Genomic DNA, 72,089 nt, shown 5'->3' with positions numbered 1-72,089 from the left:
GCTCTCTCAGCCAATCAGCATTAAGCTCTCTTAAAACAAAACCTCGTGACCCAACAGCAGGGTAAGGGACCCTTGGGTAAGGGACCCGCGGCAGGCAGGGAGATCCGAGCTGCGCTCAGATTGCCCCGGATGACCAAAATTCAGGTGGGTTCAGATCTCTGAGATCCGAACCCACTCATCTCTACTTTAAATTGGTACAGCTACTAAAATTAAGTTACCTATCTAGTGCAAAAAAATATATTTTTGTAAGTATTCCCATGTATTTGTCACATTTACCAGCCTGTCACACTACGTACCCTTTTATAGGCCATGACCTGTGTGTCAGGTGCAGCAAAGCCATATCCCCTCGTGGTGGGTTCTGGCAAAGACCACTGGCTTGTTAGACTAGTGTATGTGCCTCTGTTTTTGGTAGCACAAATCCTAGTTGCTAGCAAATATCCATTAATAATCCATGAGATTGTGACAGTACACTCTGGCCCACATAACGGGTTCACCTGGTACACCATCACCCATGGAGCTGCTTCAAAAGCTCATTAGTAGGGTGGATAAGCAAGTGTCAGATCAATCACAAGTTATCCAGTGTCTACAGTCGCTAGTGCAATAGATGGATTTCATGCAGTTCTGGTTGGCTCCTCTAGTATCTGCTGTATCTCCCAGTGCTTCAGTCATCCCAGTAGTTCCTTTTGATACTTCATGCTCCCTCCATACTCCTAATCCCCTGAAGTATGGTGATCCAAAAGCCTGCAGGGGATTCCTTAATCAGTGTTCCATCCAATTTAAACTTCAAGCTTCTAATTTCCCAATGGAAATATCCAGGTTGGCTTATATAATTTCTCTACGATCCAGAGAAGCACTTGCAAATGCATTTCCTTTAAGGAAAGGTAATGACGCATTGTTATATAAATGTGCTGAGTTCTCTGGTTCCTTCAAAAAGTATTCGGTGATCCTGGCCAGGCGACATCAGCTGCTTCTGCTCTACTCTGTCTCAAGCAAAGGTCCCATACTATGAGCCAGTATGCAGCATAATTTAGAACCATAGCCTCCAAATTTCACTGGAACAATGAGGGTTCATTACTATCTTTTGGCAGGCCCTAGCAGAACAAGTAAAGGATGAACTGGTTTCTAGGGACTTTCTCTTTGCATTGTAGTGGAACTATGGTTTAGAAAATGCTTTCAGGAGAAGGAACAAGCATGCTGAACCTCCTTCAAGTTGGCTCTTCCGTCCTCTGTTCCTATCACTCCACCAAAAGAGCAATTGCAAGTCAGAGGACCGTGTTTTTTTTTCCAGAGGAGTGAGAGAGGAGGTTTAAAAACAATCTCTGTCTATACTGCTCATAATCTGGACATGCTTCTTGTCCAAAACGCTCAGGAAATAGGAAGGCCTAAACAATTAAGGGGATGTCTTGCTAGGTACAGCTCAATGCTCTTCCCAACCTAAGTCCCAGGAACCCATTTCAATCAGGGTCCACTTATGACTTCCGGAGGGTATCAAAACTTTGAAGGCCTTCATAGATGGTGCAGAAGAAATTTACTTTACTAAAAAGTGATGAAAGAGCTTAATCTTCCCACTGAATCCCTCCAATGTAGCATATCTAATGGCTGTTGATGGCAACAGAATTCCCTTAGCTAAAGTCATCAGCCAGGCTAAGCCTTGAACTCTGCATGTGGGAGCCGTTCATTAGTTGCTGATTACTTTTCTGGTCATACTTATTCCCATTAATCTGGCCCTCATTGGTTTTCCATGGTTACAAGTACATTCTTATACTTTAGACTGGCTTAAGCCCCAAATCCTTTCTTGGACAGATCACTCCATCAGGTGTATACAACCACTAGTTCCCCTGTGTAGGAACAACCAGGTGTCTCTACTTGATCACAAGTCTTCTTTGCCCTCTCCTTATTAGTTTTTCTTTGATGTTTTCAGTAAACAAGCTGTGGAAAAACTTTCTTCTCACTGTGTGATTGTTCTATTGATTTTATGCCTGAGTCTTCTGCCAGACCATGGTTCTCCTTTGTCAAGGAAAAAGATGGAGAGCTCAGGATTTGCATAGATTATTGAGGCTTAAATGCTATCACTATTAAGGATAAATGGCCCTGATTCAGACCCGCTTGCAGCCGCAGGCAGCTCGCAGGGTCTGTGGGCATATTTTTTTTGTTTCCAGGACGCTCGCAAAGCTGTGGGTGTCCATCCACAGCTTGTGCGAGCGGGCTGGAGACCATCGTGATTATCGCGACTATCGGGCTTGTGACGAGACCCTGTGGTAGGGTCTTGGCTACCGCTAGCCCGAGTGGACTCCCTGCTCTAATAGGGCAGGAAGTCCACTACTGACATCACTATTGATGTCAGTAGGTGCTCCCACAAACACCAGGCATTCCTAAGGGAACACCTGCATTTGTGCAGCCACCCCCCCTTCCTGCCTACAAAATGGGGCGATTTGTCACTCACCATCGACTGCCACCCCATCTTGGAGTGAGCCCCACAGCGACTGAAGTTCAGTTGCTTGGCGGGGCTCACGCATGCGCATGCCCGGACTCGACGCATGGGCAGTGGCCAAACATCGAGCCATTTACAAAATTTAAAGACCCATTGGAAGCATATCTGTGAGGTTTTAACCTATCTTTGCTCTATCTTGCACTGTAAGCTGGAGAAAAGTGCATTTGAGCAACCCAAGATAGTCTTTTTAGAGTATATAATTTTGGATCTGGACTCTGTATGGATCCAGAAATATAATCTACAATTATTGACTGGCCACATCCCTGTGGTTTAAAGGCCGTACCATGTTTTCTGGGATCTTGAAGCCACAATCAGCAGTTCATTACAAATTATTCCACCATGGTAGTTCCCATTGCAACACAGAGAAGGAAATCACAAAATCACAGAATTTGGTCACATGAAGCTGAAGCTGACTTTCTACATTTAAAATGACTCTTTTCAACTACTTCTATTATGAAAAAAATAGGATATCAGTTCTTCCTTCCAACAACAGGTTGATGCCTCTTCACAGGGAGCTGTACCATTCCAGAAAGACATTTCTGGAAAAAATATCATCTTTGTGGCTTATTCTCTTGGAAGTATTAAGCTGTGGAGTAGAGCTATACAATTGGGATTTTTTGCAGTTAACTTGGCATTACAATCCTCTAGATTGTAAGCTCTCGTGAGCAGTTCCCTCTTCCCTCATGTACTGTACTTTTCCTTCCCTCACTTATACCATCATCTCCATACCCCTGCCAACAGAGGCAATAAACCTTTTGGGTTCATCAGACATTACTAATCAGCATTTGTTATATCTCAAACACCTTAGTAAAAAAGAAAGCAAAATAACTTATTTTTCTCAGTACACATAAACAAAAGTTTTGCACAGCAAGTTACAGTGTCCTTAATATAACTATATTTCTGGTTCACCAACCATACTCATGTATACCAAACATTTTGCCTGGTCAAATCCTTCACTACGACGCAGGCATCTAGCAATTGCGCTGCGACACAGCAGTGCACAGTCCCTGTATGGGCCACCATATGGTAGGGAATTTCTGCTGGCACCTTGCGATGCATGATTATGTTATTTGGCATGTCTTGAACGGTCTCTGAGGGGACCAAGGTTGACAGACAGCATTGGTATAAGTACTGAAGTTTTACATATTGTATATTTGGCAATGAGCCTTACCACAGCAGGCTTTGAACATGGCTTTTGTCCAAAGGACATTGGGTCTCATTCTGACCCAGTCGCAAGTGCTGAGTGCTCGCAACCGGGTCAATGTTAAGGACCTGCGCACGCACCATGGCCGCACTGCGCGTGCGCAAGCCCCGGAGCGAGAGAGAATTTCTCTCTCTCCGGAGCTCACTACAAAAGGGGCGGCTGTCGATGTTGATCAACAGCTCACCCCAATTTGTAGGCAGGGTGGGGGGGTGGCTACACAAACAGAGGCGTTCCCAAGCGAACACCTGCCATTTCGTGGGCGGCCGCACTGACATCAGCAGTGATGTCAGTGGGGAGCTTTCTGCTCGATCAGAGCAGGAAGCTCCCTGGGGCTTGCGGTTGCCGAGACCCAACCTTAGGGTCTTGTCGCAAGCCCCAATGGTCGGTCGCTAACTTTTGGTGGTAACCCACAGCTTAGCTAGCGACCAGGAGGCCGCACTAAAAAAAAGAAGTGGCCGCACTTATTCAGAGAGAGCGATCGCTTCTTGTGACCGACTCTGAATGAGGGCCATTATGAGTATTCTTTTTGCACTAAACGGATGTAATATAGCTTGCACCAAGAACATAATTTTGATGGTGATGGAGATTACAGGACGTTTTATTAATTTATGCATCTGAGCATCATGTTGGTGTTATGGACATCACAAGCTGTCACTGTGTGCTATATTAAGACATCATTATGTCTCTCCCATAGTTCAGATAGAAGAGCAGCCGGGTGGTCCAGAGACAGCAGACATGGGAGCGGGGTTTAAGGTAAGTAGTAGTTTTTTTTTGTAAGTGGCTTCACTACTACTAGGGGGCATTACTATTTGGGGCACTACTATTAGGGGCATTTTTATTAGGGGCATTTCTGTTAGGGACACTACTACTTTACTATTGGGGGCACTATTACTAGGGGTATTACTATTAGGGGCACTCTTACTAAGGGTATTACTATTGGAGGCACTACTACTAGGGGGCATTACTATTAGGGGCACTAATACTAGGGGGCAATACTATTAGGGGCACTACTACTAGGGGGCATTTCTATTATGGGCACTAGTACTGGGGCACCACTAATGGGGTCATTGCATAAGGGCACTGCATAAGGGGCACCACTCCTGAGGGAACTACATAAGGGGCACTACCACTACTGGGGGCACTGAATAAGGGGTACTACCCCTACTGGTGGCACTACATAAGAGGCATTACCACTGTGGACACTGCATAAGGGGCACTGCACTACCACTACTGGGGGCATGGCATTTGGGGCACTGCCACTACTGGGGGCTCTGCACATGGGGCACTACCACTACTGGGGGCACTGCATAAGGTACATTGCATAAGGGGCATCACAACAGTGGGCAGTGCATTAGGGGCACTAATGCAGTTGGCATTATGTGTAAGGGGCACTACTACTGTGGTCATTGTGTATATATAAATATATATATATATATATATATATATATAATACACAATGATCCGGCATTCACTGATGATAGGTAATAGATGCCAGCCCCGGTGCCTTCCTAACCAGAGAACAGGGTCCCCTTTGAATAGCGAACATACAAGGCGGCACTCAGGGATCTTGTGAAAATATCAAAAAAGAGCAATCTGGTTTATTGCATCAAATTCATCATCGACGTTTCGGGGCAACACACCCCTTCATCAGGATGTCAAGAGCAATATGAACAAACAAACACATACATTTAAATACCTTACCCCACTGGACGTGTCCGCTCCCTCCGTGTCGCACGCGGTGGTCCACAACCAGAACACATGCTGAGACGTCATCAACTGGCGTCAACACCAAATGGCGCCTGCGTGATACCACCAGCCCCGCGTGATCCAGGGAAGGGCGGAGACCTAATCAGTAGCCATGGTGACCACCCTAAACATAAACATAGATGGCAAAGTGTGAGCAAAACACAATATTAAACTAATAGTGAGAATGAATGCAAAAGTGTTAATGAATCATACTATGTGAAAAATAAAGTGTTAAACCAATTTATAAGTAAAAACATGTGTGGATAACAAAATAACTAATGAAAAAAACGTGTATGGCACCACTCAAAAAAACATGGTGCATGAGAAAGTGTCAAATATATCATACTCATAAAAATATGGTCAACAATGTGAACCACGGGCGGAAGTCATGTGCTATGGATCAGTTAGTGTATATATAACAAAATCAAACAAACATATTTAAAACCTAACATATTAAGTGGTCCGAATCATCATATCTCCTGCTAATGATCTGCATGTTAGATAAATACATTATTTTATATATAAGTGCAAAAATTTAGGCAGCGTATCTGCCAACCAGATTTAATAAGATAAGAGATCCACTGTAGCATAGGACTTAAATCTTAAATCTTAAAAAGCCAATTATATGGTCACTGAAGACATTATCTATTAAGATATTGCCATAATGCGTGACAGCAATGTGTCACAACAAAAGCTATGTAAGAAAAATGACGATAGCTGGCATCCCGCTTAAACGCTCATTATACAGGGACAAAAAAAAAAACCCCTTGAACTGCAATCCATAGCAAATCTGAATATATAAACAAATATGTACCTGCTTCTCCTGCAAAAAGATAGTATCAGAATAGTAATGACACACCCAACTGCATGCATGATGGCAAAATATAAAACATAATATATTATCCCATCTCAGTCAATAACATATCAGATAACTCAGTAAATCATACAGAGAACCAGCTCACAAAAAGCAAGATAAACCCAGAGATTCGTTAAGACCCCATGGTGTCAGAGTGTCTAAACGAAAAATCCAAGAGAATTCACGCTGTAACAACCTTCTGGCTCTATTGCCCCCTCTTAGCGAGGCAGGCACATGGTCAATTACTTTATACCGGACTGTAGCCACACTATGTTTAAATAGGGCAAAATGTCTTGCGACTGGTTGTTCGCTGTTGCCTGATAATAACGCAGCTCTAATCGCTGTTCTATGCTGTGCAATGCGTTCCTTGAATTGACGCTCCGTCTTGCCCACGTAGTAAAGACCACATGGGCAAGACAGAGTGTAGATGACAAAACGGGAACTACATGTGAGAGGCCAGTTAATCTTAAACTTCTTACCTGAGTAGGGATGTAACACAACACTACCCACCTTCATAAAACTGCATGTAGTACAGCCAAGACATTTGAAGCAACCATTTCCTCACCGTAAAAAATGACCGGCATCCTCAGCTTTAAAGGCTGTTATGTCTGTCTTGACCACCAGGTCTTTGATGTTGCGACTACGTGTAAAACTGGTTATAACCCTAGTGAGATGTAAAAGATTGATCTCTGAGTCAGTGGCTACCAAAGGCCACAATTTTTTAACCCGAGGTGACACATATTTACTCTTGATATTATATTCATTAATCCATGGAACAACCTGTTCTAGATTTTTCTTCACCTTAGGGGTTAACAATTCTGCCCTACTATGATTAAGGGCCTGATTCAGAGCCGCTCGTAAGCTGCCGCTCGTTCGTTCCGAGCGATGTTTGCCCCGGATCGTTATATGCATGCGCGAACCAGTCAGTGCGGTCGAAATTCATGTGCTCGCAAAATAGCGAATGCCTGATAATTTGAGTGACAGGAGTAGGCGTATGTGGGTGGTAACAGGGGAAGGTGCTCAAAAACGGGGAGTGGAGATCCGAATGCAGGCGTGCTTAAAGGTCAAAATGGGCATTTCATGGGTGTGCATAATTAAAACAGCAGCGTCTTTGACCACGTCACTGGGTTATTTTATAGCCAGAACTGCTCGCAAAATTGTGGTAGCAAAAACCAATCCCAAGAATAGCGAGCAGTTCATACCCTGGTCGATGTACTCGATTAATCTAATAAATAGCGGACATGACGTAGGATGCGAGCGGCCAGGGGGCGTATTTTTTCAAAAAATGACCGCAAGTTTTGTTCGCTCGTTCAGACCTAGAGGAGTGAACAGACCGCAAAGAGCGAACGGTTCATTTGAATAGCCAACCCTTGTTTTAGAACGAACGACCACAAATAGCGAGTGGCTCTGAATCAGGCCCTAAGTGCTTTAGCTTTGGCTCTCCGTAAAAGTTTGATAGGATCTCCACGAGATACAAACTTATCAGACATAATGTCTAATTGCTTAATGGTCTCAGAGTAATTACTTGTAATCCTTCATACTCTCAAGAACTGAGAATATGGAAGGCAAGACAGAGTGGAACGGGGTGGATACTATTATCTCGGCCAGGGCTTCTCTGTGTGATTCCATTGCAGTGTACATTGACTTGTATTTACAGCCATGTATTCTGGGCACTTTTTCGTATTTGAAAGACACTACTACTTTACTCCGTCGCCTATCTGAGTTTGATTGTTTACCCAAGGATATAGTTCTGGTCACGCTTAACGTGACCAGTCTATATAACTGCATTCCGCATGAAGCTGGCATCAGGGCGGTGGAAAGGTTAATTGTACATAATTCTCATTACATTTGGCCCGATGTTAAGTTTTTATTAATGTTGTTGGAATTCTCATTGGCTCATAATTATTTTTTGTTTGATGGAGCTTTTTACAGACAATGTATGGGGTGTGCCATGGGTTCGGCGGCAGCCCCGTCCTTTGAAAATGCATATATGTGGGACACTGAGAAGAGTCTCTTTTTTGAAGATTCATCCCTGTCTCAACATATCTATTTATATTATTGATACATCGATGATTTGCTCATCTTTTGGCAGGGAGATGTGGGCATTCTACTCGATGTAGTTGACCAACAGAACAGATCTGCAAGTCCAATGAAACTGACCATGCAATATAGTACTCACGAAATTAATTTCTTAGATGTACATATTGCAATAATTGATTCTCGGGTTCAAACATCATTGCATGTCAAACCTACTGATAGAAACACTTTATTGCATTATAAGAGTTTCCACCCCCGTTCCACTCTGTCTGTCCTTCCATATTCTCAGTTCTTGAGAGTATGTAAGATTACAAGTGATTACTCTGAGACCATTAAGCAATTAGACATTATGGGCCTGATTCAGAGCCGCTCGTAAGCGGCCGCTCGTTCGCTCCGAGAGATGTTTGCCCAGCTGCGCATGCGTACGGATTGTTATACGCATGCGCGAACCAGTCAGTGCGGTCGAAATTCATGTGCTCGCAAAATAGCGAATGCCTGATAATTTGAGTGACAGAAAGAGGCGTATGTGGGTCGTAACGGGGGAAGGTGCTTGAAAACGGGGAGTGGAGATCCGAACGCAGGCATGCTTAAAGGTCAAAATGGGCGTTTCATGGGTGTGCATAATTAAAACAGCAGCGTCATTGACCACGTCACTGGGTTATTTTATAGTCAGAACTGCTAGCAAAATTGTGGTAGTAAAAACCTACCCCAAGAATAGCGAGCAGTTCATGCCCTGGTCGATGTACTCGATTAATCTAATAAATAGCGGACATGACGTAGGATGCGAGCGGCCAGGGGGCGTATTTTTTAAAAAAACGACCGCAAGTTTTGTTCGCTCGTTCAGACCTAGAGGCGTGAACAGACCACAAAGAGCGAACGGTTGATTTGAATAGCCACCCCTATTTTCAGGACAAGCGAGCGCTAATTGCATCCGGCTCTGAATCAGGCCCTATGTCTGATAAGTTTGTATCTCATGGATATCCTATCAAACTTTTACGGAGAGCCAAAGCTAAAGCACTTAATCATAGTAGGGAAGAATTGTTAACCCCTAAGGTGAAGAAAAATCTTGAACAGGTTGTTCCATGGGTTAATGAATAAAATATCAAGAGTAAATATTTGTCACCTCGGGTTTAGTAGCCACTGACCCAGAGATCAATCTTTTACATCACACTAGGGTTATGCCCAGTTTTACACGTAGTCACAACATCAAAGACCTGGTGGTCAAGACAGACATAACAGCCTTTAAAGCTGAGGGTGCTGGTCATTTTTTACGGCGAGGTAATGGTTGCTTCAAATGTCTTGGCTGTACTACATGCAGTTTTATACAGGTGGGTGGTGTTGTGTTACATCCCTACTCAGGTAAGAAGTTTAAGATTAACTGGCCTCTCACATGTAGTTCCCGTTTTTTCATCTACACTCTGTCTTGCCCATGTGGTCTTTACTACGTGGGCAAGACGGAGCGCCAATTCAAGGAACGCATAGCACAGCATAGAGCAGTGATTAGAGCTGCGTTATTATCAGGCAACAGCGAACAACCAGTCGCGAGACAGTTTGCCCTATTTAAACATAGTGTGGCTACAGTCCGGTATAAAGTAAATGACCATGTGCCTGCCTCGATAAGAGGGGGCAATAGAGCCAAAAGGTTGTTACAGCTTGAAACCTCTTGGATTTTTCGTTTAGACACTCTGACACCACGGGGTCTTAATGAATCTCTGGGTTTATCTTGCTTTTTATGAGCTGGTTCTCTGTATGAATTACTGAGTTAACAGATATGTTTTTGGCTGAGATGGGATAATATATTATGTTTTATATTTTGCCATCATGCATGCAGTTGGGTGTGTCATTACTATTCTGATACTATCTTTTTGCAGGAGAACCAGGTAAATATTTGTTTATATATTCAGATTTGCTATGGATTGCAGTTAAAGGTTTTTTTCCCCTGTATAATAAGCGTTTAAGCGGGTTGCCAGCTATCGTCATTTTTTTGACATAGCTTTTGTTGTGACACATTACTGTCATGCATTATGGCAATATCTTAATAGATGATGTCTTCAGTGACCATATAATTGGCTTTTTAAGATTTAAGATTTAAGTCCTATGCTACAGTGAATCTCTTATCTTATTAAATCTGGTTGGCAGATACGCTGCCTAAATTTTTGCACTTATATATAAAATAATGTATTTATCCAACATGCAGATCATTAGCAGGAGATATGATGATTCGGACCACTTAATATGTTAGGTTTTAAATATGATTGATTTTTGTTTGATTTTGATTTTTGATTTTTTTATATATGCACTATCTGATCCATAGCACATGACTTCCGCCCGTGGTTCACATTGTTGACCATATTTCTATGATTATGATATATTTGACACTTTCTCATGCACCATGTTTTTTTGAGTGGTGCCATACACATTTTTTTCATTAGTTATTTTGTTATCCACACGTTTTTACTTATAAATTAGTTTATCACTTTATTTTTCACATAGTATGATTCATTAACACTTTTGCATTCATTCTCACTATTAGTTTAATATTGTGTTTTGCTCACACTTTGCCATCTATGTTTATGTTTAGGGCGGTCACAATGGCTACTGATCAGGTCTCCACCCTTCCCTGGATCACGCAGGGCATGTGGTGTCACGCAGGCGCCGTTTGGTGTTGACGCCAGTTGATGACGTCTCAGCATGTGTTCCGGTTTTGGACCACCGCGTGTGACACGGAGGGAGTGGACACGTCTGGTGGGGTAAGTTATTTAAATGTATGTGTATGTTTGTTCATATTGTTCTTGACATCCTGATGAAGGGGCGTGTTGCTCCAAAATGTCGATGATGACTTTGATGCATTAAACCAGATTGCTCTTTTTTGATATTTTCACAAGATCCCTGAGTGCCGCCTTGTATGTTCGCTATATATATATATATATATATATATCACACAAAAAAATCCTAAACTGCGCTATTAAAACAAATAACAGCAGCACCCTTCAGTAAGTCCTCTGTTAGAAGGACTAATTTACAAACAAACAAACAAATTACTGATGGGGCGCTTCTTATTAGAACACAACTTTTTTTAATGACATACAATACACTCCCTCTTAAAATGTATATCTTCTATTTTCTTAAAGGAAACAATTTTGCTGTGTGTTCCTATTTGTTTTTCGATTCAAGTCAGTTAGTCCAGAAAATGAGCTTGCTTCAAATCCTCCTTGAGGTTCTATAAAAAGATACCCTCATACCAAAACACCCAGACAATTGGCCCAAGGCCAGTATTAATAAACAGATTAAGAAACAATTACATTTCTAAAATGATCATATTCTTTCTTTATTAAAAAACCAACAATACAATAAATGAACATTTCTTACATGTTAATAATATTGAACACCACCCGATCATTAAAGAAGGATAATTAATCACCTTCCAATCAGAAAAATTGTTTAGATGTAGTGTCCACCTTTCGTTTAAAACCCAATGCGTTTTGTCTCTTTATGAGACTTCCTCAGGGGTAAATCTAAAATATACAATTTACAATACATGTATACTGGATGTTTTTGTTTTAATTTTTTTTTTATTTATAACAAGCTCAATGAAATTTAACAAAATAGTAAATAAATACAATATTTCTCTTTTATAACTACATACCTCCAATTACACACTTGTATTCAATGTGATACCAAAAATTTTGTTGTATGGTTATCTGAATCAGATGTTGTAGAACCTAATATAATATTTAAAAAATATATATAAATCTTCAATACCAGTTATTTTATTTAAGTCCTATTAAGAACAATGATTTTTGTATAACTACATTACACACCTCATAATTGGAATACATATACCTATATCCGTGGTTTATGGTTGACCCTCTAGTAGTTGGTTCATAAAAACATGAAAATCTATTTGACATTGAAACAAATATTTCAATACCAAGCAATAAACACCTAACTTATCCAATATATTATTTTTGTTCCTCCCCATTTTTAATATACATACATATATATTTGTTTAGAATAAATTTACAATTTTCTAATGGTCTTCCACTAGAAAATTATATAAATTATAAGCAACAAATTTAACAGAAGGTTATACATAAATACAAAATATGCAGACATTCCATAAAAATAACTGGAAAGATTCCTTTGGAAATTCACTTCCCTACTTACTATACATGTGCTTGTGCTTCTCAATCCAACTGCTACAATGAACCTTCTGAATTTTTTCTCCCTTTTAACCTCCCACTGCTATGTCATCTCTTCCTCCTACTTATAATTGGAGGATGATTAAAGATACATAAAATCCCTTTAATATATAGAAAACGCTGTTTTTACTTATAAAGTTTTACTCAAACCTATCAGTAGTTAATATCTACTTGATCGATAAAAGCATAAATACTTTTATTTATTCAGAATCGCCTAATTGGTAAACGCTAATCAAAAATCCCCAACATCCCTTTCATTTTTGTAGTCCCTTATTTTATTGGTTTAAATTGCCCATGTGGTAGGATAACTTCCGCTCAGCGCCACTTTTGCTATGGTTACATTAGTTGACTAATCTTAATAGTAAGTCAGAATTCCCTGTGACATCACTTGTTACATGTGTACCCGACTTAGTTGTTTGCTGTCGTCCTGGTAACAGACGCCGGCTCACGTTCCATACCTAGCAATGTTCTTAGTGATGCACCAGTCTGACGTTCACTCGGCAGGCTGATATCTACTGGGCATCACTGTTGTTGTTATCACAATTTTAGTGGTAGGACAGAGCTCGCAGCAATACAGCCTGTCACGTGCGGACCCGACTCTACTTTATTGGCCGTCTTTACTAGTCACGTGTATACCCTACTTAATTTGTTTACCGTTGTCCTGGTTACAGAAGCCGGCTCTCACTCTATGCTCAGCAATGCTAGCAAAGATATACCCGTTGAACACCCACTTAGCAGATTAACATTTACTCGGCATCACTATTATCCCAATCACTAGCGCTGACTGATTTCAATAATAAATTGGAGCTTCCTTTGTCACATGTAACCCGCTTATTAGCCATCGTCATGGTTACGGGTGCCTGCTTCCAATCGATAACTTACAAAACTCCCAGTGACAAATCCATCTCAATTCAACTACCTCTTATATATATATGTAACCTATCTTAACTCAGCATTTTATTTCTACAATATATATAATCCCTATATTGGTAATTATATTCAAGTTTTGCTTACCAAATATAAACCCTATCACTATAATAACAGGCGCCATCTTAAGTATATATATTCTATATTATAACTCCTCCCTTTTATATATGGTTCCTATTTTCTTAAAATAACAGCTTCTCAGCACTACTGAGTTTTGAACAACTAATCTACCACAAATGTGTCAAATTTCTTTATAGCATCCCCATATATAAAATACAATTCTATTTAAATCTATATATCCTATTACCAAAAAAAAAACTATTTCAATTCCTCAATCTAATAAACTTCACCTAACAACCTAATTAATCTCACCTAACTCACTACATATCTAACCTCCCCATACATGCTATAAATTAACTATTTTAAGGGATGTAAATCTCCTTAACATTAATTTTTACCTTTATATTGTCAAACATAATATTTATTCCCATAATCATACAATAATTAATGAAAATATATTAATATTAACACTCCAATACATTTACTAATTTAAAGATGTATTTCATTAATACCTAATTTATAGTCCATTACTAGATTGTGAACTCCCCTTATTAATAATTTTTTTAATATCTTATTAATTACAAAAATGTGTATATAACCTATCTTATTGTAGTGAATTATTTTAGTGATTTCTTTAGTTTAATTAATGGTGGACTCCCTTTATGGTTAATTTTATATCAAAAATACAATATAATATAGCAATCTAATCTTTGTGGATTCCCCCATGTTAATGTTTCGTGATATTGATTGCCCAAAAGAAGCTTCCAATTTTACATTAGTAAATCCTGTACATTCTTAATACAAACAATTAGTCGTAACAATTCATTTATAAAATTCCTGTACATTCTTAATACCAACAATTGATCGTAACAATTCATTTATACAGGGGACAATATTGTATAATCCAAACTATTGCATTTAACACACTTTTAAAATGATCACCTAATATTATTAGTACTCTATTTAAAGAAAAGAAACTATATCTATTCCCTCATTTAACCCACTTGGAAAAAGGGTATTTAACGTATAAATCCAATATGACTCTCTCTTAGCTAATGTTAACGCCCTATCACCCCCTCTTGGGTCTTCATTGATATGTTCGAGAATTGTAAAAGTTAGTCCATTTGTTTCTGATCCATGGACTTCAGAGAAATGTCTCGGTAAACTATGATTTTTTACATTATTTTTAATATTTCGTAGATGTTCCTGAATACGTAGTTTAATACTTCTTTTTGTTTTTCCAACATATATTAACCCGCATTTACATGTAATTCTATATATAACGAAGTTTGTTAAACAGGTAACCACTTCTCATAATGTACAATTTTTACCATTCTTACCCTGTTTAATAGGATTGTTTTTTTCCATAAACTTACCGCAATACATTTGTTGGACGGATAACAACCTGGTTTTATAACAAGAAATTGATCTACATTCATTTCTTTTTTATTTTTAATAATATCCTTTTGAGATTTTATTCTACTGGGGGCTAATATACTTTTCATATTTGTGGCTCTCCTGTAAATTATATTAGGCTTATTAGGAAGATGAGGGCCTAATATAGGATCTTTAAGTAATAAATACCAATGACGTTCCATTATTTTTTTTATTACAATATTCTCTTTATTAAATTGAGTAATGAATGGTCTACACTTTTCAAACTTTTTTTTTATCAGGATTAGATCCAGTCTCTTTTTCTTTGATAAGTTCACTTCTGTCCTTAATAGATGCCTTCACTCTAGCATTTTCTATTAATTCAATTTTATATCCTCTATCTAAGAACATGTTCTTTAAATCTTCAGATTGCAGCCAATATGTTTCCACATTGCTGCAATTTCTCCTTAATCTTAAAAACTGCGAAAAAGGAACATTATTTTTCCAAACTGGTAACTGACAGCTGGTGGAAGGAATAAAACTGTTTGCGTCCTTTTCCTTAAAAAAAGTTTTAGTGGTAATGCTGTCACCATTAGTTTCTAAACAAATATCTAGATAATCAATTTTTACCGGATCAACTTTAAATGTAAATTTTAAATTATATGTATTCATATGGATTGTTGATATAAAGGTTTCAATACACTTTGGTATCTCCTTCCCATATTAGATACAAGTCGTCAATATATAAACTCCTCCTCCCAGCTTGCCATGAATATATTTGCATATGATGGGGCAAATTTTGTCCCCATCACTGTGCCATTTATCTGGAGGTAGAATATATTGTCAAATTCGAAATAGTTATGCTCCAATATGAAGCGTATACTATCTAACAAAAATATTCTCTCTTTATTATCTTAGGGTCTGTTTTCAAAATTCTTTCAACTACTTCCATCCCCTTATTATGGGGGATAGAGGTATACAGCGCTTGGACGTCAATCGTAACCCAATAAAATGTAGGGGACCATTTAAAATGTTCAATTTCTCTTAACAAACTGGTTGAATCTTTTAGATAGGATTTCTGTTTACTCACAAATGGTTGTAATTTTAGATCTATAAAGTGCGATAAGTTCGCAGTAGGGGAATCAATCCCTGAAATGATGGGGTGACCAGGGGGACATTCTTTATTTTGATGTATTTTGGGGATATGGTAAAGTATTGGAATCCTTGGATGTCTCACATCTAAATATTCAAACTCTTCTCTACAAATAATACCTTTTTTTTAGCTTTAATCAACAATTCATGTAACTCTTCCTTAAATTCAATTGTGGGGTCAGAACTTAATTTTTGATAAGTGCTGCTATCACTAACTATTTTGTAAGCTTCTTCTAAATATGCTTTACGATCCTGTATTACTACCACCCCACCTTTGTCTGCTATTTTTATAATAAGTTTGTCATCTTTTTTTAGTTGTTTCATTGCTTGCTTTTCTAAGGAAGTGAGATTGCTATGGTATTTGTCATCTTTTATTTTAATGTTTCTAAATTCTTCTCTTACTGACTCATAGAAAATTTCTAAATGACTACCCTTTGATTCGACGGGAAAATATTTGGAAGGCAATGCTACTATTGGTTTTACTTTAGAGTCTCCTACTATTTTTTGAACAGGATTCTTCAAAAAATGTCTTTTTAAAGTTAAACCTCTCATATATTTATTCAAATTGATAAACAGGTCGAATTTATTCACATGTGCATCTGGGGCAAATTTAAGTCCATTTTCTAATAACGAATTTTGTGGGGCAGATAATCTCTTTTCAGAAATATTGATGACTCCAGTTTTTGATGGTCTTGGGGATTGAACAGAGTTTTTCTTTTTTTGGGAGAATTGGCCACTTCCTCTCTTTCCTCTTCTCCCATTCTGAAATTCTTTTCGTTCCCTGGGGTGAATCTATTCTGGAATGTAACCTTTCTCTCTCCTGTATGGTAACTCTCCTTCTGTCCCCTAAAAAATGGGATTTATTGGGAGAAGGAGATCTAAATACTTCATATCTATTAGAGTCTGTTGGGAACCTTTGTTTTCCAGGATATAAGGATCTGTTTTGAAAATAATTTATTTTTGTCCGGTATGATGAATTGTTTGGAGACTTGTGATTTTTTGTTTTATAATAAATTTGCTGCCAATGCGATTATATATATATAATTTCCATAAGCCGGCACTCCAATAACAGAAAATAATAGCCGCGGTGCTCCACTTGAGAAAGAAGTAACCAGGCAGAGTAAGTGGCACTCAAACAGACTAGAAATAAATGTAAGACAGCGAAGTTTCTTGTCTACATTTCGGAGTTTAATCCTTTCCGAGCAGTGTGATATACAGGACACGCATCTACACAAGAGCACCGGCATCTGAGATATCACTGTATCTGTGATATCTCCTGTATTACCTTTTTGATGAATGGCCCAAAAATGATGATTAATAGACCGCTAATAGTGATAAAAATATTTTTTTTTGCAACTGTTTTCCTTGAATTATTACCAATTAGGGTTTTATTAATCTTATTTTATGTAGTTTTCATTTTGTATGTCCTTGACTTTCCATTTTTGTTGCAATGCTGGAGGAGACCGAGTTAAGGGATTGCTATACAACATTGTAAAACATCACAAGCAGGTTTTTAAGCATGTAAGTAAGCAAAAAATAATCACTGTCATCTCTCATTTTTTCTGCTTCAATGGGGCATTATCTTAGGAGATACTAAATATAGGGGCTCTTGCAGCACATTCTGTGCCTTCTGTGCTCTGCTACTCTGATATAACATTATCTGCCTGCGTCTATGCAACATGGGGCTGTGTAACCTCCTGGGTGGGGGCTTTTTTGTTATGTTTTTCTTATATACTTTTTTACATACAGTAGTTAAACAGTTTTTTATTACATGTAGTGACTGTTTGTGCATAGAATAACCATTGGTAACATTATAATCAACACTTTGATCCAAAGGAAACAACTTAAACCTGGTAAACACTATATGATTTATCAAACAATATGCCCAATTCCGATGGATTGGAACAACATATTGTCAAAATCGTCTAGAGTGTACCCACTATGTTCGGCTGTTGCGCGCTCCCATCTGGTCATCAGCCACATCATCTGATGGTTTTATGCATCGCTGCTCAGACCCCTATACTAGTTCCAAAGACATGCCATCACTGTGTGAGTGCCACATACCACTTACTACAATGCTGCAGTGATCAGCACTTACTGATGTGTAACGATTAGCATCAAGTTCCTAACGGCACAGAAGTGCCGAAATTGCCGCAACTGTGTGGCATAAAATGCACATTCAGTTTGTAATACAGAACACATCTTTCTGGGTTGAGAATTGTAATTCAGAAATGGTTTTATACACCATAGTACCAAATTCGAAGACATACCATCACTATATGAGCGCCGCACACCACTTTCTGCAGTGCCACAGTGAAGGCACTTACTGCTATGTGCTGATTAGCAACATGTTGTACAAGCTCCTAGTGGCACAGCAGTGCCGACATTGCCACAAGTATTTGGCATAATATGCACAGTCAGTTTGTAATCCAGAGATACCTCTTTCTGGGCTGAGACTTGTAGTTCAGTGATGGTTTTATACACCACTGTTCAGACCCCACTATTAGTTTCTTAGACATGCCTTCACTATTTGAGCACTGCACACCACTTTCTGCAGTTCCGCAGTGAAGGCACTTACTGCTGTGTACCAATCAGTGACATGTTGTACAAGCTCTTAGTGGTACAGTATTGTCGACATTACTGCAAGTGTGCAGCAAAAAATGCACAGTCAGTCTGAAATCCAGAGACACCTCTTTCTGGGCTGAGACTTGTAGTTCAGTGGTGGTTTTATGCACCGCTACTCAGTTTCTAAGACATGCCATCACTGTGTGAGCACCGCACACCACTTTCGACAATGCTGCAGTGATCGACACTTAATGATGAGTAATGATTAGCATCAAGCTCCTAGTGGCACTGCAGTGCAAACATTGTTGCAAGTGCGCTGCATAAAACACAGTCAGTTTGTAATCCAGAGACACCTCTTTTTGGGCTGACTTCTAATTCAGTGATGGTTTTATACAGTGTCCTGTAAACCCAACTATTTATTTCTAAGGCATGTTATCACTGTGTGTGTGCCACACATCACTGCAGAACAATGTCGCATGTTGCGCAGACTGACACTGACTTTCCTAAAATGAGGTGTTATCTTGCTGAAACGTGTATCTAGCATAATATACTGTAATAATAATGTCAGAACACATTTATACATTGTTTTTCAAAAGTGTACAAAGGATTCACACACCAAATGATTTAATCCTTTATTACACATTCATTTACAGCTCTTGATCCTTGACAACTATAGCATACCTAATGACAGGTTCAGTCAGCCAATCAGTGGCAGCACTACAGACATTGGCCCTCATTCAGAGCCGCTCGTTAGCGGCAGTACGCTCGTTCCGAGCGATGTTTGCACATCTGCGCATGCGTACGCTTTTTAGTACGCATGCGCGAACCAGTCAGTGCGGTCGAAAATCCTTTGTACGCTATATAGCGAGTGCCTGCTATTTTGAGTGACAGAATGAGGCGTATGTGGGTGGTAACAGGGGAAGGTGCTTGAAAATGGGGAGTGGAGATCCGAACGCAGGCGTGCTTAAAGGTCAAAACGGGCGTTTTATGGGTGTGTATATTTAAAACAGCAGCGTCATTGACCACGTCACTGGGTTATTTTATAGCCAGAACTGCACGCAAATTTGTGGTAGCAAACACCAACCACAAGAAAGCGAGCAGTTCATACGCTGGTCGATGTACTCGATTAATCTAATAAATAGCGGACATGACGTAGGATGCGTGCGGCCAGGGGGCGTTTTTAACAAATAAACGAGCGTATGTTTTGCTCGTTCGTTCAGACTTAGAGGTGTGAACACACTGCAATGTGCGTACGGATCATTTAAATAGCCACCCCTTGTTTTTAAACGAACGACCGCAAATAGCGTGCGGCTCTGAATGAGGGCCATTGTCTTTTCTTTTTTTATCGAATGTGCAGTGCAGTTTAGGAAAAGCGACACCTGGTGGACAGAAAGTTGTATTACACTCTCCAGATTTTCCAGCGCTTCAGTATGTTACGATAAGACTCAGTATGCCACGGCATAACGGCATAAAGCGACTAGCAGGGTGCACTACATGGTATATGGAACAAAGATGTAGCTGGACACATCTGTAACTACCACTCTTACCGTAATGCTCTGAACACTGCCAAACAAACATATTTCCAATCTCTCATCTCTGCTCAAGCCTCTAACCCCAAGTGACTTTTTAACACATTGAAAACACTTCTTACCTCTCCCTCATCCAACCCTCCTGCTACTATCCATGCACAAGATCTTGCTTCTTAATTCAAGCACAAGATTGATAAGATCTGAAATGAAATCGTAGGGTCTTCCTCAGCCAGTGACCTGCTCAATTCCCTACCTGAACCCTCTGGAACATTCTCTTAATTTGACCCCACATCCTCCTACTCTACTACCTCTCCTCTTTATCCTATACCCTCACAAATAAGTAAAGCTCTAACTCCTGTGCTCATCTCAACCTTAACTAAAATTTGTAATCTCTCTATCTCTATTGGTATCTTTCCATCACTGTTCAAGCATGCAGTAATTACTCCCATTCTGAAAAAACTAAATTCTGACCCTAACATTCTCTCAAATTATCGTTCCATCTCCCAGCTCCCACAACCCTCCAAGATACTTGAGAGACTTGTCTACACCCACCTCACACACTTTATTAACTTACAGAAAGACCCACTTCAGTCTGGCTTTTGTTCCCAACACTCCACATAGACAGCACTGACCAAGGTAGTGAGTGATCTGGTCACTGCCAAGGTTAAAAGCCATTACTAATTTCTAATTCTTCTATATCTCTCTGCGGCTCTTGACACTGTTGACCACTCTCTTCTCATACAAACACTACAATTCCTAGGTCATAAAGACACAGCCCTTTCTTGGTTCTCATCTTACCTATCTAATTGCTCTTCCACTGTTCGTTTTTCTGATTCTGCCTCCTCTTCGCTACCTCTATCAGTTGGAGTACCGCAAGGCTTAGTATTACAGTAGGTCCTCTGCTTTATTCAATCTATACCACTTCTCTTGGCAAACTAATCAGCTCTTTTAGATTTCAGTACCATCTGTACATGGATGATACTCAAATCTACCTATCCTCCCCAGATTTGTCACCATCTGTATTGGTCCGTGTCACTGAATGTCTTTCTGCCATTTCTTCTTGGATGTCATCTCACCACCTCAAACTTAATATTTCTAAAACAAAATTGTATTTCCAATGGCCAATATTAGTTACCAACCTGATCTCTGTATCACTGTTGATAACTCGACAACCGATAACTTGATAATCCTACCCCACAAACTCTTTGCATAGGTGTCATCCTAGGCTCTGAACTATCCTTTACATTCAATCTGTCTCAAAATCATGTTACATACATCTAAAAAACATATCCCAAATTTGACAAAATCTTACACAAGACACTGCAAAAACTCTAATCCATGCACTCATTATTTCCCGCATCGACTATTTAAATAGTCGCCTTACTAATCTTCCCAAAACAGGCTCTCACCACTACAAACCATTATGAAGGCAGCCAAGAGGCTGATCTTCCTGGCCAAACATTCACCATCTGCTGCTCCGCTCTGTCAGTCTCTCCATTGGTTACCAGTTTTCTACCGTATTCAATACAAAATCTATTTTACTTACACATAAGGCTATTAACCAAACCAAACCAACATACATCTCTTCACTTATCTCAAAATATCTCCCAATCCAACCACTCCACTCAGCACAAGATCTTCATCTCTCATTCAGGGTTATAGGACTTTTTGGGGGCTGCACCCACTCTGTGGAATGCCCTCTCATGCACAATAAGACTTTCCTCTAGTCTCCAAACCTTCAAGTATTTCCTGAAAATTCACCTCTTCAGACAAATTTATAAGATTCCAGGACCACTCACATAGCCTTCATATCTAATTACATCCCTTCTCACAGTCCACACATAACCTCACACATATTCTTTCTTTCACATCCTCCTGACCTTTGGCCAACATTCCTGTGTGACTGGATCAGGGCCGCCATCAGGGTCAGGGGGGTACAGCCAGTACTGTTGTACCGGGCCCGGGCTCAGGGGGGGCCCGCATAGTGCAGATGATCCAGTCTGTGAATTGAAATACATCTTAGTCACAGGCAGATGACTGCCTGTGAGGACAAAGCAGTTTGCTGCAGAATCAGTGCTCTGCGGGACCCCATGTCAGTGTCAGTCACTATGTGACTACCAGCAGCTGCAGTGCCCCTTCTCATATGAGGCTTTGCCTTTAGCACTGTCTCACTTAATTTATTTGTGTCTCTCCCTCTCTCCTACTTAACAGTTATCATGCTGATGGATGTGTAAAGCCCACTTTCCCCGCCCCCTACCTGGGTCCCAGCCATTCTTTCTCACCTCCTCTGTATTACCTGTCCTCCTCCCCTTCAGATGGAGTGTGAGGTCTCTCCCTGCCCCTTTCCAGAGTCCCCACCCTCTCCCTGAGTCCCCGCCCCCTCATGCTCTTCCCGGGCTGCATGTGTCTGCAGTCATTGCGTGAGGGACACAGAGCCTCCTGCAATTCTGCTATCAGAGGTAAGTACATTAGGGGGGCTCTGTACTTATGTGGTGCCCCACAGTTATGATGTCCCTGACTAACCTCTGTTAGTTAGGGAAACCACCTTTGCCTAGTGGCTCAGCCCTGTCCCCAGGGATATTGTAAAGTACTGTATGTGCTGCCCTTGTATAAGTATACAATTTTACAGGTGTCCCCTTGTACTTATACAAGGTCGGCATATAATTTACAATATCCCTGGGGACAGGGCTGAGCCATTACTCAAAGGAATTGTCCCTAACAAAGGGGTGACCCCATTACTGTGGGGCACCACATTAAAAAAATACAGGTGTTTTTAAACATGTCCATTGGGCACTTCTATATGTTAGCTCCCTGATAAAATACAGTGGTGAGAATTAGGGGATCAAGGGGACATCTAGAAAACTGTGGGGTGTCTCCTATATTTATACAAGGGCAGCATATCATTTACAATATCCCTGGGGACAGGACTAAGCCACTAGGCAAAGGGGATGCCGATAGCCAAGAGAGAGGTGACCCCATAATTATGGAGCACCATACTTATTCATGCTATGCGGGTGGGGCGTGGTGTATACTTGTGCTAAAGGGTGGGGGGAGGTGGGGGGAGGTATTTAATGTATTAAGAGAAGGTAAGCATTATTATCCAGGGGAGTGAGGTGGGGTATAGCAATGTATCGGGGGGGGGTGAGGTGAATGAAGTAGTTGTCCAGAAAAATAGGAAGTCAGTGAGAGGCAAGCAGTAAGTGGTTGTAATATAGGCCCACAGACACATAGCTTATATATACATATACACACACAGAGGAGGGGAGTCCATTCCAGTACTTTATCTAGGTCTCCACTGGGTCTTAATCCACCTCTGAGACTCAGCCCGGCATGTATAACTTCAAGCCGCACTGCTATACTGAGAGGAGTGGAGTGACAGGGGAGACACAGAAGGGCAGATGGCAAGGGAGACAGAAGGGTGGTTGGCTGGGGAGACACAGAAGGGGGATCCTGTCTATTCTGTCAGTCCTGGGCCCCATAATTTCTGATGGCAGCCCTTGACTGGATCATACAGCCAACCAAGAATCTCTGCAATCTGGCTGGACCAAACTGCAATATATACACTAGCACCTATCCTTGTGTATCAATGCCTATTTCCCTATAGATTGTAAGCTTACGAGCAGGGCCTTCCTATCTGTATGTCTGTCTGTTATTACCCAGTTTTGTTCTATTAATGTTTCCAATTGTGAAGTGCAACGGAATATGTTGCGCTATATAAGAAACTGTTCATAAATAAATATATAAGTTGCAAAATTAAAATTTGCATCTTTTATAGACAGATTGAAGTAAAACATGGACTGATGCCAAAAATAAGAAGTTGTCTCTTGAACAACATCAGTTCAACATTTTCATGCTAAGAGTCTATAATTTAAATTATATAACTTTTTCTCGAATAGCTGGATAGTTCTGTGAAATGATAGATTGAGATTTGCTCACTTCCCTAGCTAGGCAAACCATAAATTTAGCTCTGGAGTGAGACTCTATACCAAAGCTACTGGGACAAATCAATATTTGTATGTGATGTATTTTCAAATAAAATCAGCAAGTTTTACTTTTTACTTCACTGGACTTATGGCAGCTTTTACTGCTTGCAGCTGTTCACTGAAGCACAATCCTATGTGCTGTAGCTCTGTAGGTACATTTGAAACAAATGCTATAAATAGTGTTTAAAATATACCTACACAGGAGCTTTCTATGTGTTCTGTGTTTATTATTAAAACAAAAATTCCAGTAAGTATAAATATTTACCTTCTGAAAATCAGCTCAATGTGATTCCAAAGAAACATGATTATACATATGGTTCAAAATACGTTTCCCCATGTACAGTAGATCATTGTTTGCTTTTGAATAGACTTTCAAGTTCATGGGGTACATTTACTATTTTCCAGTTTTAAAGCTCAATGAATCGCCCACAGATGGGGCAATTCTTTTTTTTGTTTTAGATGGATTTATTACTTTTTTATTAAATTGGGGCTCATTAGGATTTACTGGATTAATGGAGGTGCTGCTATTATTTACTAAGAGAATACATGCACTACTATAACATTTATCACTGGGCAAATATTTGTAGTGTACACTTGTGGCACTACAAGTGATAGGGTGCACTGTCACCCATGTGCATGCTGGCATTCTCACCGCAAAATAAATATGGTTTCTGTACCACTCTGAAATATGGGGCCCTTTTTCTCACCATATTTCTCTTATTAGCTAATGCAAATGCCATTATTTTTTCCACAAACCTATGCACTTTAGTGCAAATTAAAGCACATGTCCAGTGAAGTATGTATTTTGAGTACAGTTCATATGTGTTCCTGAATCAAGTTTGATGTACAATGAACACCCTACACACATTACCAGACAGCCACTGGTTAGGCATCCAAGACCAATTGCCTGGTATCCCAGACCAATTGCCACCACTCTGTGAAGTTTTCATCCAAATCCATCCAGTGGAAGACCCAGAACAGGCTCCTCGGGTCAAAATATTGCCCAGTGTATGCCAATGGGAGGTCCGACCGGGATCTCAATCCCATTATATGTCTTCTTGAATCCAATGTTACCTCTCTGTGAAGTTTTCATCCAAATCCATCCAGTGGAAGACTCAGAACAGGCTCCCCGGGTCAAACTTCTGCCCAGCGCACACCATCAGGAGGTCCGACCGGGACCCTTACCCCCCCTAAAACCTGTCCAGCTGGACCACCTTACGCTGGTATTATCCCAATCGGTGCAGGCGTGTCCGAATGCCTAATGGGACAGACAACTAAACAGACAAATGAATTATATATAAATACTGCACCGCACAGCCCTTCTCTGAAACCGACTGTGCTGCAGCCAACAGCCCACCCTAACCCACTGGCATCCTGTGAAAAATGGCGCACACAATCATGAGGGAGAGACTTTTTTATCGAATCCAAAATACATGAGACACTATGCCGAGAAGATGACGTTTTGTTTGTTTTGGATTTCGAGTCTGGCGGGAAAACCCAAGCCCGGGCTTGGAATTACTCAAAAAAATAAACCCGCACATATCTAATGAGGACACATCTATATTGCATTACCTGTGGAAGCACTGATCTGTTTGTGTACCAATACACACTGCTTAAGCTAATGTATATAATTTTTTAAATGTGAATTCAGCTTTCTAATCACACCATCCTTGTTTAAATAAACATGAAAGTGAGGTTCCTGCAGCAAATCTGTTCAGTGTAATAGACCAAAGTATGTGGTGGGAAGGGGGTTCCCCAAATCTCCATCTTGTGTTCGTGGTCCCTAGCATCCCATAGAAGAGCAAGCCACTTGTCAATGTTTGGGTGGAGACACTGATTGCAATAGAACAAGTCACACCTAAAGTCTTTAAGAACACTACTCAAACCGATAACCCGGGTGAAGGTGTGTTACATACACAGAAATCAGTATGTTTGACCACCGGACGTGAGCCCGGCGGTACAAATCCCAATGCCCACAGCCCGATGGAGGAGATTCTGATAGCGGAGGTAAGTTTACTATTCCTAACCCTCTACCCCACTAACCCACCTTTAGGGGTGGCATATCCCTAACCTCCCCCCTCAGTGCCTAACCCTAACCTCTCCCCGTTAGTGCCTAAATCTAACCCCCCCTCCCTGCACCCTAAACCTAACCCTCACAGGGGGGTGCCTAACCCTATCCTCCCCCCTTAGTGCCTAAACTAACCCCCCTTCCCCTAGCCTAACCCTAACCCACCGGGGGGTTAACCCTAAGTTCCCCCGGATGGTCCCTAAACCTAACCCCCCCATCCCCAGCATTGGATGATTGGTCCGGCATCCTGTCAGAGTTCCGGCATTGGGATTAACATAGACATCAGTAATTCATTGCCTATGTTAGATCCCATGCCGGGATCACACTGTCGGTATAGAGACAGGTGGCCATGTGTCCGCTGGTCTCATAACTACATACCCATACACAGTACTTACAACTTTCCATCTATGGAAATTTTGTTTGCTAAACCTTGCGGAAAAATAAAACAATATATTCAAGCGCTACAAAGAAAGCACATATCAGTTCACAAATTTCTATCAGAGATAAATTCACAATTAAGCAGCAAGTAGAAATGTGTGCAGACCCCGGTGTTTTGTTTTTGGCAAAACTACCCTCAAATGTAATTGTTTTGGTTTTTTCAAAACCACCCTCAAGTGTTTTGGTTCAGTTCGATTTTGGTTTTGGATTTTTTTTCATTTATATTAAAAGCTATCTTGGACCTGTTTTTGTGTCTATAGTATTATTAACATCAATAACATTCATTTCCAGTCAATTTTGACCAATGTTGGCACCTGAAATCATGAGTAAGGGACTTACATGCAATCAAAAACATGCAAGATCCATTTTTTAGATCCGAGATCTGACTTGCGGGAAGACCCGAGCTGGGACTCGGTTCTACTCTCAATGCCAGAAGTGATCCAAGTCATCATTTGATTCTACTCGGTCCCCCAAAGTTTGGGTGTGTTCTGTTTTCAGCAGAACCAAACCGCTCATCTCTATCAGTAATAACTGGTTTGGTAGTGCTGGCAACCATCATCATCAGCGTGTACTGTATTTGTACCATCCTTCATACACCTGCGATAGATACATATATTACAAACATATAAGGCTGATTTCCTTGTACTGTATTTTACCCTGTGGTTTGTCTACTGAAGTACAGTAGGTTAGTTTAATATATTGTTTTAATTTTACTTTATGGCACTCATCTGATGACAAAATAATCAAATTCATAATTTTTTTTGTTTTCGTCACAGCAAATTATCATCAAGGTATCCATGTTCCCTCATTCCTTGTCCCTAGTGTGGAGTAGAGATGCTAAAGTTTTTTTTTTTTTTAAGTTTGAGATTCAGTCAAACTGGGCAAGTGTGATGGCTTCAAACTTGTTCTCTTGTCGTTTGAGCTGGTTCATTTCTGGTTTGACCTAAATTCCTAAAAGTATGCAGTCAGATTATTGACATTCATAATGTCGATACCAGAATGTTGAATGTTATGATGTCGACATGGAGAAAATGTTGATGTATGACGTGTCGACTTAGTGAAACTGTCAACATATTAGCATTAGGCACTGACGACATTTCATCAGAGTCTATCTACATGCTGCATGTCGTCTTTGTGCATGTTGACAATATCGACATCCTCATGTAAACATGGTGAATGTTGACAAAACATACCAAACATTTCCTAAAACTGACATATTTTCTGCAATATGCTGAATTCTTGCAGTAGATGCACCAAACATGTTACGAGAATGGTTTTTAAAATGTTTGAGGGGTCTATGCGGTGTTACTGGACAATTAATGTTTTAGAGATACTGACGAGACATCCATATAGTGGGGAACTGGAAACATCCTTTCACCTTGGTTTCTCAAGATATAAAAACATTACAAACTCATGTAAGGGGAAATATAGGATCCTGACTTTTAATCTATCAACATCTTATAGTAAACTTGGTATTGAGCTGGCAGACTTATAGCTCATGTTTAATCATGACGAATATAAATATGAGGCAATTAATCAACAACAGAGATCAGAGCAGATGCTGGAATTGCTAATGTGGCAATCACAGAACATGAGTTGACAAAACTCCTTTTAAACAGCTGCTGAATGAATTATATGAGGTATTCATTTATCTTGTTGGAAGCTATGGGCCTATCAAGACGTAAATGGAATTTCCTTGGCTTTATTTATACACTTGAATCTACATTTTCTAATTAATAAGGTACTAGTCAATGACAAATGACAAGGTTTGCTTTGTAGAGTACACATTTAAAGCAAAATCTTCCCATGGCTCTGTTTCCCACTACTTTGCAGAGTTACAGTAAGCGTTTGAGATTCCCTTGTCTCCAAGTTTTCCTAACAGATTCACCTTTTATCGGGACTGAGGGGGTCATGCAGACCCGGTCGTTAGCACTGATGCGCTCGGACCGGGTCGATGGCCCCCCACAGAGCATGCGCACGATGGCGCCGGTGCCGTCGTGTGCATGCGTGAGACCCGCTACGACCGACAGTGCCGGTCGTAGCGGGTCTCGATCCAAAGGGGGCGAGCTGTCGATGCTGATTGACAGCTCGCCCCGTTTGGAACGCCTACCGTTTGCTGGCGGCCCCACTTACATCACTAGTGATGTCAGTGGAGAGCTTCCGGCTCAGACATTAACTTCATCCTCATCGCTAGGGACTGTTGGAGGGTCAATTGTTTAGTAAAAGTAGAGGTGTTCCTACTTCCTCTCTGGGATGATGAACAACTCCCAGCAGCAGCAACAGCACTAGGAGGAAGTGGTTCTTGATCTTTCCCTATTTTATTTTTATCGGAGAAAGTTTGGTCCTCCATTTATGTTATATTGATATATACGTGCGGCTAAGGCATACACAAACACAGAAAATAATTTTTTATTTTTGTTGGAGACTAGTGCACTTTGAAGGTTACACCAGCCGGCCCTTTACTTATGGGACACAGGCGCACGCTTGGCGCTGCTCCTTTGTTGATGCACGTGCAGCCACAGTGCACACAATTCACAAACACAGAAAATATTTTTTTATTTTGTTCGGAGTGCACTTTGGAGGTTACAGCACCCTTTAACGGTCAAGCCAGCCAGCCCTTTACCTATGACACAGGCGCACGCTTGGCGCTACTTTGTTGATGCACGTGCGGCTACTGCGCACACAGGGCCTGATTCAGAGCCAGACGCAATTAGCGCTCGCTCGTCCAGAAAATAGGGGTGGCTATTCAAATCAACCGTTCGCTCTTTGCGGTCTGTTCACGCCTCTAGGTCTGAACGAGCAAACAAAACTTGCGGTCATTTTTTGGAAAACTACGCCCCCTGGCCGCTCGCATCCTATGTCATGTCCGCTATTTATTAGATTAATCGAGTACATCGACCAGGGTATGAACTGCTTGCTATTCTTGGGGTTGGTTTTTGCTACCACAATTTTGCGAGCAGTTCTGGCTATAAAATATCCCAGTGACGTGGTCAATGACGCTGCTGTTTTAATTTATGCACACCCATAAAATGCCCGTTTTGACCTTTAAGCACGCCTGCGTTCGGATCTCCACTCCCCGTTTTCAAGCACCTTCCCCCGTTACCACCCACATACGCCTACTCTTGTCACTCAAATTATCAGGCATTCGCTATTTTGCGAGCACATGAATTTCGACCACACTGACTTGTTCGCACATGCGTATAATGATCTGTACGCATGCGCAGTTTTTGCAAACATCGCTCGGAGCGAACGAGAAGCCGCTTACGAGCGGCTCTGAATCAGGCCCACAATTCACAAACACAAAAAAATATAATTTTCATTTTTTTTGGAGTGCACTTTGGGGGTTACAGCACCCTTTAATGGTCAAGCCAGCCAGCCCTTTACCTATGGGACACAAGCGCACGCTTGGTGCTGCTCCTTTGTTGATGCACGTGCAGCCACAGTGCACACAATTCACAAACAGAAAATATTTTTTTATTTTGTTTGGAGTGCCCTTTGGGGGTTACAGCACCCTTTAACGGACAAGCCAGCCAGCCCTTTACTGATGGGACACAGGCGCACGCTTGGCGCTACTCCTTTGTTGATGCACGTGCAGCCACAGTGCACACAATTCACAAACACAGAAAATATTTTTTTATTTGGTTTGGAGTGCACTTTTGTGGTTACAGCACCCTTTAACAGTCAAGCCAGCCGGCCCTTTACTTATGACACAGGCGCATGCTTGGCACTACTTTGTTGATGCACGTGCGGCTACTGCGCACACAATTCACAAACACAGAAAAAATATTTATTTTTTTGCACTTGGGGGGAGCACACCTGATGGACAGAGCACCCCGGGACAACACTACAGCACCCCTTTAGGACTGGGACACTGCGCAGGACTTTGGAGTGGACACAGCCCCTATGGACAACTGACTGCACAACACAGTCCAGCCAGCCCCTATGGACTTTGGACTGGAGGAGTGGACACAGCCCCTATGGACAACAGCAGCACAGCGCAGCACAGCACAGCACAGCACAGCACAACACTACACTGCACTACACTACACTACACTACACAGCCCAGCCAGCCCTAACTCCCACCCTCCCTCTTCACTGTCCACAGCCGAGTGAGAAAATGGCGCCGACGCGGGTACCTTATATAGAGTCCAAAACCCACGAGACCCGGAAGGCGGGATGATGACATTTTGCCTCGAGTTCAGATCCGAGTCAGGCGGGAAAAGTTGAGCCTGACTCGGATCGGGGGGGCTCGGGGGGGTTCGGATTTCAGAAATCCGAACCCGCTCACCCCTACTTCTAATAGTCTTATATCATAGTAGCTGTGCTTTGTTCTAAATGTAATTTACAGTTGTATATACAAGTATTCACATTACCCAAGTATTAGAAAGAATAAAATAATATAATTTAGCCAAATCTCAATACATTCCAAAAACAGAGGGAGGAGGAGAAGCGGCAGGAACTGTAAGATGTGTTTACGTGTATTCTGTGTATAATGTGCCTTGTTTGCACTGTTTGTATTATTTGTAGATGCGAGTAATCTGTACAGTATATTATATGTGTCATTTGTATGTCTGGATGTGTGTTTTGTGTGAATATGTACATTTATAATGCATTTATTTGTGTTCATTCTAAGTGTATATCACTAGCATGGTAGTTTGTTTATCGGGAGGATTGCCACCTAACAACAGCTGGTGGGTGGATGAGCAAGCCTCCCGAATACCGCTGGAACAAGGTAAAGTGAAAAAAATTCACTAACTTAGCTTTTCCCTACACAGGAGGGAGGGGCAACTGCTCTCTGATCTAATGGTCATGTGAACACTTGAGCTCACCCTAATGCAGATTTTCTACAGAGCAGAAATGGGAAGAAGCTGGGTCTGTTTTTCTGACAGAATACTTACAGCTGTCCTCCCTTGTCTTGCCATAGTGTGAGAGGAGAGCCAGTAAACAGTGCTGGCAGTGACTATATCATAAACTAGATATGTGCGCCGACCACCGTGTTTTGGTTTTGGTATTAGATCTGGATCTCCCCTGGTTTTGGATCTGGATTGGTTTTGCCAAAACCTCACCTCAGTGTTTTGTTTTTGTGTTTTGGTTTTGGATCTGGATTTTCTTCATAAAAAAAAAAAAAAAACAGCTAAAATCACATAAAATGTGCCTTTTTTGTTCCTAGAGTATTAATAACCTCAGTAACATTATTTCCACTCATTTCCTCACAGCTCACAATATTGATTTTTTTCATCTAGTTAAAGGGCCAAAAGGTTGCATCCAGCTTGCTGGCTCAAAACTGATTGATATAATTATTAATAGAGTTGAGGACTGTGCAAAGATGATGGTTGGGATATCCTTGAGGATTGAAGGCATGGGCCTTCATAGAGGACAAGGAAGTTGACGGCCTTGCATTATCATGATGACTGCTGGCGGCAGCTACAACATGTGGTTCTTGGCCTTGCTCTCCTGTCATGTGACAGCCTTCCATATTTTCTGCGGTCTTGAAGCAGTGTCACAAGCACCAATAGTGTAGCCAAGGTGCGGTTACAAAATTCACACACGTGCAGTCGTGCTCACACAGAAAAAAATATACAAAAGACACTATTTTTGGGGGGGCGTCCAGAACTTGGGCCCAGAGCACAGATTGGTGATGACTGGAGTCGGGCAGCACTAGGTTGCATTGCTGTATCTTGTGTGGCTAAGCCTAACATGCACACACACAGAAAATAAATAGACAAAAGACACTATTTTTTTTGTGTTTTTTGGGGGGGTCCAGAACTTGGGCCCAGAGCACAGATTGATGATGACTGGAGTCGGGCAGCACTAGGTTGCGTTGCCGACTTGCTAGATCTTGTGCAGCTAAGCCTAACATGCACAGACACACAGACAATTATTAGACATAAAAGACAATTGATTTATATTTTTTTTCAGCTACAGAACTTGAGCAGAGAGCACCGATTGATCACGACTGGAGTCGGGCAGCACTAGGTTGCAACTTGAGTTGCTGGCTGGATCTTGTGTGGTTAAGCCTAACACGCATGCGCACACATAGACAGTAAAAGATAAAGAAAAAGACGATTGATTTTAATTTTTTTTCAGCTCCAGAACTTGGGCCCAGAGCACCCGTTGATCACGACTGGAGTTGGGCAGTACTAGGTTGCAACTTGCGTTGCTGGCTGGATCTTGTGGGGTTAAGCCTAACACGCACACATACACAGAAAAATATTACACAAAAAGACACTTTAATTGGGGTTTTTTTTGACAATTATTTTTTTAGTCCAGAACTTGGGCCCAGATGGACGCAGCAGAGCCCAGATGTATTCTGCACCAGCCCAGATGGATACAGCAGACAGCACAGCCCAGAATGGATCAGCAGCACCAGCTCAGGACACAGCAGGCAACACAGTGGCCCCAGCCCTGGACACAGCAGGCAGCACCAGCCCAGAAAGGATCAGCAGTGCACCAGCCCAGGACACAGCAGACAGCAGACAGCACAACACCAAACAACACCAGCAACTCTCCCAGCCCTACACTACCCACTCTCCCTGTTCAGTCTCCTCAGCTGGAGTGAAATGGAATCTGCCGCGTGGTCCCTATATACTACATTGATCATACAGACGTAAGCTTGCAAACCGCGAGATTTCCGACTCTATGGTTTTGCCTCGGTTTCGAGATCTTAGTCAGGTGGGAAACTCCGAGCCTACTTGGATCCAACTCGGATCTGCTAAATTCGGGTGGGTTCGGTTCTCTGAGAACCGAACCCACTCATCCCTATTTTAAATTGTTATTTAAATCAGGTAAATGTAATGTTTGTTTGTTTTTCTACCTCAGAGTCTGAGGTGAAAGTCACTGCCAAATGTAACCTCTCTCCTCTGTTCAAGAGATAGAAATAAAGTAGCTTCTTCCTGCTAGCAGTGATTCCTTCTCATTAAGGGGCCTATTCATCAAATGACAAATAGCCCGGTAACCATGCGGAAATGCTAATTTCCCCATATTTAAGTCACTGGGCAATTCATCATCAGGGGTCCGTATAGGACACCTGATATTTAGCAAACTCAGAAAATAGATGTCGATTGTTCTCGGATCCCCACTCCTTCCTAGGGGAAGGAGTTCTGGGGATGTGAAGAGGGAATCTGAGCGGATCCCTCCGCCGCCTCTTCACTGCCTCCCTGGCGGCAGTGACAGAGGAGAGGTAAGTAATGCAGCTACTTCTGTAGCTTCACTACTAATCACAGGACTAGCTGCTTTTCAGAACAACTGGCCCCGTACCGGGGTGCTCTGGTGTAAAGTTTACCCTGCTGCGAGTTGGATGCTTAAGTATCCACCATATGGTCCCTGATAATGAAACAGGGCCATTAAACTGTTAATTATGATGAAAAAAATATATTTTTCTGTCAAGTGGAATACATGTTTTTTTTTCTACCTCAGAGTCTGAGGTACAAATCATTGCCAAAAGAAACCTCTCCCTCCAGAAACTTCTCAAGTATGCCTATTCAGGCAGAAATATAGCAGCCCCTGAAATTACCCAAAGGTGGCAAAACCTGAGGTGCAAAGGTGAATGTGGAGGGAAATTCACACAGGTATACATGTTCAGGCAAAAATGGATTATTTCCTAAAAGTGCCCAGAGGTGGCAAAGAACCATTGTCCACACCAGACACATTTCTCCTGCCCATAGCTGGCACAGTACCTCTGCCCGAAACTGGCACCATTAATACACCCATTTAAAACAAAAGGGGTCCCAACCAGTGGCGGCTCCAGAGGTGGGGCTGCAACGCAGTCCAAAATTCAAAAAGGGGAGCCACACCAACTGCCACCTCAAATGCTGCCAAACTTCGCTGGCCAGGACTCACTGACCGTTGGTGTGGCTCCCCTATTTGAATTTTGGACTGTGTTGCAGCTTCGCCTCTGGAGCCACCATTGGTCCCAGCCCAATGTTCCACTATTAAACTCTCCTGAGTATGTATGTCCACCATATCCCTCTTCAGTGGACTGTGAGTCAGAAGAGGTGACTAGGTCCTCAGCCTCTTCAAAGAGGCAAGTATAGTGACATACAGATGTCCAACATTGCACTAGCTGGTAAAATCTCCCACCAAATTATATACCTCACACTCGAACCTTAGTCAGAGGTATGAGGTGTACAAGTTTTCTTAGCTAGCCTGTACAGGAGCTGTAGACTGCCCTCCAGTTGCTGTGGGATTGTGCATCCCAGCGTGCCCAGCCTCACTTTTGCTATCAGGGTGTGTGAAGACTGGCAGGGTGTGTGGTTCAGCAGCGGCTGAGGGGCTGTTTTTTTCCCACCTCTGCTGCAGAGCAACCCTAGTCAAAAATGATAAATGGGGTTTATGGAGTTATACAGGGCTCCCAGGTGTACCTGCACAATTTTCCCTGAGGTTGACTTCTCTTTATGTTCACATGGGTGTGATAGGTCTTAAAGCAACCAATGAACCAAATATTAAGGCAATTCAGCTTTAAAATAACTGGTGCTGCTGGTCTTTTACTTTGTTCAGAAAGATAGATTCTGCCATAGCTGGGATACTAAACAGTGTGAGCCCTGCAGTGCTCTGGATGGGAGACCAGGCGCTGTAGGCTTTTTATACACAATATAGTCTCTAGTAGCTTTTAAGTATATCCCACTCAAGGCAATTACTGTAGTAGATCCACCCTCATTATTGGCGATGGGCTAGCAAGTGGACCAGAGCTGAATTAATGAGTTTAGTCCCAAAGCCACTTGACATGCCCATTCTGGTAGATGCAGACCTCTTTGGCCAAATTTCATAGGTGAGGTCAGGGGTCACAAGGCCCACAGGTCATACTTAGACAGGTGGCTCCTAAAAATACTTTCAAGCAGTCAGAGTATACTCATTTACATTTTTTTCTGAAATATACTCAAGGAGTTGCAGCCCCTTGCTAGATAAAGTTTTGTGTATAGCTTAGCAGCAGGGGAAAATTGATTTGGCAATCATGACCTCCAAAGTCTGCACGATTCATTTCCCATAAAGGTCAAAATATGTAATTCAGACTAGAGCTAAATATGAAGGCTCTGAATACATATATTAAAAAGAGGGTTCAAGATGAAAGGGCTAACATATGTCCCCTTTTATTTTGGGCACTAATTGGTTTTGCCTCAAATTATACCTATCGGAGGTTTTCCATATGGTCTCTTTTAATACAGAGACCACCTACTTCAGTGGACTGTAATGGTTGGACTTTCAATAGCACCTTAAACCTGCACACATGTAATAAAGGGACTTACCCGATGAGGTTACCTTGACAACGGTGGATAAGCTCATAACTTTGTCCAAATTTATGTAAAAAACCTTGCATATTATGCATAATTATTAATTTTTGTATGGTGCATCTGGTTTCTTTTTTTTTCGATGTTGTAATAAGTATCAGATAGATAACACATCCCATTAGAAAGAGCTAGGGTGTGCAGTCAAGGGCCCCTTTCCCCAACACATTTAATGAAAGCAGAATTCCATACTATGATATTGTCACATTTGTCAGTAAGGAGTCAACTGCATAATAGCCTAAGACATATTAATCAGTCACCAAGGTCTAACTCTGTCTACCCTGGCCAAGCTTGGTTTAGTCATACATGAGATAAAATCTGTTCTGACTCCATCTATAGGAAATATCCCTTATTTTTCTCTGGTGCTTCTTCCAGAAAAGTGGTCAGAATTGAGGGCCTGATTCACTACCGATTGCAACTGAGAATGCAATAACAATTAAGCACACAGTTCAACTGCGATAGTATGCTAATTCTATGTTTCTACGGTTTAGGTTACCAAAAGCTAAAAAAGGGCAGACTAGATGGACAAGTGGTTTTATCTGCCGTCAAATTCTATGTTTCAAATTCTATGTTTATCCTAATACATTGCGATCCCTATGCCACCGCAGCACCACATAAGGACGCCCACTTCACCTTACATACATCTGTAATGTTTAGCAACACTGCAAAACCATTGGTACAATCAAGTACCATCGCAGCCTCACGCACACATTCACAAGCTCTGACCTTACTCAGAAATTGCTAACTTCATCGCATGCTATTTGACCTCAGGCTGCGTATTGGGCATCATAGTGGATAATTTTTGCACGCCCATGCAACTGCGTTCAAACGCACTGGCACGCCTGTACTTCCCCGACCACCCCCCAATCACCACCCACAAACGGCACTTCCTGTCAATCACTCTGCAATACCTCTGTGTGGTCAGTGTAATCACAGTCTCGATCGCAGTGGCTGGTGCGAGCAGGCGCACTACAATGCATATGCATGCATAGTACGCAACAATCGGCCAATTACATGCATATTAGCAACAGCGATCCAAGTTGAATCAGGCCCTGAGTTTCAGTGATAGTTCATAATATACACGTACACTTGAGACTTTTCCATGTTCCCTTACACTGCAAACAATCACAGAACCCAATTGAGATTTGCACTTCTAACGGTTGGGGAGCATTCACTCAGAACCAGGCAGTGAGAGGCAAATGGTACACAATGGAGCAGTAGGCTTATATCAGTCTGCTGAAGTTAAGGCCAGCCATGTTAGTCCTTAGAGCTTTAAATCATAGTCACCTGGGAATTTGCAGTTTAAATTTGTCTGGATAACAAATGTGGTTCCTGAACAGGATGGCACAATCTCGTGCTCTGTCACAAAAGCCCTTGGGATTAGGAAATGGGTGATTCAAAAGCAATTCACCTATCAACTGCATTCTGGCTAACTGTTGAACTGCACAATTCTCCATTGATATAATCTGATTTTGGGCAATGTTGCCTTAAATCAATATTTCAAACAATAGTTCAAACCTTCAGGGGTTCCTTGAATAGGTCATTTTGCAATTCTTTTCTAAGGCTCAGGTTACCACCTTTGTGTCCAGAGTGTGGAAACAGGGATCATTCAAGGGGGATGTAATGTCTTTTTCATGGTCTGACCTTATTCTCCCATATGTTCTCCCACCACCTGTTTTTTTACTTAACACTGCACAAAAGAGCAGACCAGGTATCCCATTTAATACTGGTTTATACTCTCTGGCCATCCAGGGCATTGTTTCCTAATCAGTTAGTTGTGCAAAGGGCCCAAGATTCCTCTGGAACTCTCCAAAGACTGCTTCCAGGGTACTTCAGATCGACTGGGCAGGTTGCCACCATGCATATTGAGATTGACATGAATGTACTACTAACAAGACTCAATATTGTCATCTTCTACAATAGTCCTAATCATTGCCTCACTGAGACCATTCAAGGGCCAGATATTCTACCATGATTAGAGAATGTAATGTATGGCAAAGTACTGCTATTACAGCTAGAACAGCTTCTCTCCTTCCTGGACTTCTGGCTGCCAAATATAATGCAGGCCTTGCATCAGCCACCATCTGCTATTATGGTTGAACTCTTGCCTTTGTATCACCAAGGCTAACTGAAGACATTTTTCCCATCCTACTCAACGCTTTTAATCCACAGTATTCTAGTATTTGGAATGTAGAACCTGTTCAAACCCTTTAAGCCGCCCTGGAAACAAGTTTAGAGAGTGTCCTTTTATTGAGAAAGTTTGCATTACTAGATTTAGCCTTAGGGGCCAAAGGTATTGAGCTGACCTTACTTTTATATTACCGATCCAAAACACCCTCCTTTGAAAATAGTATAGTTGAGTTTGCTATAACACTGCACAACAATGAAAATGTTTCTGATGTGAAAATAGTTACTTCTAATTGATTTCAACGTGCAAAGAATGAATATGATATTTAAAGCTCTCAGTTAGCTCTGAGGGCCTGATTCAGAGGCTCTCGCAAAAAGTGAGCACTCGCTCTGAATCAGGGTGGGCACTGTTTTTTTTAGTTACGGCCTCCTGGCCACTCACATAGCTGTGGGTGACCACCCACAGCTATTGCGAGGGGCCAGGATGATGGTCGCGATGGTCAAGATTATCGCGACCATCGGGCTTGCGACGAGACCCTTGTGGTAGGGTCTCATCTGCCGCAAGCCCCAGAGAGCTTCAGGCTCTAATAGAGCTGGAAGCTCTCTCACTGACATCACTGGTAATGTCAGTGGGGCCACTCACAAACGGCAGGCATTCGCTTGGGAACGCCTCCATTTGTGAAGCCACCCCCCAGCCACACCTACAAAATGGGGCAAGCTGTTGATCAACATCGACAGCCACCTCTTTTGTAGTGAGCCATGGAGTGAGTGCTTTTTGCGCTCGCTCCGGGGCTCGCGCACGCCACGCGTGCGCACTGGGCCACCATTGACCCGCTTGCGAGCGCTATGGCTTGCGATCGGGTCTGAATAAGGCCCAGAGTTCTGAGATATAGCACATTAATGATGATTTAGAGGTATTTCTAGTGAAGTGGTCAGAATGGAGAGAATCTTACCAGCAATCTGCGTTCTGCGCAGAGGGGGCAGGGCCTAATAACCCAATTAAATTTTCTCATAATTGAAACTTACTGCTCCACTAAAAGGTGAGGTTAATTATTTTGAGGTTATTTATCACTTGCCGTTAACCTCTGTAAGGACACTCTTTAAGGGATACGCCATCTGGGGTGGCTGCTACATCTAGTGCAGTAGCAAAAGTTATGTTCCTACATACCATAATGCATGCCACTCATTGGTCCTCTGAGCATATATTTGCCAAGCATTATAGGAGACCAACTGATCTTCCAATCTACCACCAGGTATGTGGGAGTCTGCCCACCAGATATTGCTAGGTGGCAATCCTCCCAACAAACAAACAAACAAACAAACAAACAGTAAAATAGGAATCTATGACCTGCAATCGTTCTTTGTTCTAGGGAATAGGATTGTCATCTAGCAACAGCACCCACCCTACCCACACTATACCTTACTAGGTCTGTTGGTTGCTCTGTCCAAAGTTGCTCCAGGAGATTGATACCTTTATTCTTTTCTCCTAAGTGGGCCATAGGATCATAATAAGCCACAGGCATCAACTGCTAGAGACATCAAATAATTCTCTCTGTCTTACCATTTGGTTGTCCAAATAATGATCGAGTCAGCATCTGTTCTTTATCCTTCATGCCATTTGGGCCTATAGTTGTGCCTAGTCTGTGGATGTTCTTCATGTTGCTATGTTTGTACTGTATAATTACTACACTGCATTGATCAAAACTATGTTTTTGTTACCATTTCAGTAAACAATTTAACTGGAAAGATTCATGTCAGTGTCTTCTTTACTTGCGTTTGAACTGATAAACTTTCCTTCATTATCCAAGTCTAATCTTGGCATTACCATCAGTAGGCTTCTGAAAACTTGACCTGAGGGCAGGTTCAAGCGGTCACATGACATTTAGGTCAGAGAGCAGATGCTTGGCCCTGCCCTCCTGTGTAGGGATAAGCTAAGTAAGTGACAGTTTTTCACTTTACCTTGTTCCAGCGGTATTCGGAAGGCCTGCTCATCCACCCACTGGCAGTTGCTTGGTGGCAAGCCTGTTCACTGCCTAAAACAAAATTTGCAGACCATAGATTCCTGCAAACTACTGTGTATATGTGTATAAAGGAGCTGAAGTAGACTTGAATTTATGCCTCTTTTAAGGCACAGTTTTATAGTATGCATACTCCACAACTGAGTGTACACAATTTTGGGTGATGCAGAGTTTATAAGTATTTCAATCACATCCAAAAGAAGAGATGTAACGGGTGATTCTCATATAGGTAATATTCAGTAAGGGCTTGTTGATGGAACTGTTTGCTATATTGGATTGGACATAACTGTAAATACATGTTTCCAGGAGCATCATTTGTACCATGTACAGTATATGTTGGTGCAAATTGTGCACTTAGGATGATGACAAGTAGCAAATTAACCATACAGGGCTGGTGCACCACAAGATGCATAGCAGAAAATCTACTGTATACAATTTATTCCCTGCATTCAAAGCGAGACCACATAAGGACGATATTTGCTCACCTCCCAGTATTTGCGTGCATTTTTACAGATGCTACCATTTGCTTTCATAGTTCAAAATAATTTGTCAAAGTTGGACCCTAGTGTGTGTTAGACTGTAGACTGTAAGCTCCAATGGCAAAGGCACAGATGTGAATAATTTAATATTCTCTGGAATATGCTGTTCAATATGGTGGCACTATCCAAATAAATATATGTAATATATTTACATATGTTTGTATAATATGCATGAATGTACTGTAGTCTTTAAATAGTTTTTATGCTTTGGTATATAATTTATATATGCATTTTGTTATGTTTTTGTGGTTTTTTTAGAGTCAAGTGGGCAAATAAATTAACATTTAGGTTATGGGAGTATTATGATGACAGTGTTGGGAAAAACAGGCAAAGAGTCACAGTTGCGATTGAGATGCACAAAAAAATGTATTGGGCATTCCTGGGCATTGACATGGGGGTAACAGAAAGGTGACTATGTGGACTCATTAGGATTGGTCCATCTTATAAGCGTGTTATGGAAGTGTCGCATGTGTGTCACTGAAGTGGTTATGATGTCAGATGTATAATTGCTAACATTAGAGGCCATACTCTGATATATAAACTGCACCTAGCATGGGGCTGGCGCAAGTTTCGATGGTGCAACTGATGGTTGTGCCAAAAGACACAAGTGGAATTTGAGCAACTAAAGACTGGGCATCGAGTCCTTTCACATTCAGATACATGACTGTACACATTGAGCTTGTAGCAGTATTTGCATTAAGGGGTCTATTTATCAAGCAGTGAAAACCGTGGAGAAGTGGACCAGTGGAGAAGTTCCCCATAGCAACCACTCAGCTCCTACCTATTATTTTATAGACTGTACTTGATAAATGCTACTTCAAAGCTGATTGGTTGCTATGGGCAAATTCTCCACTGGTTCACTTCACACTTTTCACTGCTTGATAAATAGACCCCTAAGTCACAGAAGGAAAACCACCAAAAGACACACTCACAGACGCTGCAGAGTCTGACTCAGAACCAGCTCCTGTGTCATAAGAGTGTGGTTAATTCATGACATCTTCACACTGAGAATCATTGTATTTAGCCATTTTTCCTTAAGTAAGCTTTGCTTATTCATTATGATTACTTAAGGCTTGAGCAAGAATTCAAATACATACCCTTCCTTTTCTCAGTTATTAATTCTGGTGCGAAACAACTAATCAGCCAGATATTGAGAATTGAGTATAGATCAGACAAAAAATGTTTATGGAAAGCAAATCACATAGTATAAAAAATTATTTCTATATAAACATAAATAATATATAGAAATTTTTCATAAAATTTTAATGAAATGTTTCATGATTGTGGCATTTACAGTAGGTCATGGTACTTTGTTAAAATCATGTTTTTATTGTAGCAATTTTTATTGTACAAATACAAATGTGATGGTTTCCATAAACATTTTTTGTCTTATCTACAGTATACTCAAATACGGTTTTACAATGGGAAACATACTGTATATACTGTAAGTGCACTGTGTAACATTCTAGGTATAACTAACTATTTTTGCATGCAGGGTAAATACTGGATGCTGTTGCATGTATCCCACAAATGCTGGACAGCTATATTTTTACACTACAATTTACATTTGAGCTAGGACGGCCCATCTCAAATCTCTTTGCACATTTTATATCTGCCTCACCTGCATTGCAACATGGTTCTACCACGGTGCAAATTTACTTCCTTTTTTGTTTTGCTCCCAACTCAGAATCAGCCCCATAGAACTGAACTACAGTACATTCATGCATATTATTGCATGCTTGGGGAAAAGTGCAGATATTCGCATGAATTAGAGTAGGCAGCATCTATGCAGCAGATCCACCCCCATGATCCACCCACTATCACTATAAGTGCAGATTTCTACCAGCTCTATGCTTGGTGCAATAGTCCTGTCTGAGATTAGCTGGATTTTAGTGTATGCTCATCACTGAATAGCCTGCAATTCCATTTCCACAAATACAAAACACGCACAGCACACTTATCTTATGTGAGAATTCCAGCCAGTTACACCCACCTTGCTACAAGTGAAGATGCTGCTGAGATGTATATGACTCACCCGTAGTTGCTTAAAGTTGCATATGCAGGCTCTGATGCATGCATAGCTATAAAAAATGATGAGCTCCATCTGCAGAGTTGAATCAGGCTCAAAATCTACTTTCTCTTATTTTCAAGTGATTTCCTGGTCTACCATTTCTTGTGAGTTGTAAAACTCCATGGTGGTTACAACTGTATAAAGTATTTATGCAATATGGTTGTGTTTTTAGGTCCACCAAAACTTACAGTAGATAAGATATACTGTACATGAAATCCAATAAATTACAAGGGCTGGCTAGCATATTTAAGTCTTGTGTTGCTTTCAAATTTGCTCACTGTGCACCACCACCAGAGGAGCAATGACCAGTCTGTTGAGAAGATGTGTCTAGCACCAGGCCATCTTCCAATTTCTGTATAGGGGCAGATGTTCTAAGGTCTGGAAAGTGATAAATTGGAAAGTGATAAACTGCCAACCAATAAGCTCCTGTCATTTTTCCAACACAGTCTGTAACATGACAGGAGCTGAGTGGCTGGTAATTTATCACTTTCCAGAGCTTAGTACATCTGCCCATCTCTTCTTTCTCACAACAGAAACATTTCTCTGCAACAACCCACAAACCAGACAACATCCCTATCAAGGGTGGATTAGGAGAGGAGGAGGCCGTGTGCAGCCTCCATGGGTCCCATTGTTTCTCCCCAGTACAGATGCAGGTAGATTCTGGCACTGTGCCAGAGTCTACAGCACAGTTGCAGGCCTCCGGGAAAATGGTGTCTGCCCTATTTTTCAAGTAATTTGCACAGTGCTGACTTGGAATTATGGAGAGGTATGTATACTGAATGAGTGCAGGCAGGGGCGTATCTATAATAGGTGCAGGGTGTGCAGTGCACATGGGCCCCTGGCTCCAGGGTGCCCACAGTGCACACCCTGCACCCATACAGTCTTTATACTTACAGAACCTGTCCATTTTCTTTAGAGTGCGACGCACATGTGCAATGCTGCTGTCCCCAGGAAAACAGCATTTGCACCATTTTCCCGTAGATCCGCACATGCACAGTAGATTCTGGCAATAAGCCAAAATCTACTGCACTGCTAGAGAGAGAAGGGGGCCCACACTGAGTCTGCACATGGGCCCCATTCTTTCTTAATAAGCCCCTGATGCAGGTGTGCAGTGTGGGCCCCCAGGTGCCTGTGTCCACTGCACAACCTGCACCCATTATAGATACTCTGCTGGTCCTAACTCCCTATAAATGCACACTCTCCACCTATTAAATACTATGTTAATATATCTTTCCACAAAAATGATGATGGCTACTTTCAACCAGTGGATGGATGGGGTAGTGTGGCCTACTCTGAATACAGACAGAATTAATCATTTATTTCTGAACATGAAAAGTGCTTCTTTAAGTGAAGCAGACTCAGTGAGTCCACTTGCCATTGCTGTTGCAATCTCTGTTCATTCTTTAGTAATCTCTGTAGCTTCCTTTGTGTTAGCAGCTGCCACAACAGGTTCTGTGACCAACAAGAGCAAGTGCTTCAGCTTTGTCCAGCAGCAAACAAGATGCCAACCAAACTATTCTGAGCTGGCAGATAGCCACAAAGGGGCACGTGCAGCACAAAATCCAAAGCAGCAAGAAGGTTCAGTTACTACAAAAGACAAAGGACAGTTATGGTTGTTAGCAGAACCACACAGTTTCATGTCTCAATGTATAGTACTACACAATATGTCAGCACATTATATATAAAGAGCAATAATATTAATAATATTTCCATATTTATCCCCAGTAGTGGCCACAGCATTTTTCTCTTTACAAATTGACTTGTGTGTCTTGTTTATTGGCACACATGTCAGTTGTTCTGTGGAAATAAAGGCATTTAACTACTTTATCCAATGTAATAAGAATATTCAAACACACAAAAGTAACTTAAGACATAAATGAAACGGAGCATTACTTTAAGAGAAAATCGGAATTTGGAAAGATTTAAATTGATAGAGAGGGGTCTCTCAAAGTGGTAGTAGGCTGGCTGGGCATGATGGGATGTTTTTTATGCTTCCTGCATGTGTATTCTCCAGAGAATCCGCTAACCCACATATTTCTGAACACCATGTTGGGTATGTCATAAGAAAGGAAGTGAGTGTGGCATTCAAACAGGCACTCCTGCAAACCTAAAGATAATATTTGTAGGTCCACAGAGTTTGTGGTTTATAAATAACCATCTGTCATGTTCGCAGGGGTAGAATCCCCTAGTGATGGGTTGTGATCTAGTTTGGAAGGACTCGGGGTGAGAGGCCTGGATACAAGAGCTCCTCATCCACGGACCTTGAACGTTGGCGAGACCTGGTCAATGGTGTGAAATCTAACCTGCAGGGAGGTGTTCCCCAGTGACCTCTCCAATTGGGATATGGGCTTAGCTGCACCCTCCAGGCAGGTTGCGGTCCTTTGACCAGGTATCCAAGATCCGTGGGAATAGAGACTCAAGATATCAGTGGGCTGGGGAAAGTGCCTAACCAAGGCACTGTTACACAGAGAGATGATACTTGAAGAAGTTGGAATTAGCACTTGAGGTACACTGGATTTGATACTCGAGGGAGACACAGGTAATGGCATGGAGACGCCCTTTCGCACAACGAGGTGGCACTCGAGGGAGACACAAGTAATGGCGTGGAGATGCCCTTTTGCACAATGAGGTAGCACTTGAGGGAAACACAGGTAATGGCGTGGAGGTGCACTTTTGCACAATGAGATGGCACTCAAGGTAGGCACAGGAAATGGCGTGTGGATGCACTTTCGTACTGCAGGGTGGTGCACAAGGGAAACACTAGGAGAGGAGTGCTGAGGCACTTTAGCACCATGGGTAGACACACAAAGGATATACAGGGAATGGCATTTGGACACACTTTTACCACATGGAATGGCACTGGTAACATACACAGGCTGAGATATAATTGCACTGTGGCTCACAGGAGACACTGGTAGCTTAATGCACAGGCAGGGATGTTAGTCGCACTGCTGCTCACTGGAAAACACTGGTAGTAATACAAAGGCAGAGATGTTAAAACCTAGTCACTGGAAATAAAGCTCTTAGGCTGAGATGTAATTAGCACTGCAGCTCACAGGGAACACTTGTAGTTTGTAATCACAGAGAGGATTGTGGCTGTGAGACACTCAGGAAAACCTTGTAGCTGGAACTCAGTGAAACAGCATGCACAGGCAGATATGTTAATCACACTGGTGCTGAAAGGAGACAATGGAACTCTGGAAAGCAATGGAACTTGGGCACACAAGCAGGAACTAGGCTTGGAATCCAAGGGAACCTGGAACAGACTCAACTAGTACACTAGGAGTGACAACTGTTGATCAGGCAACTTCCTGAAGTTCTCGGGCCGGATTTATACCCAGGGGTAGCAGATTGTTGGAGCACAGCGTCAGCTGACTGAGATCATGCTACCATTGGTTAGGAGGACTGTCACATGAGAAGAACTGTCATGGTGGTTCCCATGATGGGAACTCGATCCCCAACACACACAGCCGACCATGGAAGTCCACAGAAAGCTCCTAGGGCAGAATAGTCAGCATCTCGCCCACCACTGCACCAGATGTCTGACCACAAGGAAGTCAGGGGAAGCCGGCATGGAGGTAAGAGATAGCTGATCCTAAGCTGAACCCTGACACCATCCTTCTATTGTGAAATTAAATAAAATAAATGTTAAATCTAATGAAAATTTATTAAATAAAAAAATATTCCTTTATTATATAGTATTTTCCTTTGATATTTTACAGTAATGGTCCAATCCATTTTACTATAACAGAAAAAATATGCATGTAGTATTTTATGCTGATAGATTAACTTGCTATGCAGATATGTCAGAAAACAAAATTAATGACATAGTGTGCATTATTTTCTATTTATGATTAATTCACATAGTCTATATCCCTTTAGAGGGTATTTCTCCTAAGTCATGCATATGCTTGTAGATGTCAGCCTCAGCAAGTTTACAATGCAGTGGCAAACAAAGGATTTTCACATGGGGAAAGGGGGGTGTTATATATATATATATATATACACATATATACATACATATATACACACTATATATATATATATATATATATGCATTCCATAGACAAAAAATCTTACGGTTTCACATGTCCCATTAAGGCTTCTTAGACATGATCTGAAATTTCACAAAACCTACTGAATTTCTGCCACTCAAACTTAAAAAAGCAATGAAATTCAGATCATTAAGGCTGAAGCCCTAATGGATGTGTTCCTTGCGCAATACAGTTATGGTATGCCATCACACCCTGTGGTTAACTGCAGATTCAGTACTCTCACAGAGTGATTGTGTGTATTCCAATGAACACACAATTCTGTGAATTAGCAGCTCTACCATTTTGTGAGTGACAGTAATTTCACTCTATGAAAGTGCTGAATCCGCAGTTAACCACAGTGTGTGATGGCATACCATATCTGTATTGAGCAAGGAACACGTCCATTAAGGAATCAGTCTTAATGATCAGAATTGAATTGCTTTTTTAAGTTTGAGTGGCAGAAATTCATTAGGTTTTGTGAAATTTCAGTTCATGTCTAAGAAGACATAATGGGACATGTGAAACCGTAAGGTTTTTTGCCTATGGAATTTCATTGCTTTTTTATAATTTATTAACCACCAGGGATGGGAGCAGCAAACTGGGCCACCTGCAAGGGAGAAGAGCAACAAAATGGTACACTAGCTCTGGTGGTGGAGGGGACAGTACACAGGTGTTTCTGGGGTGCAGAGGGAGAGACAGCTGAGGGGGTAGGCTGCAGGCATGTGGGGCAGTGGCAGCAGTGGGGCAGTGCACAGGGGCAGCAGTGGGGGTGTGGAGCAGTGGCAGCACCAGGGCAGTGCACAGGTTCAGCAGCGGGGGACAGAAAGGCTCGCTGGCACTGATGGTCCCAGCCCTGAACTGGTTCTTAAGGCCCCTAAACACAGAACAATGTTCTCATGATGCAATATCATGAACGATTTCCCTTGAACACTACCCTACACTCCAGGACACAATATGGTGCCTAAACAGCGCATTTTGACTTAAGAATTATCATGCAAGATCTAGAGATAGCTGACTGCATACATGGATCAGTGAGATCCGTGATGCAGGCATCTGTGTAAAATAAATGATTCAGAGATGCACGCATGGATCAGTACGAGCCATGTGGCTTGCATCTAAAAAAAAATCAATAAGACACAGATACATGGATGGATCAGTGAGATCCTTCCAGGTATCTGTTTTAAAAATTTTTTATAAAAATATATATATAAAAAAAGCGTGCCCTCCCCCCGCAAAAGGAACAACCAGTCCTGGGCTCTGGATACCCAGTACTGTTATGCTAAATACAGGGGACAAACAACATAGGGGTCCCCTGTATTAAGCACAACCAGCACAAGGCTTTTCAGAACCAGTCCTTGTTGCCAAATTACAGGGGACAAACAACATAGGGGGTCCCCTGTATTAAGCGCAAACAGCACTGGGCTCTGAGCCAGTCCTGGTTATGGAAATACAGGGGAAAACACATGTAGGGTTCCCCTGTATTAATCAAAACCAGCTTGGGACGTTTTCTAGCGTGTAGGTAATGCCACAGCCAGGGGAGCCCATTCACTGGGTCACCAATCCGAAGCATCACCTCTGACTGCTAGTCAGCCCAGGCGTCCCTGGGGAGTTGGGGATCCCTCCATACTCCCTGGGCCTCTAGGGCACCCTGGGCCTGGACTGATAGCCTGGGGCTATCACACACACACATATACATTACACACAGACTGACCTTGCAGCATTTTAAGAATGCAGGTTGTATATGGGATGGGGACAGGACCTGGCAGGCTGGCACCATATAATTAAGCAGTGCACCCCTCATTGCAAAATGCTGCAATTTGCGGGTCAATCAGAGGGGACAGGGCCAAATGACAGAATTCTAATTGAATCTGCCTCCATTCCAATTGACCTGTGAATCGCGGCAGTTTACAGTGAGTGGGCGGGTCAATGGCATCACAAATGGGATGGGGGGGTGCGGATCAACCCGGGTGTCATCCACTGAGGGGTGACACCAAGGTGCAGCCTCCTCCTCAGTGACAGGAGCTGGGTGCTGCACTTAATTATACAGTGCAGTACTCAGCTCCTGACACAGCGAGGGAGCCAGCCCGCACTGCACACCGAGCAGTACGCACCTCCAGCACCCACCCTGCTTCCCAGTAATAAGCACAGTGACGGGACCACGGGGCTAAAGTACAATACTAAAGTAATGTAAAAGAGGGTGTGAAAACACCCATTTTCACAATATTGTAGTAAAAATTATGTTAATAAATAGGTCCTTTAGTCTTTCATCAGGGATTTGTGATGTTTGTAAACACATAATTTGTTCTTCAGCCTTAGTTTTGTTTTGTTGAACTTATTTGCCTGTTTTTAAAGGTGACATGTAGAAGGTGTTGCATGTGAGATTTCAGAAGTGTTTGGCCCAGGCTTCTGCAGTAGGCATTCTAGTACATGAAACAGCAGTAGCAAGACCACCACTAGCAAAGGATGGTTACCTCTTGTGTGGTGTATGGGATGTTGCCAATTTTAAATTTTTCACCAGTTAATGTAACAATGACGTTATACTGTATTTTTTTTCCTGAGAACCGAACCCACCCAAACTTTGGGGATCCGAGTCAGATCTGAAAACAAGGCAAAACGTCATCATCCCGCTTCCCGCTGTCAGATTCTCGCAGGTTTTGGATTCTATAAATGTCCGCGTTCGCCGCCACTTGTCAGCAACGTTGGTGCGCAGGGGTGCTGTGCTGCTGTCTGCCAAGGGGCTGATGCCTCTTTATGGGGTGCTCTTCACCCCCAGTGTGAAAAAAAAAAAAATTCTGTGTGTGTTAGCCACACTTGTCAGTAATGTAGATGCGCAGGGCTGCTGTGCTGCTGTCTGTCAAGGGGCTGCTGCCTCTTTCTGGAGAGCTCTTCACCCCCATGTGTGAGCCTGACCATTCTAATACTGTACTTGAAGAGGATTGTACTTCCACCATTTGTGTGCCCTCTGCAAATGTGGGGATGATCAGCACAAGTCAACATGCTGACATAGAAATCGAGGATGCTTCTGTGGAATTTCACAAGGAGGATGAGAAGGATATTTATGTAGTTGGGAATAACAAAGGATGATGAGGATGTTGATGATGATGAGGATGGTGATGCCGAGGATGTTTTTGTAAAACTGCAAATCAGGCAACAGTTGTTGCCCATGTTGCGAAAAATCCCATTGTTGCCATGCCTGGGCAAAGGACCAAAAAATCTAGTTCTCATGTGTGGAATTATTTTCACCTAAATCCGGACAACCTTCTCCAAGCCATTTGTAACCATTGCCAAGTAACAGTGAGTAGAGATAAGGACTTTAACCTTCTAGGAACCTCCTCCCTTTAACGTCACTTGCAGCGCATTCATCAAATTGAAAAGGGTATTTCAAATTCAGAAACTTTGGGGACAAAAAACCTAACAACAATCAGTCTAGTGTTACCAAGCTGCTCCCTTCTATCTGGATCTAAGCGCCTGCAATCTCCACCACCAACACCTGCATCATCATCAACATCCTCAACCATGAGCAGAAGTAGTCCTGTATCCAATTTCAAAAGCATGACAGACTCCTCTCCTATCCATGATTCCTCAGAAGGATCCTTGAGTGCTACGTCTGTTGCTGCTGCTGGGGGGGGATCTTCATCCCAGAAAGGGACCAAGAAGTCTACTACTAGTAGTAATTTACAAAAACAATTGACTATTAAACAGTCCTTTGATAGAGGAAGTAAGTATAACAGCTGTCACCCAATTTCACAGTGGATCACTGACACCATGACGATTGTGAAATTATAGAAAATGAGGATGATAGTGTGAAGGAAGTGCAAAAGGAGGATGTGGGGGAAATTTGTGTCCTATCTGATGCTAATGAGGATGTTGATGATGAGGATGTTTGCGTAAATCAGCCACCAGAAGCAACAGTTCTTGCTCATGAGAAAAAGAAAGACAGAAAAGCCACGTCTTGGGTGTGGAATAATTTAAATTTAAATTCTGACAACAGTTGTGAAGGCATTTGTTCCATTTGTAAAGCCAAAGTCAGCAGAGGAAGGGATGTTAGACATCTAGGCAGCTCCTCCCTGTTACATCATTTGCAGCAAGTTCATGCAATTTGTTTAACAAAATTATGATTTGTAAATTAATACAAGCAGTCCAGTATCAGCTACCAGCAGTTTGGACCAGCACATGATATCTCCACCACCAACAACCTCATCATCAACCTTCTCCTTAACAATTAAAGGTAGTCCTTCCAAAAATGTTTTGTGGAGGCACAAACAAACCAAGGAGTTCAGCCACGAAAGTGTCAGACCTAGTGGCTAAAGTGCTTGGTTTGTTAAACTGGTGCATGTCCTTTTTAATATCCCACATAACAGTGGGTGGGAGGGACAATCCATCTTGCATCTCTTTTTTTACATTTTGCACAATTTGGGCCATTGCCGACTGACTTTATTACAGTTTATTAAACTGCCATCCTGTCTGCCACTGTCGTGTGGCATTGTTTCATAGATGTCCTATATTTTTTCTTAAACTGCCGTGCATTTGTGCTCCCGCTCTGTTGCTTACTTTAGCCAGCCAGCTCGATGCAGCATTTGACCTATATTGGTGAAAAATAGTGAAATCAATATTGTGTGCTGTGAGGTGGTTAAAAATGCCTGTAAATGCCTGAAAATGATTGTTATTAAGGATAATAATATTATATGAACATGTTTATATAATTTTTTGGAAAAAATATAGATAAAAAACCAAAACCAAAGAACAAAACACCAAGGAAAAAATTCAAAACCAGATTTAAGTTCCAAAACCAGGTAAGATCCAGATCCAAAACCAAAACCAAAACATGGGGGTCGGTGCACATCTCTAATCACAATGCATGCAGACAGCAATTAGAGATGGCTGTAGCTTAGATTAGATCTGCACCCAGATGCCTTGCAAGCATTCTGGTGAGAACAGAATAGCTGGGGCTCATAAGATAGCACTGAAACTCGATGCAGGTACAGGCTCAAGCCCTAGAGGTGGCCTGGTCCCAATTGCAGCCTCACTCTACTTTCAGTACATTGTTTAAGCAGATGCAGAGCTGAGATCTGCTGCTAAATTTCACAGGTGTTTAGGTACACATTTGGTGTAAAAACTGCATCCAAGTGTACAAAAGGATGGTGTCAACAGTCTGGTTTGTAGTTGGATCCCCGGGGCATTGGACGAGAGTGTCAGGGGCAAATGCAGGATTTCTAGAGGGGGGTTTCCAAATGCCTGATTTTAGAGGGAGTGTGGCCTGTCCATGAAGAGGGCAGAATTAGTATTAACCAGCTTTAATATGCATCATACGAAGTGTATTGTGTGTCATAATTCCAGCATATACAGGACCAGTGATCACAGTAAGCCATTAGATGCGGCAGTAGGTCCATCCTGTCAGAGCTGAATGTTTTTTTATTTTAGATGTGGGCACCATTCCAGAGCATGGGAGCAAGTCTGGGAGTCTGGAGGAGCAGCAGAAGAACCTACAACTGCCCTAGACATATATGTACATATTGGGTTCTATAGCAGCACACCCCTAACAGTGCATGTTTTCCAGATCTCCTAGTTAGTACACAGGTCATTTATTACTGACTGGTACATGTTAAAAGATCTACAGGTGGTGCTAATTATTTCATTTGTGATACTGAGAAGAACATGCAGCACTAGTAAAATTCTATTACATTAATAATTAATTTCTATTGTGGTCATGGTGTGGGCTGGGGAGGGGGGTTTCCAGGCAGACGGAAACCCCCCTGCATTTGCCTATGAGTGTACCCATCTTACGTCGTGGAGTGACATAGAAGTATAATTTGGTTTATCCGTTGTTTCTAAATTAAAAATTGCAGATATAATGGAAGGAGAATTCTGAAGGGGTAAGAATGATAGGTCAAAATTTGTTATATAGTCCTTACCCAAAGATGTAAATCAGATTCTATTTCTAAATATGTTGCTGTTCCAGACCTATTTGAAAGACGTAAAACAAAGTACAAATTTGTAGTTGTTATCCAAAATAGATTACATGAAGCTGGAACTATTCAAAATGAGTATCGATGCAAGTCTAAAAGTCACATTAAAAAGGCTGCCAGTAGCTGGGAATCCTTTACATTGGACTGTGTCCTGCATTGTGACATCACAATACATGCAGACAGCAATTAGAGATGGCAGTAGCTTAGATTAGCTCTGCACCCTGATGCCCTGCAGCAGAATACTGGTGAGCACAGAATAGCTGGGGCTCATGAGATAGCACTGAAACTCCCTAGGGGCAGCCTGGGCCCAATTGCAGCCCCATTCTCTACACCTACTATAGCTACACTCTTGCCTGTAAGTGGCAGCTGGTCTGTCAAAGATTAGAAGAGTGTGTACAGTGATACAATACTTTTAGTACATTGTTTAAGCAAAAACATATCCGATATTTGCTGCTAAATTTACAAAGTGTTTAGGTACTGTGACGTTCAGTTGGGTTAGGGGTCCCTCACCTGGGGTAGATGGACTCCTTCCTTACACACACAGCAGCTGAGAAACAGCACACCAGTCTGGATGCGAGTACAAGCTGGTCGGCGCCAATCTTTATCGAACAATATCCAAAATTACATAAAGAAAACATAAACATAAATTCTAGCACTGTCTGGTGTCTAACTTTACAAGTGATTTCCCTCACTACAAGAACCTGGCAGGGCCTAATACCCTCACCAGCAACAAAAGCACAGCACAGTCCTCACTGCTAGGTTTCCAAGTGTCTCTGAGCAAACTCCCTGCCTGCTCTCCCAGGTTAGACACCAGACACAAACCAGGCTTAACTTAGCCATCACCAGCTGCAAGCCCTAATGAGCCATTCTAGTCTGCTCACAACACAGACTTCTCCTGGTTTTTTTTTAGAACACATAGGACAGGAATCTGGGACAAATGTACCTGCCACAGACCACTTTACCAGTGATTCTATCAATTATCCCCCCCTTTGTTTTGACCTTTGGGGCGGAACAACTGAAGCCCTCAAACAATGAACGCGTGACAGAGTATCTGCACTGACCAGCTGGTGCCCTGGCCAGCTGTGGCTTTATTATACCTCTGCCAATGGTGTAACCAACACACTTTACTTCCTCCATCCCTAGGCAACATTTCTCTTGGCTGGCTGTCAACCCTGCCCTATGGATGGAACCCAACACTGCTTGCATCCTGGGCAAATGAGACTGCCAATCATGACTATGAATGACTACAACACCTAGACAAGCAGCAGCATACCATCTATGTGGTCTTAGAACTCTGTCTAACATCCTTTGGAAGGTCGCTGGTGCCCCACATAACCCAAAGGGCAACATCTTATATTGGAACAACCCTTCTGGCGTCGGAAAAGCTGTCTTTTCTTTGGCACCCTCAGCCAACGGCACTTGCCAATACTCTTTAGATAAGTCTAGCATGGTAAAATACCTGGCTGTTCCTAGCCTTTCAATTAGCTCATCCACCCTTGGCATTGGGTAGGCATTGCATTTTGACACGCTGTTCAACTTTCGAAAATCATTGCCGAAACTTACACTCCCATCAGGCTTTGGAATAAGCACAATGGGACTTGACCACCCTGATGCCCTGCAGCAGAATTCTGGTGAGAACAGAATAGCCGGACCTCATGAGATGGTACTGAAACTCAATGCAGGTACAGACTCAAGGCCTACAGGTGGCCTGGGCCCAATTGCAGCCCCAATCTCTGCACCTACTATATCTACGCCCTTGCCTGTAAGTGGCAGCTGGTCTGCCAAAGATTAGAAGAGTGTGTACAGTGATACAATACTTTCAGTACATTGTTTAAGCAAATGCAGATCCGAGATCTGCTGCACAAGTTTCCAGGTGTTTAGGTACACATTGGATGTGAAAACTGCATTCAAGTATACAAAAGGATTGTGTCAACAGTCTTGTTTTTACTTGGATCCCCGGAGCATTGGACAAGTTTGTACCCATCTTATGTCATGGAGTAACATAGATGTATAATTTGCTTTATCCGTTGTTTCTGAATTAAAAATTGCAGATATAATGGAAGGAGAATTCTGAAGGGGTAAGAATAATAGGTAAAAAATTGTTATATAGTCCTTACCTAAAGATTTTATTCAGATTCTATTTCTAAATATGTTGCTGTTCCAGACCTATTTGGAAGATGTAATCCAAAGTACATATTTGAAGTTGTTATCCAAAATCGATTACATAAAGCTGGAACTATTCAAATGACTATTGAAGCAAGTCTTAAAGTCACCATAAAATGGCTGCCAGCAGGTGAGAATCCTTTACATTCAAGTGTGACCTGAATTGTGACATCACAATGCATGCAGACATCTATTAGAAATGGCTGTAGCTTAGATTAGCTCTGGACCCAGATGCCCTGCAGCAGAATTCTGGTGAGAACAGATTAGCTGGTGCTCATGAGATAGCACTGAAACTTGAAGTAGGTACAGATTCAAGCCCTTGAGGTGGCCAGGGTCCAATTGCAGCCCCATTCTCTGCACCTGCTATAGCTACGCCCTTGCCTGTAAGTGGCAGTTCATCTGCCAAAGATTAGAAGAGTGTGTACAGTGATACCATATATTCAGTACACTGTTTAAGCAGATGCAGATGCGAGATCTGCTGCACAATTTGCCAGGTGTTTAGGTACACACTAGAGATGTGCGCTAACCCCCGTGTTTTGGTTTTGATTTTGGATCTAGATCTCCCCTGTTTTGGATCTGAATTGATTTTGCCAAAACCTCACCTCCGTGTTTTGTTTTCATGTTTTGGTTTTGGATCTGGATTTTTTCTTAAAAAATAAAAAAAACAGCTAAAATCACATGAAATGGGCCTTTTTTGTTCCTACATTATTAATAACCTCAATCACATTTATTTCCACTTGTTTCCAGTGAATTTTGATCACCTCACAGCTCTCAAGGGGACCAGGAAGCGTGCTTTCAAAAATAAACAATTGACTCAAATAATGCTTTGCAAATCTTCTATAAAGGCATTTCCCAACCTGTACAGGGACATAAAAAAAAACATAGTTAGTTAGTGGCCTTCAAACTACCGTTGTTCCCACTGTCCACTTAACCATATGAGATATATTGTGAACAAGTGGAACAGAGCTGCAAATGCAACATTTCAGACTTAAGGTTTAAGTATTACGTTGTGTCTTTTTTGGGAATTCTTTCTTGAGCGCCATACCTGCTTCCTGGGTGTTGATTTTTTTCATCCCAGAAGGGGACCAGGAAACGTGCTTTCCAAAAATAAATAAGACAATTGACTTAAATAATCCTTTGCATACCTTCTGTTCTTTAATGGAATTTCCCAACCTGTACAGGGACATTAAAAAAACAGAATTACAGTAGTTAGTTGCCTTCAAATTGCTATTGTTCACACTGTCCACTTCTCTTAGATATGTGAATGTTAGAAACTTAGAATAGAATGTTGAAGGCCAAAAATTGGGTGAACCACACATGGCTGATTGATCAACCATGGCGACTGGATTAGTGTCATAAGGAAGAGGAGGCTGCAAACTGGGTATCATGTTATAAGTTGGCCATATGGGGTATGTTGCTGTTAAGGGACAAGGCTGGTAATCATCAGTGGACACATTAATTTATTACAGTTGTCGTTAGTTTGTGTTGCCATCTCCTGAAGGGTGTTTACCAACAGACAAAGATTACCTGACTGTCAGCTTAGGCATAGACACTTCCTGAGGAACAGAGCTCTGTTCTCTGAAGGGAAGCCAAATAGGTGGGAGCACCTGTTCCAACATCTGAAGCTCTTATCTCTCAACATCATCTATGATAGAAGAAAAAAAATGTCATTGGGGACATCTAGCTCATCTTTCTGTACCCTGCTTACCCTTTTTGGACAGGAAGTCCAGGGTGGATGGTTTGAAAGAAGAAGGCCTAGCAGCACATGGGGATGGTCATTATCAAGACCTGGTCCCCCCAGTGGGTGTAATCTGGGAGGTATTGGTTGGCATGCAGGCAGCGGAATAACAAAGGCCTCCATGTTGTCTGTGCTTACTATTCTGTATTTCAGTTTGCGATTCAGGTAGGAATAATGTTGGCTACAGAACACAGTGACAGAATCACTGGATGTCTTAGTGCATTCAGGCCAAATACGATCCACGAATTCCCAGACAGATTCTGGACAGATAAATCCTTTGTTTGTAATAATCTTTGGTAATTCCTGGCAGAGGTGGGTGTAATAGCCAGACACTTTGAGGGCTGTAACTTTGAACTGCTTTATAGAAAACATGTGAATGAAACCTTTCCACACTGCAGAACAGGATGGAGAAATCCCTTGAAGTTCAACACCTAGAGCATCTTTTTTCATGTTCTCTGAGGCCTCTCCTGACTGTGAAGAAAGATTCTTGGAATTGTAGTCTTCCATTGTGACTTTTTAATGGTGATTTCAATGTTGTCCACTGGCTGAGATCCATCTCATCTGAGGGTTGGGTTTTCCCCATGCAAATGAGACAATTCACATCCAGAAGGTGACTCTTATGTTTAGCCGTGGTGTCTCTCTCTCTCTCTTTTGGCAGAATTATGTTTTATTTTTTTACAAATATTATAAATATAGGTTTTAGTTTTTTAGAGCATATAACTTTATAAGCTGTTAGGATGACATTTCTGCTATGCTTAAGATAAAAAAATTTTTTTTTTGTAACCCAATAAATTAAAAAAAGTTTTCATTGCAATATTCAAGCAGCCCCTTGACAGACAGCAACACAGCACCCCTGTGCAGCTATGCCGATGACTGGTGTGGCTGACATGCACACAAAAAATTGTTTATTTATTATTTTGGGCAGCAGCCCCCTGACAGACAGGAGCACAGCACCCCTGAGCAGCTATGCCGATGACAGTGACAGCCAGGTGTAAAAATGATAATAAATTAATAAAAAACAATTAATTGGGTGCAGCCCCAGGCTGTTAAAATGATCATAAATTAATTTTAAAAAAATTAATTGGGTGCAGCCCCTGGCTGTTAATTGATCATAAATTAATTTAAAAACAACATTTCATTGGGTGCAGCCCCTGGCTGTTAAATTGATTATAAATTAATTTAAAAACAATTCATTGGGTACAGCCTCTGTCTGTTAAATTGATCATAAATATAATTTAAAAACAATTCATTGGGTGCAGCCCCTGGGTGTAAAATTGATACTAAAATAATTTAAAAATAAGTCATTGGTTCCTAAACCAACCATAACATTAATTTAAAATGTCAGGCAGCAATGTCCCAACCAGCACATAATGGAAAGAAAAAAGGTGCAAGATGGAATAGTTCTTGGACCCTCCCAACCACCCTTGTGTTGTATACGAAACAGGACAGTTTAACAAACCAACAGTGACAAGGACTGCCAATTGTGGCTGAAATGATTGGTTTGTTTGGACCTCCATAAAACAAGCTACCAATGTGCATTGGACATGTAAATTAAAATGATCCCATACACAAACTGGGTTTACATTACAAATTGTCCTCATCCTCATCATCCCCATTAGTGTGTACATCCTCTCCTTCACACAATATTAATTTGTCCCTGCTGGAATCCACCATAGGCACCTATGTCATTTTTTGATGTAATTGTTGGTAGAGGTCTTCTTCCTGGAATTTGTAATTCATTTTAATGAACATCATCTTTTCCACATTTTGAGGAAGTAACCTCCTACGCTAATCACTGACAAGGTTGCCAGCTGCACTGAAAACTCTTTCGTAGTACACACTGGAGGGTGGGCAACTTAAGTATTGCAAAGCCAGTTTGTGTATGGGACTCCAAATTGCCTCTTTTTCCTGCCAGTACTTAAAGAGACTGTATGACATATCTATTAGGATGTTAAATAGTCCTCCACCATTCTGTGAATGGAAACCGTATCACACACAGTCACGGTAGAATACTTGTCACTAGTAGGCAGTTCTCTCAGGCCCGACCAGATGTTATTTTTTGGTTAAAGATCTGCATGACCAGAAGGCATTCTGTAAGGAAAATTTAGTTTTTTCCTGGCAGCTGTTGAAACTGAAGGAGGAGATGATGGCGTTTCACATGCGGCTGCAGCTGACAATTTTTTGACCAACAGCTCTTTGCATAGTTTTAGATTTGGGTCTGTTGGAAAAAAACTCACAAGGTAGGACTTAAACCTAGGATCCAGAATGGTGGCCTAAATATATTTTTCAGATTTCAATACATTGATGACTCTTGGATCCTGGTGAACTGAATCAAGGGCTTGATCCACCAGTCCAACATATTTTGCGCAATCGCTCTGTTTCAGCTCCTCCTTCAGTTTCTCCAGCTGTTTTTGCAAAAGTCTGATGAGGGGAATAACGTGACTCAAGCTGGCAGTGTCTGAAATAACTTCACGTGTGGCAAGTTCAAAGGGTTTGAGAACCTTGCACAACATGGAAATTATTCTCCACTGCACTTGAGTAAGGTGCATTCCCCCTCAACGGCCTATGTCATAGTCCATTGTATAAGCCTGGATGGCCTTTTGCTGTTCCTCCATCTGCTGAAGCATATAGAGGGTGGAATTCCACCGAGTTACTACCTCTTGCATCAGCTGATGGAAGGGCAAATTTAACTGTACCTGCTGGTCATGCAATCTTCGACAAGCGGTCGCAGAATGTCTAAAATATCCGGATATTTTGCGGGCCACCGAGAACATCTCCTGCATGACCCTGTCAGTTTTTAAAAAACATTGCACCACCAAATTAATTGTGTGAGCAAAAACATGGGACGAGTTGGAATTCGCCCACATGTAATGCTCTAACAATATTTGTGGCATTCTCTGAAATCACAAATCCCGAGGAGAGTCGAAGTGGGGTAAGCCATTTAGCAATGATTTCCCTGAGTTTTTCTAAGAGGTTCTCAGTGGTATACCTCTTAGTGAAACCAGTTATACAAAGAGTAGCCTGCCTCTGTATCAGCTGTCTTTTGGTAGATGTTGCTGCTGCTATTGCTGTTGTAGGCAATACACCTACCCAGTGGGCTGTCACAGTCATGTAATCCTTAGTTTGCCCTGTCCCACTTGTCCACAACAGCTTTTTGGAGGACATTAATAAGGTTTTTTTAATGTCCTTGTACAGATTTGAAATTGGTTTTCTAGTGAAGTGGAATCTAGAAGGAATCTGGTAGCGAGGACACAGACCTTAATTAACTGTTGAAAACCCACTGCAGTAATGGCGGATACTGGACGCAAATCTAATACCAGCATAGCTGTTATGGCATCAGTAATCTGCTGTGCAAATGGGTGATTGCTGTCATACTTGTTTGCCCTTTCAAACGATTGTTTGACAGTTAATAGTTTTTTGGAGGATACGCTACAAGTAGTCTACTTCCTGGTCCCCTTCTGGGATGAAGATCCACTTACAGCAACAGCAACAGGCGTAGTCATCAAGGATTAATCTGAGGAATCAGGGATAGGAGAGGAGTCAATCATGCTTCGAATACCAACATTGGATGCAGCAGGACAACTTCCAATGATGAATGAGGATGTTGATGATGCAGGTGTTTGTGTTGGAGATCGAAGGCGCTTGGATCTCACAAAGAGGGAGCAGGTAGGTGACACTAGACTTGTTATGTTTTGAGTTTTGGAACTTGGCGACGTACACTTTGATATTTGATAAGTGACGTAACAAGGAGGAGGTTCCTAGGTGGTTTAGGTCCCTCCCTCTACTCACTCTTGCATGGCAATGGACACATATGGCTTGACAACTGTTGTCCGGATCGGGATGGAAATAATTCCACATGTGAGAAGTAGATTTTTTTGTCTTTTGTCTCGGCATGACAACAATGGGCTTTGGCTTTTTCAAACCATGGGCAACAGCTGTTGCCTTACTTACACAAAGGACATCCTCATCACCAGCATCTTCATCATCAACATCCACATCATCCTTAGCGCCTTCAACTACCAAAATATCCTCTTCCTCCACGTGCAATTCCACAGAAGCATCCTCAATGACTATGTGTGCAAGATGTTGACTTCCCTTCTCCACATTTATAGAGGGCACACAAATGTTGGAACTTGGAGGATCCTCCAGTACACTAGTATTTAGGTCGGTCTCACACATGGCAATCGCGGACACACTTGCACTCTCCTGTGGGATTTGTGATTTCAATTTCTCAGGGCACACAGTTGGTTTTTCTGGAGCTGTCTTAACAGCTTTCACATTTTTAATTGGACCACCACCACTACTACCACAAGCAGAAGGGCCATCAGAATCAGCAGTCTTTATAAAGAAAGGCCAAGGCCTTATCCTTTCCTTGCCACTTCGTGTAGTGAATGGCATATTGCCAATTTTTTGTTTATCTAAAGGCAAATATCCTTTCAATTTTTTTTCTTAACTTCAGTAAAACTTGCTTTACCGTATCGATGGTGTGACTTAAGCCCTGGGGCATGGGCCTTTACAGAGGATGAGGAAGTTGATGGCCTTGCACTGCTGGTGGCAGCTACAACATGTGGTTCTTGGCCTTGCTCTCCTGTCTTGTGACAGCCCTCCATATTTTCTGCAGTCTTGAAGCAGTGTCACAATCACCAATAGTGTAGCCAAGGTGTGGTTACAAAATTCACACACGTGCAGTCGTGCTCCAGAAGAACTTGGCCCCAGAGCAACGAGTGATCAAGACTGGAGTCGGGCATCACTAGGTTGCAACTTCCAATGCTGGCTGGATCTGGATCGGTACTGCGGTTAAGCCTAACACACACACACGCACACACAGGAAAATATAAAAGACACTTTGATTTTTTTTGTTTTTAGCATGACTGGAGTTTTGCTGGATCTTGTGCAATACTGCGGTTAAGCCTAACACGCATGCACACACCTACACAGATAATATAAAAGACACTTTGATTTTTTTTGTTTTTAGCACGACTGGAGATGGGCTGGATCTTGTACGGTACTGCGGTTAAGCCTAACACGCACGCGCACACACACACACAGAAAAATATAAAAGACACTTTGATTTTTTTTTGTTTTTAGCATGATTGGAGTTGGTCTGGATCTTGTGCGGTACTGCGGTTAAGCCTAATATGCACACACACAGACAGAAAAATATAAAAGACATGTCAAAGCCAGATGGTTGGCTAAGACCTAAATTGTAACAATAATATCTGCACAACGCCATTTTGCGTTGTCTGCATGATGCCATTTTGCGTTGTCTACATGATACCTCCGTGTACAGCGCTATATTATGATTATTAGCGTCGTGCGTCTGCCACTGCCCCAGGTTAAAAGTCCTCATTAAACAAATACGTACATTTATTAAAACATATAAAATGAGCAACCCCACAAAGCATGTTTCATAATATGCTCCACAAACACGTAGACGCACAACGCATACTTGCGTCTTTACTTAATATCCCCACACTTACACAGTGCTCACTTACACTGTAAGGTTCCCTAGCATTAATGTTAATATTAGAAGTTTTACTTGTTATCAATTATGTTGTGAAATGCAGGTATTTGATATCTAGGGTTTAGTACATGATAAGCAGACCATGTTTGGTGCCATTCTAAATCACTGTTTATTTGCAGATCTCCGGTTATATCGGCAAGGAGATCACAACATGCGTCTGCAAGTTATGAATTATAGAGAGTTAGGTATTGAAATGTACTCTGTAATGTAATGTTTATTAGCCAGTTTAGACTTGTTCTTCGGCGGAAAAAGATACACAAAGAGCCGTTGGAGGGCTGAACTACCACTGTACAAACTGATGAACTACATCGTAACAGAAGAACCAAGAAGAAGAACCAATGGGATTATTCCAACCATTTCTATTGTATTGCCCACTCTCTATACAGTATATATTCAGGCGCTCTATGTCCAGTAGTTAGTCATATATTCTTTCTTTTGACGGAGGCTTCACCTTTGATGCCGGGAAATCTGGATCCAGAGCGCCTGGGTATGTATCGAATGTACCGTGTGATTGTATAATCTTTTGCACTAATTGTATTTAGATCAAGGCGTATAACTAAATGCTTTTATGTGAATAATAACTTTTTGTGCTTTGAAACCACACTCAAAGTCTGGAAAGCAATTATTTCTTGTGCGACTTGCAATGCTAAATAGTGACATTCTGGTATATACAGTAGATAATTAGGTATTCATAGTTGGGGGCTGACAGAAGTGAGGTCACGCTACCACAATTTATACAGTAACACACGGTTATCGATCTCTCACCAAAGGGTGGATGGCGCCATATGCAGGAAAGGATGCACTGTGTCTGAAAACCTGCTACCACTTCATGTTGAGAGACCGATGTCCATTATTGTGTGAGTTCAAGGAGCGCTGATTAGAATCCAGGGACAAGGAACGAAAAGTTTGTTTTCTTTCATTGATAACGTTTTGTGTTAAAAGGGTAAGTCGCACAATAGCGTATGCATATTTCCTATATTGCTGCCACATGTTCAAACGGTCATTGTATTCATAGCGTGATTGCTTGGTAAACCTCTGAATTACACTACTATATTTGGGGAAAAGGTTTCATTGTTTTCTGCGCAGAAAAGGTGTATGTAATTGAAACGTGTGATTGTAAAGTAGAGGCTACTGTCTGGTTAAGCCTAGGTTGTAGGTTTGTCAGTAGGTGCCCGATGGGGCTGTACAAGCTACTGGGCCAGTGTACAATGCAGGTACATTGTGGTTATCGAGAAACTAAGGGGTTTCTTTTCCGACACCCATTAATCTCAAAGTCCACTTATCAGTTAGGTTCTTTTGGGCAATGCGATCAAACCACATGGTCGTATAAACTGTGATTGTGAAGTGGGTTGTTGTGGGAGTGAAACTGCTGGCAAGGTTAGGAGTTATTGGAACTTCTAGATGCTACCAGCTGGGAGTAAACTCAAAGTAGGAAGCGAGTTGTGAAGCTTGAGATGAATTCACCACAAGTAAAATAATCAGCTAGGCGGTTATTTTACTCCTCGTTCATTGGGAAAGTGGTGCATAACGGGATGAAGCGAGCGGCTGAAGCTTTGATTCGGAGGTACTGAATAATGTTAGAGATAGTATATGTTTAGTGAAATCTCTAAAGAAAAGGATAAAGTTTAATGATTGTTTAAAGTTGTGGCAGCACGAGGGGAACATGTGGCTTAGCGGTGTGCACGCAACACAAACTAACGTCACGCTCACCCCACAAGGGAGCACGTATGCAACTCTAAATAGCATTGTGTGTGCACAGCAAGAGAGCATGCACGTACGGCAAGATAGCATTGCCAAAGGTAGTGTTAGTAACACATGCGCACCACCTCTGCCCTATGCAGATGGGGGTGAAGGTACAGTCGATCTCAAAAATCATAAAACTGTAACAAGTAACTTGTACCCTCTCCTGAGTAACTATAAAGAACATGTCTATAATGCAGATGATGAACCTGTTATAATGTCAGCTCTTTCCCATGTTGCCCAAATGTTAAATATACCATCACCACAAGCACAGGTAACTGACCCACTAGTACCAGTGATGGAGGTAGCCCCACCATTGCAGGAAGTATTAACACCCACTGTAACAGTAGCGGAGATTGTTAATACCATACATAGTAGTAATAGGCTGAACCTTCAAACAGATAGCAAGGCCAAAGGTAGCAGTGTGGCAGGCTTCCATCCCATCCGGACAATAACTGTTCCCAATGTGAATCCGGACACAAATGGAATAGTGACCACAAGGGATGTAGCAATGCATTGTCCATGGACAAGAGCAGAGCTACATTCCATAATGACAGATTTTCCTGACCCTAGGAAAGAACTAGCAAAAGCGCCAGAGATTTCTAAAGGATTTAGGTATTGCTCATGAGCCAACCAACAAAGATTGGTAAGTAGTATTACGGGCATGTCTTCCACACAATACCGATGTGAAAAAGTTTATCACGGCTTGTGTATTGGATGGAGATGGTCCCATAACTGATGAAGGTAATCAGGACAACATAACCAGCATTGTCACCCAATGGGCTGTTTATTTCCCAGTAGTAGTTAACTGGAGTAACATTTTTACAATTAAGCAGAAAGAGAGTGATTCTGCAGCAGATTATTTCACCAGAGCGCTGCAGACTATTACACAAATACACAGGTATAGAAGATATAAAAGACAACACACACCACAGGGAAATGACAATCATGGTGCTTATGGATGGTCTTAAAGACACTCTAAAGGCCAGGGTTCAGACCTCACTTCTTGGATGGAGGGGAATTACAGTAGACACTCTCAGGGAATCTGCAATTGAACATGATAAAAACATCTTTAGGAAGAGAGAAATGCAGAGCGAGATACTAAAGGCTGTTAGTATTCAAGCTCTGGAAGGAATGCAAATATCACCGCAACACTCTTATCACACACAGCTACAATACACCCGTCCTACTAAACCTCCAAACCCATAACCCCATATACAACCACATTCTGTCCACACTCCCCAACCCACACGACAACAATCTTTCAATACATGTCAACTACGAACTTTTTTTATTTGTAACAAGGAGGGACACATAAGTAGGTTTTGTAAAGCTAGAAAGTGGGAAATGCCAAACCAAGGAACACCAACATACCCACAGAAGGGGCACCCACAACAGACAGGACAGTTCCAGCAAACACCTGCTCACATCGTGGCAGTAAATGCTTTACTGGAGGAAGACAGTCAGCTCTAGGGGTCAGGTCACACCTGTAGTCTACAGCCAGTCAGGTTAACTGGGAGTACTAGGGAAGAACCTGTAATGATGGTTGATGTAGCTGGTACTAAACATTCTTTTCTTGTAGACACAGGGGTGACCAGATCAGTGATAAAATCTCCATCTAATTTACAGGTGACCTGCAAGACAGTACCAGCAATGGGTGTAATGGGTAAAGTGCAACATTATCCTTTAACCAAGTCTGCAGAGGTTACTATTGGTCCATTGCATACCAGGCATTCCTTTATCCTGGCAGCAGCAGCTCCTACTAACCTACTGGGAACGGATTTGTTATGTAAAATGGGATGTGTCATTTATTGTACCCCTGATGGTATATTTTTAGATATCCCAGAGTTGCACATGAGGTGAGGGATATACTGGACACTCCCCAAAGATTAATGTTTCACTCTACCGTTTCAGATAAAAATCGATCTCAGGTAGAGCAGATGTTATCTCAGATATCAGGGTCCCTCTGGACCAAAGATGGACAGGACACTGGATTGATGGCAAATGTAGCTCCCGTAATGGTAAATCTAAAAAGTGGTAGGCAAGCTCCAAAAATTCCCCAGTACCTGTTAAAACCAGAAGTAGAGATAGGGATTTATCCCATCATTGAGCAGTTCCTGCAACAGGGAATTTTAGTCTGTACAGCAAGTGTAGCCAATAGTCCCATTTATCTAGTGAAGAAAGCTGGGAGGAGGGGCTATAGATTAGTACAGAACCTTAGAGGGGTTAATAAGGTAGTTGAGAGCCAATTCCCGTAGTGCCAAACCCAGCTTTCATCCTTATGCAGATTACACCATCCACAAGCCATTTTACTGTCATTGACCTCTGTTCTGCCTTCTTCTCTGTAACTCTTCATCCTGACGGTCAGTACCTATTTGCATTTGCATACAGGGTGTACAATACACATGGACATGATTTCCCCAGGGCTTCATAGACAGCCCCAGTATCTTCTCCCAGAACTTACATGACTGTTTACAATCTTTTCAACCTGCCAATGAATCTGTTCTAATACAATTACTATTGTTGCTTCATCTAATACAATTACTACTGTTGCTTCATCTCTCACAGACAGAACACAAGGTTGCTAAGGACAAATTACAGCCATGCCAGACCAGGGAAAAGTACTTGGGACACTGTCTAACCCAGGGATTACGACATCTGACTACTGACAGAGTCCAGGCCATACAGACCATGACACTGCTGCAAAACCAACAGCAAATTCGTACCTTATTGGGAATGTGTGGATACTGCAGAATGTGGATCCCAGGTGTTTCTATTTTGGTATTACCATAACAGGACTTGGGCCCTGATTCAGAGCCGGATGCTCTGGCAGAGCGCTCGCTCTGAATCAGGGCCGGTCTTTTTTTTTTTTAGAACGGCCTACTGGCCGCTCGCATAGCTGTGGGTGACCACCCACAGCTATAGCGAGTGGCCAGGAAAATGGTCGCGATGGAAAAGACCATCACAACCATCGGGCTTGTGACAAGACCCTTGTGGTAGGGTCTCGTGACTGCAAGCCCCAGAGATATTTTGGCTCTAACAGAGCTGAAATCTCTCCCACTGACATCACTCATGATGTCAGTGTGGCCACCCCCAAACAGAGGCATTCGCATGCGCACTGGCCCACCATCGACCCGGTTGTGAGCGCACAGCGCTTGCAACTGGGTCTGAATCAGGCCCTTAGTCTCTTCCTCAAAGCCCGATTGTGTTGTGCACACAGAGGAAATAGAGCAGGCTTTCCTTAACCTTAAGGACAGTCTGACAAGAGCACTTGCATTGGGAATACCTGATTATGAAAAACCTTTTGATTTGTATTGTACTGAAGCTGACGGTTGCGCAGCAGGTGTCCTCACACAAAGACATGATGATGCCAATAGACCTGTAGCATACTACAGTGCACAATTGGACACTGTGGCAAGATCACTCCCAACATGTTTAAGAAGTGTAGCGGCAACTGCTCTATTGGTCAGTAAGAGTGAGGATGTAGTATTAGGCCATGATATGATTGTTCATAAACCCCATGCTGTATCTGCTTTGCTGAATTCTGCCCAAACCAGACATGTTTCCTCAGCTAGGTTCACGAAATGGGAACTAGCCCTAATAGCACCTGCAAACATCACCATTAAACGGTGCAGTACATTAAACCCAGCAACGTATTTACCATATGTGCCTAAGGATGCACAAAGGGTGGAGAGATGTGAGTCGCTGGTGGATGGTGAGTTCTGCAGGTATATTGATGCATATGATTGTATGGAATACTTGAATCAGACCTTTACTGCAAGACCGGACATACGTGATACACCTTTAGAAAATATAGATGTGACATTTTACATGGATGGGAGTTGTCATAGACAGACTGATACTGGAGAGTTATGTATAGGTTATGCTGTTGTAGATGACGATGATGTTATAGAAGCCGAACCCCTTGGTCCACCTCACTCGGCCAAAGTGGCTGAACTGGTGGCATTAAGGAGAACTTGTGAACTGGCAGAAGGTAATTCAGCTAATATCTACACTGTGTCCAGGTATGCATTCAGGGTAGTGCATGACTTTAGAGCTCTTTGGCATCTGAGAAATGTTATGACAGCAGCAGGCACACCAGTAGCACACTCATACCACATAAAAGGACTGTTGACAGCAATTCAAAAACCAAATGCAGTGGCCATCATTAAGTGTAAAGCCCATACATGTGAGGACAATCTGGTGTCAGTGGGCAATAACAGAGCAGATGAAGCTGCCAAATGGGCAGCAGGTTTAAGAGTGAAAATGCCAAATAACCAAATGATGATGTTCCAAACGATTGATATGCAGAAATTAATTGAGATGCAAAATTTGTGTTCCAATAAGGAAAAGGCAGTCTGGAGATCCAAGGGATGTGGGCAAGAGTCCTCTGGACTCTGGAGAGATGGACAAGGTAAGCTGGTGGCACCCAAGGCATACTACCCAAGCTTGGCTGAGGCAGCGCATGGTCTGACTCACCTGGTAAAGCAAGATATGTGCAAATTGGTCAGGGAATATTGGTGTGCACCAGGTTTCACTTCCCAAGCCAAAAAGAGGGCAATGTCCTGCTTGACATGCTTGAGGAGGAACGTTGGAAAAACAATGCCGACTGAACCATCTCACATCCCTCTGACAGATGGAGCTTTTCAGGTAATACAAATTGATTTAATCTAATTACCACCCTGCAGGAATCTCAAGTATGTATTAGTGTGTACAGATGTGTTTTCTAATTGGGTTTAGGCATATCAAGCTGCTACTAAAACTACTGCATTTACTGCTAAAAAGATTGTTCAGGAATTTGTATGCAGGCACGGTATCCCTAGAATTATTGAAAGTGATAGGGGTACTCATTTCACAGGAGATGTCTTCAAGAACATGTGTAAGTTGATGGGTATTAATAGTAGACTTCACACCCCTTAACGACCGCAAGCCAGCGCCAAGGTGGAGAGGATGAACGGTACTATTAAAAATAAACTGAGTAAGACCATGGCAGAAACTGGACTGGAATGGCCAGAAGCCTTATTGCTAGTCCTTCATAGCATCAGGACAACTCCCAGACCCCCTCTCAATCTGTTTGGATTGTAAGTCCACAGGAAGATTTGAAGAGTAACAACGAGGTTACTGTAAAGTATCTTATAACAATGAGTAAACAGTTGAAACAGCAGCAGCAGAAACTGAAATTGTTATCAGCTGATATGCCAGAAACAAACTGTCATGATGTTGAACCTGGAGAATTTGTTATGATCAAAAATTTCTTGCATTCAGGTTGTCTGACAGATCGGTTGGAAGGTCCGTATCAAGTGTTGCTGATGAGTACAACTTCCTTGAAAGTGGCAGAGAGAGATACCTGTGTCCATTCCACTCACTGTAAAAAAGGTCAACCAACCAGTGGAGATACAAGGCAAAGTCAAGGCAGATAACGTAGACCTGTCAATTGCGAACTTGTCCTGGGAGTTAAAAGTTGTAGCGAGACACCTGAGCTAAAGAAATTTTGTAGATCACTGTTCCAGCAATGGAGTGGTGTGCTGGGGTTACATTTGTGTCTTCTTCCAGAGTTTTCATCATCCTAGTTTGTTTCAGGATTTCTGGTTTCTGTGACAGAGGACAGATGACGGAGAGGAGAGCTGATGGTTATATCAATGGAGTGGAGTTAGGAGAAGGAGCGCTAAACCAATCGGGGGAGTATCTGACCAAACTCAGTACAGTAATTGCTAAAAGATCTGTTAGCCTGGAAACTCAGAGACAGTGTGAAGGTTTATCGTCTGAAGAATATTGTATTTGTGAGTTTTGTGGGTCCCTAGTTGATGAGAGATGCACCCAATGGTGCCAACCTAAGTATAACCAGTATTGGGGTGGGTATCCTTTAGAGGATTATCATACCATGGTGGGAAAAGTTTTAAACCAGACTGACTGTTGGGTGTGCTCTCACGTGCCTCAGGGACAACATAATGTAGGGTTAGTGCAATTTCCATTAAATGTCTCTGAGGTCTTAGAATTGCAAAAGAAGATGCTGGATGGAAAATTTCTTATGTCCAATCCACCTCATTTTAAACTCCACCAGTACCAAGTAGATAGATCACTTTTGTGTTTAAACATCACCAACTTCAACAAACCAGGAAGTTGGGAGGTGACTGGGAATAACCAGACAATGACCTTCTCACTAAGAGCTGATAATGAACCTGTCAATTTTGAAATTTTACGCACAATTAGGTTAGGTGGGAGACACTTCCAATATCAGTATACATGTAGTGACACCAAAGAAATGGTTGATAGGGTACCAGAAGGGTACTGTGCCTGGGTTATACAAACAGAAACGTGTGTTATTCAGATGGGAGAACCTGAGAGAGAAATATTTGCTATGTGTTTAATGATTACGATGCATTCTATCCCTTACATTCTCCCCAATGATGTGTATTTTATATGTGGAAGGAAAGTGTATAATTGGCTCTCTCCGAGCTCAGAAGGTTTATGTTACCTGGGAAGGGTACTCCCAGAAGTTATGACACTTACACATTGTGAAATGATTAGTATTCATAAAAACACACCATCACCATATCTTCACACACAGTATGAACACAGAGACAAAAGAAATATGATACCTGGTGATGTACATACAGCCACACAGTTGATTAGCGAAACAACTCGCTTTGAAATTCTAGTAGCATTGGATCCCACCAGGATCACTCGGGGTACTTTAAATTTCAGATACATTCAAGATCTTGCTAAATTAATAGATAATATCACCGAGATGTATGATGACACATTCAGATTTACAGGTAAAGAGTTACAAGCCTATAAGAAAGAGCTTGTGCAACATAGACTAGTGTTAAATTATTTAACAGCTGTCGCTGGAGGGTACTGTGTGACCTTAGCCACCAAATGTGGTGTAAAGTGTTGCACATACATCACAAATAATACTAGTGACCCCAAGGAGGTGATAGATCAGAAGATGGATGAAATTCTGCAGCTAAAATGGGGGTTTCGGAAGAACCATAATGCTTCAGTGGCTGAAGTAGAGGAATAGGTAGAAAAGTGGTTCTCTTGGTTGAACCCTGTAAAATGGTTCTCTAGTCCCAGAGAGTGGGTCCAGGAAATGGTTGCTAGTGTAGGTAAACTCCTGATCCTCATATTGGTTGTAATCCTAATAATTGGCTTATGTGTCAGATGTGTTCCTGCTGTGTTGAAATGTGGAAAATGTAATGCTAAAGTAAACAGAGAGAGTGAAATTATGATGGTGGTTAGTAGTAATAACGTGCATACTAAGGTAAATGAAGAACTGCATTACAATCCGGAACTAGAATGTACCATCAGATGATGTATAGATTTAGCCATGCATGAAATGTATTATTAAATGTTATTTTAAACATCCTAAATAATGTAAGTCCCTATCCCCCTCAAGACTTCCTTTATAGGTTAGGTGCATCCCCACATCTTTCCCATGATCTTCCAAGATCCATGGTGTGCGTATAAGGGTAGTTTTATGTCCCTCTCAGAGACACATTATTGATGGTTTAATGACCACATTGTGCCATCCCATAATATAACATTAAATAATATTTCATAGTGCAAGCCTGAATAAATTTTAAGATCAGAGTGTGATAGTGTATTGCATGCTATCAAAGGGTGGACTGTCAAAGCCGGATGGCTGGCTGAGACCTAAATTGTAACAATAATATCTGCACGACGCCATTTTGCATTGTCCACACGACGCCATTTTGTGTTGTCTACATGATACCTCCATGTACATATTATGATTATTAGCGTCGTGCATCTTCCATTACCCCATGTTAAAAGTCCTCATTATAGAAATACGTACATTTATTAATACATATAAAATGAGCAACCCCACAAAGCATGTTTCATAATATACTCCACAAACACGTAGACGCACAACGCATACTAGCGTCTTTACCTAATATCCCCACACTTACACAGTCCTCACTTACACTGTAAGGTTCCCTAGCATTAATGTTAATATTAGAGGTTTTACTTGTTATCAATACACAATACACAAAGAGCCGTTGGAGAGCTGAACTACCACTGTACAAACTGACCTATGAACTACATCGTAACAGAAGAACCAAGAAGAAGAACCAATGGGATTATGCCAACCCTTTCTATTGTATTGCCCACTCTCTATACAGTATATATTCATGTGCTCTATGTCCAGTAGTTAGTCATATATTCTTTCTTTTGATGGAGGCTTCACCTTTGATGCCGGGAAATCTGGATCCAGAGCGTCTGCGTAGGTATCGA

This window comes from Taudactylus pleione, unplaced genomic scaffold (genome assembly GCF_031769625.1).
Source record: "Taudactylus pleione unplaced genomic scaffold, aTauple2 ptg000539l, whole genome shotgun sequence".
Lineage (NCBI taxonomy): Eukaryota > Metazoa > Chordata > Amphibia > Anura > Myobatrachidae > Taudactylus > Taudactylus pleione.
This window is presented reverse-complemented; position numbering follows the sequence as displayed.